The sequence below is a fragment of the Anarrhichthys ocellatus genome, unplaced genomic scaffold (assembly GCF_004355925.1).
Source record: "Anarrhichthys ocellatus isolate YVR2014 unplaced genomic scaffold, GSC_Weel_1.0 scaffold3, whole genome shotgun sequence".
Lineage (NCBI taxonomy): Eukaryota > Metazoa > Chordata > Actinopteri > Perciformes > Anarhichadidae > Anarrhichthys > Anarrhichthys ocellatus.
Genome location: NW_022280033.1, coordinates 7,391,251 through 7,455,718, shown reverse-complemented (window position 1 = coordinate 7,455,718; position 64,468 = coordinate 7,391,251). Strand labels below are relative to the sequence as shown.

Sequence of the window (64,468 nt, the reverse complement as noted above, 5' to 3'; positions counted from 1 at the left end):
ACACACACACACACACACACACACACACACACACACACACACACACAGACGTGCAATTGTTGGCATAGAAGCAAACATAAACATTCACCAGCGCACAAAGAGATACCGAATGGATAATCTCCTGGCTGATCATGCATGCATTGTGCAGACAGAGCTCGGAGGATGAACAGCATTGAAATGTAAAAGATTGAGCACACATTCTTCCCCTCATACACACAACTTCACACACAAGCACTGGCCTGTATCGCCTGTGATTTACTGGCCATTTTACACCCAGCTGAGGTAGCCACCTCCAGCATTGACCCTGCGCTGCAGCTCAGGAACGCAGGTACAGCATTTGGCAGCACTTCCCCCCCAAGAATCCCCAAGCACAGACGGCAACTCTGCTGTCAATCTCCACTTATGAAGGTTTTAATTTAGTGGGTTGAAGGTCTAAAATGCTCCTTTCATATAGGTCAGTCCCTTCACTGCTATTCCCAGTTCTCGATTATACAGCAAGCTGGTCTGCACTGCAGCATGTTTTACCAAACGGTAGCTCCAACTGTGTGTGCTTATATTTACAATGCTTTGGCATTGAGATTCTCTGAGAAGAAGTCATCAGCATGCAGGTGACTGTCACACATGGCATATGAATAACGAGGAAATGAAATAAATCTATTCCACAGCAAGGGAGAGGGCATGCCTCTATTGAGAGCATGTCAGTGTTCATTCTATTGACAGACCCGTTTTGTCTTGGCTATGTCATTTCCAAGTCACGCTAAGCTGTGGAGGAAAAAGTTGACTGAGAAAACAGAACAATAAAGTCACATATTGACTCTCTGTATCAGTACTAAAGAAATATACTTACTGGACCCATGGATGCCATTTCAAAAGACAGAATGAATCAATTGAGTTCATTGAAGCGGATTTCACACAATGGCACTCACAGAGCGCTGTCATTTAAGGCCAAAACCGCTATTAGAAATCAATGCTTTTTCGCTTTGATGCCAGTGGCAAGATGCCATAGTGACTGCCTCACAGTGTGACCCGGGAGGTACGACGAGATCACCTTGATGAGTCAGACGTGGTGTGAGTGGAAGATAAGGCAGAGGTATATACTTCAAGAAATACTCTTCTTCTTGCAGAGAGTCAGATCAGAATTTCAACACCACTTACGTCTGTACGTTAGCTAAATATAAAGTTGGCCGGCTAACTTAGTTCAGCACAAAAACAGGAGAAACAGCTCGGCCGACTCTGTCCAAAGATAACAAAATCCATATTGTATGTTTGTTTAATCCGAATAGCGGCGGTTCGCTTTCTTAGTGAAATAAATAAAAAAAGTATGATAAAAATATTTCGAGGGAAGATTTGAAAAATAACTTAACAACTTTTTTCATCCACACACACACATGCTCATTGTCTCTGTCAGATAATAATAAATGGAGCCACAGCACCTATAGGAAACAGCCCAAATGTAACATTTTTTAACTCGCCATTGTAAACCCTTTTCCTGCTTTCAGCTAAGCTGTGCAGGTCTCCCACCAGCTTACAGTAGGCAGGTGTGATTTGCGACTGGTCTACATTATCTGGCAACAGACTTCAATTTCAGGAGCAGTTTATAAGCGGCTTGGACAGGTGTGCTGTAAGGATTAGACCACCTTTGATCCAAACACATACAATCAATCATCACATTACTTTACTTCATATAGTTTCTGGATTATTATTATTATCTGTATTATTATCAAGCTTAATATTATCTTTGTTAGACAATGACAACGACTTCAGATAGGCTTTAACAACTATAAATTGTATTCCCTGGCTGTCACAACACCTCTTCAGAAAACTGCTAATTGGGAAGACTCAGCCTATTCTCAGAAGCCAAGGAAGGGAAAAAGAAAGATAAAGAAAGGAAGAAAAGCGCGAGACTTCGACGTCCCAGGCTCGACTGTCACAGCACAACGTAGCGCTGCTCCTCTGAGATTTGCCTCTGTGAAAAGCAAACACAAAGGCATGCAGACTCCTCAGTTGAGTTTCATCCGAGGTGTGAGAGAAGAGAGTTGTCAAGGCCATCACAATTGTATTCACAAACCGCATGTAGGTTCAAATTAATCTGTGTGAGGAGTCGTGCGGTGACGTCAATAGACTGTATTTATGGAGGCATCAGTATTCGGTGTTAGGGTGATGACACTGATACTTAATTTAACTGCGTGACCTCATCGTTATCCAGCTGCACTCCTTGCACTTTGTTGTGAAAGACTGAAATAAGAAACATGTCACAAATGAGGTACACGCATCTCACATGGGAGACTATCAGAGTTCAGTGGCTTCTCAGAACATTTGTGATGTGACAGCATTGGAAATATTGCTGGCATCAAAGCTGCAAATTTTGGGGAAAACTCTTCCTGATGATGGATTTCAGTGATATCGTGTTTCAACAAATTTCATGGTCCATGCATTTGAGGACACTAAAACTATACAAAAACACTATCCCTAAATAACAAATATTTACAGATGCATCCATTTCCATTTGGAAATCTCTTCAGAAATCAACTCACCTGTTAGCTGCGAGTTTTGCCACTAATTGAAGTAGCCATTTGCCCTTGCAGTGAAAACACTAGTATTTTGAATTTAATGAATGTACTGTTCATCAGACCTGGCCCTCTGTGGCTGCCATTTACACTATATCACAATTATCACTCGATAATTTGATCATATTAGACATTTGTGTGAAATTGACATAATTAGCATATTCATTATTATTATTATTAAGGCCAAAAAGGTGTTTTGTGAGGTCACAATGACCTCTGACCACCAAATTCGTATCAGTTCATCCTTGAGTTCAAGTAGACTTTTGTGCCAGATTTGAAGAAATACATAAACATAAGGTTACAGCCTCCGGCCACAGCTTCTGGGTTTCTGTCTCCGGATGCAGAGCATCGTTTGCTGAGCGAGCTAGATGTCGGAAAATGTATCTGTAAAACTCCACCAGTAGAGATCCGTGACATTTCTCTTGTGGCCATAATGGAGGAAAATATATGTATCATGTGTGCACCGCGGCTGGTTTTGATGTTTAAATAGGTGGCAGCTTGCTGTGGACGAGTGAAAGCGTCTTGACCCTGGCGCTAATTCTTGTCTGATAAGCTGTAAATTCAGTGTCTCATATTTGTATTTTTCCAAGCTTCTGTAACTGTCATATTTTGTGGACCCCACGTGTGAGCAGTAATGGGTACGCACTAAAGGGGGCATGGTTTCATAGGTTAAACAAAAATAAACACGTCCAGAAGGGGTAACCCTCAGAATGCACCCAGACAAAATCCCATTTTTTGGATATGGAGTGAATGTTTTGAAAGTTTTAATGTGAAATGAAATAATTAAAGACAACATTCTCTCCATTCCGAAAGGAGCTGAATTTTTTATGAGCACCATCCAGTTTTTTGAAGCCTGACGTAGGAAGCCGAGCCTTCTCTGTGGCACACTTTTCAGGCTTTATAAATAAAATATGACGTTCACGTGGGTGTGCTTAAGCAACAAAAAGAAACGCCGTCTGAGTTGTTCTACAAGGATTTCAAATAAATCTTTTGTGAATAAGAAAAAAGAGACTAACAAACAAAGCCATAGTCACTTTATGTATGTCTTTTCATGATCAGTGTCTGTGGGTATATTGCCCAGCATTAAAGAAATCAACCAAAAGGGAGGGTTCTGATCTCATTATTTCGGTAAATTAGAGCCCTAACGATGGTTTAATTGCATTGTGATACAGTCAAAATTGATTCATTTGTTTGTTAGATTCCAGGCCCATGGTGGCTTTGATTGTCATTTAAAGATGGGGAACCCATTAATTCTGCTCATAAAGGTATCGGTCACAGCAGCTGTCACACACTGTAAGTCATGACGGACAATGGCGATGCTAACACAATGCTAATCCAGCGCCGCTTAAAAAACAAAATTACAAAGTCAAGGTGAGTTTGCTTTTGTGTGTGACTTCTGCATGGGTAACATCGATAAAACAGCTTTATCTTTATTAATTCCTCTATTACATGTGATAGTGATTGTTCTATTTAATTAAAATATTTAAAAAAACACAGGCCTTTTTATTCTGCATTGTTAGGGTGATGTGGGTTCCTTACGTCTGTACTACTAATTTGCAACAGCAAATGTTTTTTAATGGTAAATGCAAGTACATAGCGCTTTTATCGATCACCTACACACACACACCTACACACACACACCAACGGCAACAAGCTACCATACAATGTGTCCGTGTCTTGTCCAAGCACACTTGAACACATGGACAGGAGGAGCTGTCCCTCAGCTGCCTCATAGGTATTTTAGCCACACACACACAGCATAGCCTGGTTCTAGCAATTGGTTTGTAAGCCATACACTCTGGTCCTTGACTGATTGTCTCAATAACTTGGTTGATATATTGTTTTTCTGTGAAATGTCGTGACAACTTGGCATTGAATAAGAAAACACACATTCATGTCCCCCTTTAGGATATATTAAAATAGCCTTGGTGACCTGTGAGTTTTCCTCTATACAGCCATCATCAGGCTACTTTCACAGGCTGCAGCCTGTTGCAGACTCCATAGGATGATTATCTCCAGGAGGAACAGAGCATTGTTTCGGGGATATTATAGAGTACATTGTGACAAGCGCAGGATTCTCTCCACCTTTAACATATAGCGCTATGTTTAAGCCCCACTGGAGATCCTATCTGTATATGTGTGTCGCCTTGTGATTGCCTCTGAGGAGTAACAAGGAGACTTAGCTCATTAAAAATGAATGTATAGGGGGATCGATGGATACAACAATAGAATACATTTAGTGTGGACCCTGCAGTGACATCAGGGACATCTCAGTCAACAGCGATATGATGAACTCATTAAAATGATTGAAGTTGGTCTTCAAAAAATGCAGTTCAAATCCCAGGACAGCTGGCTAACATGAATCACAGCCAAGATACTGAAGTCATGACCTTAATTCTTTCATTTAACTGTGATGCTCTTTGAAAATGACAATGACAACCAAGAGCACCAGGTACAGCACCCAACCCTCAGCTATATTTCATGAACCAACCGGGCTTTTATTTCAATCTATTGCATTCATTTTTGTGAAGTATCGGTAAAGATCCCCTCAGGTTTCTGTAGAATGTTTTTGTGCAGTCGGAGACTATATGGGAAACTATGTGTGTAAGGTGAGGTAAAGTTAATAAGGTGTAATCCATTTCTACATTATCTTTTTCAGAGTGTGCATTAAAGAAAGGCAGACACACACACAAAGCATCACACAACAAGCTCAGTGTGTAAAAACAGGCTTTCAGATGTCGAATTAAAAACATTCCACAATACTTACTAAATCAAATCACTAACATCATTAGAATTAATCCTCTATGGACCTTTAATAGCTCTGTACCAAATGTCATAGCAATCTATGAAATAGATATTCCGCTCTGAATCACAAACGTCAACCTCGTGGTGGCACTAGAGGAAAAATTACGGGATAACCAGAATCAGCAGGATTCCTGGGGACCATGAATGTCATGGCAATCCATCTAATATTTGTTGAGATATTTCAGTCTGGAACAAAGTGGTGGACTGACTATTGGCCGTCCCTAGGCAGCAGCAAACAGAACAATTTTACGCTTTGATTTAAAAGAACTGTGGGTTGGAGCAGACCTCAGGTTTACTGATATGTGGATGGATGCTACTGAAAACTGAATGATGCCTCTCCAGACTCTGGGGACAGAAAGCAAACCTGCCCCAGACAATCTGAGAGGTCTGGATGATTCACAACATAGCTGCAGATCAGACATGTATTTTGACCAAATCGCCCAGTGCTTTAAGAAAATCTATAGCAGTATTTTAAAATCAAAGGTTTTGACAAGAAGCCAGTGCAAAGATTTGAGAACCAGAGCCATGTGCTGTCTTGTGCAGCACACGCATGGCTCTGGTTCTGCAGCATTTTAGAGAGAGCTTTGGACCGTTTACGAGGCTACAGAGTGTGCTTTTGCATTTGTTTGTAGTTTTTAACGACTGCATGAATACTTTATTAATAAATTACGGTAGAATGAACAGCCATACATATTTGTTGAGATTGTCAGACTTATAACAATATAGATAACAAATATCCATGACATGTCATGCACAAATGGCCCGACTTTGCCAGGAGTACATTTGGCTGATTTCATTATATATTGAAATGCTGAAAAATGATGGCATATGAAGAAAACAAAAAATCTTATTTAGCTGTTGTACCTGAACACACAACTGTGCTAAAGTCCCAGAGGGTAGGAAGACTTTTCTGAAAGATGATTGAGCCTTGTCTGACAACACAATGTGGTTTAACTCACAGTTTGGTGAAAAATACCCCAGAATTCATTTTTGTCTACTTTAAAAATAATCTCATGTCCAGTTTTTTTTATCCTCAATCAAAAAGCAGTTATTCAACACTGTGGACAATTCAGCTGCATCAACAATTGCTTTGTGAATAATGAAAACCTCCAGAATATTGATATTGAACAGTTTCACACTTGGTTTAACAATCCTTTCAACAAAAGAAAAAAATCCTTAAACCTATCCTCTCATTTCCTCTTGAGTGTATGCAACACTGTGGTGCCAACATTGAATTGTATCTGGGGATCTAAACTGTCAGCTGTGGCCAAAGTTAAGTGAAGTTGCAACTCAGAAGACTATTCGCTGCATTCTGCACTGATGGTCCTATCCTCTATCCTAAAAAAGTAAGTGACTCTCTGCTTCCATCTATAATGTAGCATAGAGGCAACAGCAGGACAAAAGTCTCAATTTGATTGACCTGCTAGCACCGCCTCTCCACCAGTGGAGCTCTTGTACACTCCTGGAGGGGAGAACAACAACTTATCTCAAAATGAATCACATTTAGTGTTTGCAACCAAATATCAGATCAGAATCCATCTTCCACACAGAGAGTAATCATGGTTTTTAGAAATGCAAATGGCCCGTCGGTCCAGACCAAAGTATTTCAAGAATTATTGGGTTATGGCATTTTGTACAGACATTCATGGGCTCCAGAGGATGCATCCTGAAGAATTTGTCATCCCTTAACTTTTACTGTCAAACTTTTTAAGGTCAAATTTTCACTTTGTAGTAAAGTATCTCAAAATCTATGAGAGGAGTTGGCACAAAATGCGTAGGGACATTCATGGTCCTCAGAGGATGAATTATGCTAACTTTGTTGATCCCCTGACATTTCCTCCAGCACCAACATTGCTGTGGACATTTGGATTGTCTGGAAATTTGGTGGAGACATACAAGTCTCCCTCGGGATGAATTACAACAATATTGGTATATCCTTAACTTATCATCCAGCACATCATGTCAAAATGTGTCTAATTCTTTGTTTTATGACTAAATACCTACAGAGTTAATGATAGTCCCATCAGCCCCTGCTTTACTTTCAGGTTTGTGCTTATTAGCAGATGTTAGCATGCTTACACACTAAACTAATATGAACCTGGAAAACATTATACCTGCTAAACATCAACCTGTAAGCATCGTCATTGCATGCTCAGATTGCCACTTAGCTAAAAGAACTGCTGTGCCGAGGTAGCCTCACAGAGCTGCTAGCATGATAGTCTCTTAATCTTCTTAAACAAAAAACATGAAAGAGAGAAAATGTAACAAACATAAAGTCAGCTTTAACAGACTTAATATTTCTTAAACCTTTTCCTCACTTGACACACAACAATGGAAAATGTTGCCATAAGTACCAGGCTGATGAGGGGCAACAAAACAGCATTAAATTAAGGTTAGACAAGCCATTTATGTCCGTGCCCCCCCCTTCACTAAACGCAACCCTGAGCTAAATGGTTCTGCTACAGTAACATAATGTCTTCTGGCAAAGTGAAAACCCTCAAGTATTCAATGATAATAATATCAAGAGCCACCCGGGGATCAAGTTCAGGTGCAAGTTGTACATGTGCTGCCGCCACACATTATAGCTGAATAATCTGATCACTCTCCTCGTGGATCTTGGAGAGAAAATAACAAGAAGACAAATGCGCTCCCGTTTTCTATCTAATTGCCTCTGCAGGAACACCTAATCTAAGAAGGATACGTATTTATTCAAAACTATGGTGTTGGTGGTTCAATGTGCTGCAAACAAGTTTAAAATATTCCTTTTCCTTCAGCTGTAACGTCGAAAAACAGTTTTTGATCTTCCAGATATGAATCCAAATGACCAGGTGTGTTATGTGAAAAACTCAGCGTGGTATTTCAGATCACAAATACATTTGTTCCTTTGAAAAAGCCCAGGAAGATCAAACAAATAATTGGGCATTCTGGGGACAATAAAAAGGTAACAAATTGCGCTGTCTGCATGTGAGGAAATCTGCTTCACACATCCTAACATTAAATTACTCCTCGACATTGTTTTACATTACAAAGTTCTTGTATCACTCTTACTCATATGGCATATCAAAGTATTACAGCCCTCAGAGGAGTGATCATCCACACCATCATCTCAATCATTAAAAGTCAGGGAAAGTAACTTTTAATGACATGTTCCCTTGTTATTCTACTAGAAATAACTAGAAAATAATTGTGTTTTAAAGTCCAATGTTAGAAACCATTCACTGACCTAGAAACTATAGAAAGTTTCTCAGCATGTGTTAAATATTTATCTCAAACCGGCTCTCTTATTACTTACCCTTACAGGGTCATGTCTTTGCCTCTTAGTTATAATGCTCGACCAAATATCTCAGAATGTACAGATGGACATGATATTCTCTGGGCGGGTAGGCCTTGAGCCAGAGAACCATTGATTACATTTTGGTAGTGCTCCAGATCTGGAATTTCCACCATCAGACAGTTATTGTTTTTAATCCATAACTATGAATTTACAACAGATAGAGGCTTGATTACAAATGCTGAGGGTATGTCTGCAGGGTTTAGGAATCAATTTAAGGTACAAATGACACAACAGGGATGATGTCATTGTGAAGCTGTTGTGCGGGCAAGTTTTGGCGGAGCTTTGCGGTCTTAAAGCCCTTCTCAGTTTGATACTATTAAGCCTGATGCCTCTATGAGTCTGGGCTTCGGCCAGGTTTAGAGAACTGCAGGACAAGAAAATCATGATCACAGGGCGGGATGTGCTTTTAATGTTTCTCATTTTAATGAAGTTTGCTTTCCATTCTTTACCCCTGCCTCCTGATTCTTTGCAGGAGTAGTAATTGCCTTACAGGGATTCTGGGGCAGCGCAGTAGCGAGACACTGCATTAGATATCCATCTATGCCTCTGTTCCTGGGGTAATTAAGGTTTGATGTCACCTCAGGAGATATTGTGGCTCCTCAAACTAGCCGGCTTTAGCAATCTGCGTCGCAGTGTAGGGGGTAATTCAACGACAGACTAAGCCAGAGCGCTAGAGTTAGGAAAAGTGCCTCATGTCCTCCTGAGTGAACCTGTCTGAGTTCATTGGTATTGTTTGGGATGACAGAGGCATAATTGTTGAAAGACAGGGGCTATTTTTGTCTTTATTATGGTGCTGCAGAAGGAAATTACACTGTATCTGCAACAGCCATTAGGCTAGGGTCATTTTAGAAGTGAGTCCTCTACCATTCAAATATTAATGCTATATAGCCGTCTGTTGTCAATCTAATTACTTGGAGCACACAGCTAATGAATGCCATTAAAGAAGTGAATAGCATTTGTTTCCCATTTTTTCCAGATATGTTGAGACTAAACATTATATGCATGGTAAAAATTATAGAAAATGAAGGCTTAGAATTATCCTTTCAGTTATGATATCGCAATAAAGCATGAAATCTATATAATGAAGGCAGCCGTATATCCCAGTTGGCTCCATCACAACCACAACAACAGTTAATTGCTTCGTGCCTGAGACGGCCTCTTCAACTACTTTGGAATATGGTCTGACAGCACCCTGTCCTTCCAACATAAAGTGAAACCACAGTTGGGGCTTTGCCTTTTAGATCAGAGCCGTTCTTCTCTTTCTCTGTGGCGAGTGGGGCAGGCACTGAGCTCTGGTTAGGGGGTGCAGGGAGCCAAGAGTGGTCCAACCAGTCAATGCGGGGAGTCTGATTACCATTTTCTTCCTATCTGTGTGTTTCTATGACCAAAGCAAACGTCTTGGTGAGTGCTTGAATGACAAGAGCACAACACAAGAATGGCAAGCTGCAAAGACTCTTGAATACAAAGACCATAGCCCTGTAGCCCCAAGGGAGGAGCTGTGATCTATTTACAAAACTGTTGGGCTCTGTGATAAGTAACAGCAACAGAGTCAAACACTGGTGGTGCATGCTGGTGTTGTTGCCGACATGAAAGCAGCTCAAGAAAGAACCAGAACTCATCTACAGCGTGTCTTCCTGACAAGATCTGTCTCAGACTATCTCTGCCACTGCAAATCACCCTTCCACTGTTAGATGAGGGTGATGCGCTACACATATCAGCCTTTCAAAGGTGTGTGTGTGTGATTGGTTACATGTTTTAAGGTGATGCTTAGGTTTGATGCCGGTGCTTCTGACAAGTCACAGTCACGAGTACAAATCCTCTGTAAAATATCTGCAGAAAAAACTCTTAACTTGTGCTGCTGTTTAGCTCCATAGCCCGTCTCAGCTTTTTGTCCTTGATGAATACCTCATTGAAACACAGACAAAACATTCTAGTGTCTTCTCAAGAGGGCAAAATATGCTTTTTTAGTCATTGCTTTGTAGAATTCAGATCTGAGAATTAGACCCACATCTTAAGCGAAAATGTAATTGATCCAATCTCAATATCTCCTTGACAAGTTTTGCTCATTGGTTTTTCATTCATGCTTTCCAAAGTCTTTGGTGGAGCTTATTTACCAGTCTATGTCAGATGAAACAGAGCTATTTTTGGCGTTTTTGTCACATCTGTTACATCAACATACCTGACATGTTCCCTCATATGCTCCATGATGTTCGGCTGTAGCCAATTTTTGTGATCATGTCACCACTTTCCTCTGTGCCCTGAAGAAGATCCTTTATATATAGAAGCCATGTTTATGCTTAAATACTCATGAATCTGATATTCAGTTAAAGGTTGCTGATTTTGAACTAGCTATGAAAACATTTCTTTCAAATTTTGCTGAAAAATATAGTTGAAGGATTGACTTCTTTGACCTTTAATATGTATGATTTATTGTATATATCTTTAAATAAATTTAACAATCTCATAGATTCTTGTCATATTTTAATATAAACCATTGCTAGTGATGTTGTGCCATGTTTTTGTATTCTTAAACTAATTCAAGTATGTTAATTACACAAAATGTAGTTATTGAAATAACTAAAAATTTAAAAAGGACACACTAGCATTTGTAGTTCGACTCCCCAGCATGTCAACAACACAAAGTATCTGACTAACTGTCCTCACAGAAACAAACTAAAGTATGTTTTGCCCAAATCTGAAGCACGAAACCTCACAGCCCAAAGCTACCAACCATCCACGGAGTGACGTTCCCTGCCTCCGCTGCCCCAAGCTTCTGATTTTCTTGATTTTCCAGATAGCTGGTTCAGCCTGTCCAAAAACCAAATGAGAGAGCGAGCACTAGAGTGTTTGTGACAGGAGGAGACACACGAGGAGAGGTGACATATTTTACTGTCATTATGTTTGCAGAGTCCTCACTAGATGGCAGTGTAGTGTAGGAATATAGTTTGACAAGTTTTACCAGAGATGGCATCATTTTAGAAACTTTCTGTGTGTGTGTGTGTGTGTGTGTGTGTGTGTGTGTGTGTGTGTGTGTGTGTGTGCGTGCGCATAGGTATAACAAAATGCAAAACTGCTCAAAGTTATAGCGGTATGGAGGAAGTGTCTGAGTCTCACCATTTGGATGTTTATTTTAATAACTTGTCTTCATCTGACTGTGACCTTTGACCTCCCTGGGTGCACTCTTTGGCTGGGGCCATTCTGTGGGTGTGGTTCAGTGGTTGCTCAGGAAATGAATGTTTTATCAGCCTGTGCAAAGACAACAACAACAGCGTAGTGGAGGAAAAGAGAAAGGTCTATATTTGACTCATCAGCTGCTGCCAACTTAAATAAAATCATCAGAGGACAGTTTCCTGTTGGCTTCTCTTCCAAAACATCTGGATTTTTATTAGATGGATAAAATCTATGTTTATCAAGAACATAAATATTATAGGTGTTATATTATAGGTTTCACAGCAGAGTCTTGTTGAGCCGGAATCTGCACAATGAGCTAACACATTTCAGTCTCTGGTGTTTCTTGATGTAGTTTTTAGGCGCTCTTATTATTTTGATAAGACAAACAGCACCCAGACCCACCTATCATGGGCATGCATCCCACATACACTGCCTGATGTATTCGGGAGGTGCAGTAAAGAGGGAAAGCAGCACATCCTACTCACTCACTGTTAGAGAGTATGTGGGAGGAGGTGATAGCGGGCAAGCATTCACTGTGTGCAATGTCCTCCTCGACGGCGAAATTTAGAAACATGAAGCACGCTCAATATGCAGAGGAAAAATATGCCTGGCAGGAAATTGCTGCAGTTTTCCTCCATTTATGGTTGGATACAGATTTACTCGTAACCCCTGCTTAATAAAGTATTCCCTTTTTTTTTTTTTTTTATCTAGTTGAATTGCTTTAAATCGTGTGATTTAGGGAAAATACACTACTACAAAAAAGGATCAAGCATACATAATAAATGTCGGGGGTGAAGGCTTGTCCCTCCCATTTCTTCAGTTGAGTCCAGTCGAATCTCAAAGTTTGGTCTCCAGAACCTCCTCTGACAAGTTACCCTGCTTTCCTGTGAGAATAGGCAGCCGCCGTCACAGAGGAGCCGAGGGAGTTCAGGAGATCAGAGGCAAAGCAGCAGTTGCCTCTCTTGTGGGAAACCAGATGACCCTCTTCAAAGTGATAATGTAAACAGCTAGCAACTGCTGGAACCGTGGGAGTTTGAAGTAAAACCCGAGGAATTCTCCTGCAGGATAATTTTAAAAACGAACAACACCGTAAGTTGTATTCTTTTTTTTAATCTTTTTATCTTATTGAAACAGCTGTTTGCTGGAGCTAAGAACAAAGCACATAAATTGTGTAGCATTGTGCAATTGTGTGATCTGTGGGGTTTGAAGCTCTGGGAAGGTAAGAGGTTATTTTCAATGCGCTGTTAGCAGATAAAGGGCACTTTACATAATACAGGTTTTTGTGAGACAATTTCCGAAATATCAAGATATGGTGTATATGTATATTTCTGTGCATTGCCTTTTTTTTTTGCATTAAGAATTGCTTACGTCTATTTTTACAGCATTCTCAAGATCAAACATTGTGGTAGATCTTCATTGCTAAACTAGCCTGTCTTGCAGCTGCACTAACTCCAGCTGCAGAGGCTTTAAACAGCTGCTTTCACTTAATGGCACCCCTAGTAACATGAACAAGCATTTGTTGACTTTAGATGTGGGGCTCGGGCAGAAACAGGATTTCATAATACGTGTGCCTGGTGATGTGAGTTATAGACAGCCGTAAAACGGAAAAGGCAGGTCGTGACCCAGACCGTTTCACCCGTGCAATGGATTGTTCCTGTTTTAAATTTTATGAATTTTACGTTAGATTAAGTTTTATGATGTCATCAGCTTGTCGCTCAGTGACTTTTATAATAAATGGAATTCTTTTACTGCACTCAATTTGGATACTTTTTAGTTCGCAGTAAATTACAGGTTTTTGCATAATGTTAGAGGTTTACAGGAATTTTATGGCATTACTAAATTGAAAACACTTCCTTTTTCCAAGGGTGTTGGTTACAAGGTGACACATATGAGGGATCTGTTAGCTCGACCACCACCTCAGCCTTGAGTAAAAGTGAACCGCACACTAACCCACTAGATCTCCAACATGGATGCCATCCAAAGACAACCACTGTAGGGACTACAGCCAGCTCCTCCACTTAGGTAAACAGTCTATTTCCACACCACTGCAGTATGTGTGTGTGTGTGTGTGTGTGTGTGTGTGTGTGTGTGTGTGTGTGTGTGTGTGTGTGTGTATGTATGTCTACATGCATGTGTGTCCCAATGCGGTTCTACACCCAAAATCTGCGAAGGCACCGATCCAACTGTAACAATGTAAATTGTTTCAGGTTCAAAGTGTGCTCTGTTGTTGCCACCCACCCTGCTGTGGGAGTGTAGCAGGGCCATTTTTAGCAAGTCGGGATATATTCTGTGTGAAGTTTTCAAAACAATGGCATTGTACATTGGAGTACAAGTTCCCTTTTCTCTCCAACCACCCCAAGGTCAATGCAAAAGCAAGTTTGACTGAATGTAAATGTGTATTTTAACGTACAGCATTCCTGGAAAACTACAGTAGGACAAGCAGCTACGCCCTCTTTGCTCAGTAACAACAGTAAATAATGCTCTGATAAGTCATTTAAATTGTCCAAATGTCCATCAAGTTAGACAGTGCCTCACAAATGATAAACACCAAGTGAGCCACATGAACAGAATGATATCAACTTACTTATACTGTCTGCATAACTCGGTCAAAAACATGTACTCTCTGTGAGAATTTAGGGTTTTACAGGTATGTAACATGTGGTCTACAACTCTTTGTGGTCCATGATCACATTCAGGTTTTTAAAGGCAAACTATGTGCAGCTGTGTTGGGTAGACTACTGGTCAAATTATAGCTAATTATTTAGAAACAAATTTAAGCCTCACAGATTACTGTGCTGCCATATGGCTCCAAACAATCTCACTCTCAGGGCAGCGGGTCAGGTTGAGTTGATAAAAAAGGTGCCTAGCAGTGGCCAGAGTGTAATTACCAGAAATGGTTATCGGAGAGGGGGCTGGCAAAACTCTGAAAGGGTTGTGGCCAATATTTGTGGCCAGATGTCTGTAGTTGGAAAGGAAACAGTTGCGATTTCAATCTTGTAGGTAATCAATACAGAATGGCTGTAATTAATGAGGGAATACAATGACCCTTTCCTTCGTGCTTTAATCACAAGGAAGAACAATCAGTCAAAGGAGGCAGAGAATAACTAGAGTTATTCTCTGCTTCTCCTCATTGTATTTCCATGAACTGGTGGAGTTCTATTTTCTATTTCCATGCATTTTTCAGAGAACAGCCTCTTGTCTGTAAAAGTGGACGTTATCTGGCAGAGATTCGCTCTCCTCCTCACGTCAGCCTCAGACAAGAGACAGAATAAGCATCGGTTACCACGGCAACAGTGCTGGGAAAAAGCCGAAGACAAAGTTGTCATTTTTTTTTTTTTTTCCTCCCTCCACATCAATCATGATAAAAATGTACATCTGTTGCTCTGCATGTTTGCAGTACTTTCTGAGTGGTTCCCATTGTCTGTTCATTCATCGTTCCCAATAACAAAGATCCACTGAAAACTCCGCTCTGTATTATTCTTCTCATGCAGTACTTTGGTGACATTTGCGGTATACCTGAGACTGAGAGTACCGGCTGAATTTAGACTTTCATCCGGCAGCTTGAAGACAACATTCTGCAGATTCCAGAGAAAGAGAGAAACTGTTTCTTTTTCCTTCCACAGAATCTTACAGCTGAAAAATAGGTGATATAATCTAACGAATTAATTCAGTCATAATATCCAACGAACCAAACACTATCACCCAAAGCCGGCTTTGTTGTGGTCCGGTACTTATACTGCGTTGTAATGCGTTTAAATTATTATTAACGACTTCAGTCCAGAAGAGATATCAAAAAATTGTGGGGGAAAATGAGACATGGAAAATTATGAATGCTGTTGTTTGTTGTTTTTTTTGCTTAGAGCTTGCAATATTTTAACCGAACAATAATCATGGGATAGCTAGTAGATTAGAGAAAGAAGAGAAAGAAAGAAAATGTAAAACATTTAAAGGTAAACTTCATCAATTCGATGACGAAACATGTCACGAGGAGTACTACTCAACCTGTGAAACAGTTGTACAACGTCTATGTTAATGAGCTTTTTTCAAATTTGAGAACATGACCTCCATGTTGTCATCAGCTTGGACTTAGAGGCAACAAATGTTTAACAATTTACAAAGTCTGTTTTATAAGTTGGGGTGTGACAGACATGCCCTGTTAACAGGCAGCGAGGGTTCTAATGAAAGAATGAAACACACTATTAAGTTGCATCATGGGAAGTATAGGGACTAGGGACTAAAAGTCAAGATATCTGCAGCTCAAATGGATCCCTTTTCTCTTTCACTCACAAGTCCTCAAACTTTAGAGAGGTTCACTATTCACTGTAATAAAATGTATATCTAATAGCACAATTCATGTTTTTGAACATCAGTTTTATTAAATAGGTAAATCGTCAATTGCTTTTAATGGTCCTGTTATCCACTGATCATTAATTTCGGAATATTCTACCTTTTACATTTCATGCACTCCCACACATTATTAATAGCCTATGTCACTCTACCAATTTGTAATGTTGACAAGAGTGGAGCTGGTACTGTGAGCCTTCAGTGGCCTCCTCTACATTCTCCCTATCTTTACTTAACAGTCTGTATCATGTAAGATCCGTCAGCTTATTCCAGTTCAGAGAAACCGAATACAGCACCAGCCAGCGCCGTCATAAACCCAAACCCATGAGCAGCAGAGACGAGAGCAAACGACAGGAGGGAGAATCTGCGGGTCAAAAGGTGGCTTCATGCATCCCTGCGTTTTCAGTCCAGCATGCTCTGCCTGCCACAGTGCCAGACTTTCTTAAGCTCAACCAAAGTTCAACCACAACACGGTGCTGATCATTAGTCTCTACTGATGTCTCTCTCTCACATGTTTAACCGTGGATTCAGGCAGCATTTGCGTGTCTGCATGTGGAGGTTATTTCCAGTAGAGTAGCAGGTTTGTGACAAGACAAAGGTGTGCTTTTGTCTGCGGACATCATTATCCTCAGCAGTAATCTGTATGAATGAGACGTCGACTAATAACACCTGACATTTGGTCAATGCGTCCAAGATAGACTGCCCTCGCTGAAAAGTTCAAATAGTCAGCAAGAATGCGGGGGCTGGCGGGTGGGAGGATGTTGAGTGTGTGTTTAGTGTGTGTGTGTGTGTGTGTGTGTGTGGAGACATTTAAGCTTGTACGTGGTTTCGGTGGGAGCTCTGCCAGAAACAGGGAGGCAGGGTTTCAGGGTTTGAGGGTTCACACAGCTCTGGAGTCAGGAAGTTCTGCTTTTCATTACATCAACCCATATGTCCACATTACTGCTCCGCCTCCCAGACTCCACTCTATGTCCTGGCACTGTTATGTCAGTCAGACTCTCTCTTGCTCCTAAAATCTAGATATTTGTGTGTCTGATCGTGTGTGATTAAAGGGCTAATAACTCTGGCAGGGGGGCAGGGGGCTGAGAAAACGAGAGATTCCAGAGTTGCATTCACTTAATATTTGAATATTGCTACAATACTCTCTAAAGAGAGACCGGCTGCAGCACGGCAGAGAAGAGTTGAGAGGTGGTGAGAAGTGAGGAGGGATCCTTTCTCAGCAGGATAAAGCTGCACAGCTTCACATTCGCTTTAATCTTGATCTTATATACCGTTTACAGTTAGAGGGCCAATTTATTTGCTTGAAGAAAAGCAGCGTGCAAGTATTTCCTGAGGCTCCATTAGCTGGTGTTATTATCGCTATATTATCATGAGATGATCTTATGTGCTATTTGACTCCCAAGAACACAAAGCCAGCACATTAAGTGACGATCATTTTGCTGTTAGAAGTGACCGAGTGGTGGACAAATATGTCTGATATAATTCAGTGTGTTGCACATGACTTATTACTTAGAATCATAATGTATTCATGTATTTGGCACATCAAAGTGAGCAGGGTACACTGTGTTTGTGGACTCAAGTCTAAAGTGAATAAAAGAAATCAGAAATATGATTGTGTTTCCTCCGAGAGAGAACATCTGTGTTTCATTGCTTTCTTAAAAACCAACTTCCTATATTTTTGGAAATCTTTTTTTCTGGTGGAGGCCCTCGCTTTTAGAGGGAAGCACTTGTTGTGGCTTTGAAGTGCTCTGTTTTGTTTTTGGCTGGGCCATGTAGCTTTGATGCAAACCTCCACTGAGGGGCTGTGGTAAACACACAGGAGCCTCAGTTATTTATGACATGAGGTGGTAGAAGTTAATGAATCACACACACACACAACAAAGACCGAAAGGGAAAATAAATCACCAACTCTGGCGGAAACTGTAGCAATGTATTACAAGTTCCTTTGTGGGATATTAGGGATACCAGAGAAACACGGTCGCGAAACTACACGCGCGTACGGGCGAGCTGCAGTGTTGTTGTAAAGAGCCTAAAAAGCTGTAGGCTGATCCTGAGTGGCCATTCCTTTGTCCCGCTGCATACATAAGGCCCGGTGGTGGGTGGATAAGTGAAGTCACATGGTCACTTTTCCTTTTTTCCCACACAAACACACCCACATCCTCCTCCATGCAGCCACTCTTCTTCATCTCACTACTCTCACCCGCAGCAGGCAGTGTGCTCCGTGTGCGCGTACTGTAGCGGCACCAAGTTGCGCTCTTTTCCCCACTATGTCTCCGAATCGGGAATAAACGTTCGTCTGATTATCCTGGAGCCTCTGTCGGGGGGAACAGGTCGACACCACATCGCCCGGAGTCACTTAATTCACCAAGTGAGCACTTTGTTTCAGGTAATTACCAACTTACAGTAACAGTTTTTCCTCCTCGTGGGTTTGTGTTCGCTTTGTTTTTTAAGGGAGCGTGCACACGTCTCAAAGTGTAGCTTCGGCTAACATGCCCCTCCTCCTCCCGCCCGGTACTTTTCGTAGTGCAAATGGTTTAAAGTTGTAATTTGACGCCATGCACCGGGTGTTCTGGATAACAGGCTACTGCAAGACCGTCGGTGGAAGTTTGCATTTGGTTTGGTGGAGTTGAAACGAGTTCATTTTGGAGGCCCTGGTGTAATGTAGTCCTGGCAGCGGTCGCCTGTATCCATCCACCCCCACGTCCAGGTACCAAAGGTGCTAACTGCTATTCAAACTGGCTAATTCACACGAGGCCTACCTTTGTTTACTGTTGCTTTATAGCTGCTGGAGGACCGGTAGAAGTGGGGAGACTTCCCTCTGCTTTCATCTCACACTTTTATGACTTGGCCTCCATCTGTGTAGAGACAGTGAGCTTCTTAAGCTGCAAGACACAAAGTGAGAGAAAACTTAACCTGTGAGAACGAGAGGTGTTGTTGATGTCCACATGCATTGCTGTGTTATTGAGTTGTAATTACTATTGTGAAAAATACATGCAGCTGCAGTGACTATAACTCTTTTTTTTTTTTTTTTGCACATCAACAGCTTTGTGCTCACAGAGCAGCATCAATCATAAGAGAACGTCCTCCTCGCTTTTGTCCCTATCCTTGTAATTACATGAGTCACCACAGAAACCATACAGCATCTTTTCCCTGGTGAAACAACAACCCGTTGCCTTGACAGCCCGAATGTGAAGCAAGCCGTGATGTTTCATCTTTTTTGTTACAGATCCCAGAGGACGAGTAGGAGGCTGCGCAGCGAAAGACATGAGCCTGGTGGAGGTGAGGCAGACGGCGGGGTCTCTCACCCTGGCCCTGTCTAACAACAACGACCCCAAGGAGCGCTACTTCGACCGCGCGAACGAGAGCGACCCCGAGTACCTGCGCGGCAAGAACATGTCGCCGGACCTGAGGCAGGACTTCAACATGATGGAGCAGAAGAAGAGGGTCACCCAGATCTTGCAGAGTCCAGTATGTAGCCCGCGGCTCCGTATAAGTGCCCTCCTACACACAAGCTCTCAGCGTGTATGAGTAATAAACAGAGACAGAGAGGCACCTTCACCCGAGACCGACTGAAATGTTATTTTTCTGTTGGCTTTATTAGTCTTGCACAATATTAAACTGCAAGATATCTGAACGAAACAAGGCCTATAAACGGGCATTGTCACTATTTTCTGACACTCGAGCAGCTCGAGCCATTAACCGGTAATCGACGTATTCATTGGTTGTTGCCTCAATCGTAGAATTCTCCTCTCACTCTGCGCCCACATACCGCAGGAGACAATATCTCACAAACAGAGCAGTGCAGTCTGGTTAGATGAAGTGCGAGGAGGAGCAAACAAACACATGCCAATGAAGTGCATGGAACTAAGACGAGCTCACACTCTGTGATTGCATAACGGGCCCAACAAGTGGAGCTCATCTCATCACCATGGGAACTATGGTTGGATGAAGCAGAATGCTGGAGCTTAGCTGCAGCACATAGGAAGAGAGGGAAAAAAAGTGCCGTTTCAAGACTCTTGAAGGCAAAAATTGATTGTACGGTTTAATGCGATCCCTCCTGCTTCTAGTCAAGTCCTTTTCACAGACACACATAAAGAGGTTTCTAGCTGTCTTTGGTGATTTGTTTACAGATTTAATAAGCGGTGCTCCCTGGCACCCTGAGGTGTTGAAGTGAGATTAGGTTGTGTTTATAGTGTTGCTAGGTTAATTGAGCCTCTCTTCTTTTGTCTACAGGTGTTTAAAGACGAGTTGGAAGGCCTGATTGAGGATCAGATGACCAAGGGCAACAACCCTACAGGTCTTCTGGCTCTGAGACAGATTGCGGACCTGGTCATGGCCAGCACCTTGGGAGGGGCCGGCCCTCTGACTTCGCCCATCAGTGAGTAGCAGTGTGTGTGTGTGTGTGTGAATGTCTCCAATCTCGTCATCTATCTCCCTTTCGGGCCTGATTGTCATTCAGCGTGTCTGCGTGTGCATTATGCAGGCTGAATGTCTTCATTGTCAGACTCCTGTGACACTGAACAACAACCCTCGAAGCAGCAGAGGAGGCAGAAAGCTGTTTACAGCATTCTTCATTGTCAGTGTTCCTATTAAGTAGCCAGCCCTCATGATCCGTCTTGGTAATGATACAGCAGTTTTTGATGTGGATTATGTTAGCCAAAACCTCTTTTGTGTCTTGTGGAGGTCACAGAGCACCCAGAACTGAAAAGATCAATTTGAAAAAGACAATCAAATCTGTCATTGTGAGGGGAAAATGTCACCGTCGGAAATGTCTATGGGGTTGCGGAGCCAGAGCCTCTCTTTAAAAATCTGAAGTGGCTGTAAAAGATATGGTCCTGTATCATTAAGTTCCCTTTTATGGTGTTCCAGCCCAAAAATACCCTTCGGTTTCTCGATGGGAATTCTGAGAAAGACCCTTTTTTAAGCTCCAGCTGTAGAGACTCCCTTGGATGTTTGTACTTTATATACTCTAGAAGAAAACCATGTAAACATCCTTCAAATTTAATGTTGTTGTTGCACCAGAAGTTGCTGATGATGTTATGTCTTGTGACAGGCATTGGGATGGTGACTCCAGTCAATGACTTGTTTGGCATTGAGTCTCCCTCCTTTGCCAAAGGGGAGAAACAGAGTCGCTGCAGGCTGGCCAGCCTCTACAGGCTTGTTGACCTCTTCAGCTGGGCTCGTTTTACAAGCTCCTACAATACTGTGAGTACAACTTCCCCTTCACGACTTCTAGCCGCTCCACTGCACATCTGCTTGTGTATGCCGCACAGGGTTTGTGTAACTTTGTGTGTGCCTCGTGTTTTCTGGCTACTGGGAGGCTTAAAAGGGGGAATACCTCTTAATTTTCAGAGCCCATATATTATTCATGGTTTGGAAAAGTCCGATTTGAGAATGTGTACAGCTCCCCAACAGCAAGAACTCAAACGGAAATATGCGATGAACACCTGCGATTTCAAGATATAAAGCTCACATTTTCCCCAAAGACAAAAGCCTAGAAAGTCAGTTTTTATCAACCCACACACTTATTTTTGGATTTTTCAGAGTGAAGAGAGCTTTCCTTTGTCGTTCAGAGTTTCCTGTACCCTTGAATCTATGAATTGGTTGTCCCTGCTCCAAGTAGCTGTTAACCCAGCTTAAATAACTTTTTAACAGTAGAGATTTGGTCTCCTGTGGCTTTGGTGCTTTTGGACCCTGACAAGAATAACTGTACGAGGGAAACACTCCTGCAGAAGCATTATACGGGTCAGAAAAACACACACATATATATATATAAATATATATAGTCTTAGATTCTCCTGCCCCATCTTAGCCAACATTGATTATACACTGTAGTATCATCGCAGACATTTCGGAATGTCTCATTTTCTTCATTTCATTGTAACCTAGATAGGTTTTGGATTTTAATAATATGTTCATTGTGCTTTAGGTGCGTGTCACTAAAGAGCAGGATCATGTTCTTATCAGTCCACGAGGTCTGTCTTTCGCTGAGGTGACGGCAGCAAATTTGGTAAGCACAATGACTGTTTTGTTGTCATATTCCCATCATGAGTGCAGACTGCTTTGCCATGGAATTTCAATGAAAAAAATCGCTTGACAATGATACCATCATGTGTTGTTATGTGTGGCTCCCTGTTTTATTCGTATGTCATGAATGCCCCCACCAGGGAGGCATGGCACATCAGTATAATACGCTGCATGCAGACACACACGCATGTAGGTGACGCAATACACATAGTAATAGGCAGAGGCAAGAGGCAGGGAAGGAGGAGACTGCTAGTGAGCAAGCATGGATGTAAATGATGCCGGTTCCCAAATATATTGAAGGGAGAAACTAAATTGCAGCTGTTTTATGAGGGAAGAAGTACAGCTTTGTTTGTTTACAAGAAAACTCCACAGGGTACCTTTAATGGTATTTCAAATTATTCCGTCTTTTTCTAAAATAATGACTTTTTTTCCTGCCATGTTTAGGTGAAAGTAAACATAGTCGGTGGGGTGGTGGACCAGGGTTCTACTGATCTGAGCATCGACCACTTTGGGTTCGCTCCTCATGCTGCCATTTACTCCATGCGCCCCGACGTGAGATGCATCGTTCACATACATACCCCCGCCACAGCTGCTGTAAGTACACTCCAGGCGATATTAAACGAGCTTCAAGGCCTACAAGCTGCTGCTAAATGCTTATTTGGCAACAGAGGGAAAGGATGAATTAAAAAGCAGCCCCCTGCTATTTATTTCAGATGCAGACACCCTGTTACGTGCTTTCACCATTTCCTTTGAAGCGAGGCTGTAAAATGCACAACACATGATGAACATCGCGGTGTAAAGTTTTATTTGTGCCTGATAGCGGGAAAAAAAAATGTGCTTATATTTATATGTTGGTGCGTTACGGTCTTACTTGCTTTTATCCCGTGTTAACAGGTGTCCTCGATGAAATGTGGAATCCTGCCCATTTCCCAGGAGGCTTTGCTTCTGGGAGACGTGAGCTGCTTTGGTTACCACGGCAGCCTGGATAATAAAGAGGAGAAGGTGGAGTTTCAGAAAGCTCTGGGCCCGAGTGCCAAGGTACTGTCAAACCAAGGGACTCCATTAGTGACAGGCTCCCTTTATCACGGGATAGAAGGCTTTCAACTCCTGGTTGGAAGTCGTGAGTTATTACGTCATACTTTATGCACAACTGGAAGGGAAGCGTGTCACACAAATCATGCGTTGTTACTCAAATTTAATCCGTTTTTTTCTTCTGCTAACTAACCGTGAACATTTTGTCTCAACCACTTATCAATTACATAAAGAGAAGAGAACATTAGAAACACCTTTTAATCAGATAGTTTAGCATTATGCGAAATGCACTTCTTTCGTTTCAATTGCTGAAAGTTAGATGATACGATGAATATGAAGCTAAAGCCAGGAGATGATTAGCTTAGCATAAAGACTGGGAGAAGCTACCAGCCTTTACAATGTGAGCGTGGCATCGATCTTCTTATTTAATAACTCCCACTAGAAAGCGAATAAGCATATTACTCATTTGCATACGTGACGGGGACAGGATATTAGAAACACCTGTCGACACCGTCTATTCAGCTCTTGGTGCTCATATTTTGACCCGAGGGTGAGAAGCTAGCTTAGTTGATTGGGAAATTAGTCATGGATTTCACAGTTCAAAATAAGCAGAAGGGCACAATGAGCAGTATTTGGTTTAAGATGATAAGATTGTATCAACACTACGGGTGCCGTGTATGTGGATAAGGGATTATTTGCTAATTAACACGCACACATTGATGTAATTAATGTGTTAGTATGTCTGGTTATGCTATAGTATTACCTCAGCTGGATTTGTTTAGCGCTTCATAGTGATTATGGTGTTTTTTAGGTGATGATCCTGAGGAACCATGGGCTGCTCGCTTTGGGAGAAACCGTAGAAGAGGCTTTTCACTACGTGTACCACTCACAGCAAGCGTGTGAAATCCAGGTATAAAAAGCTTGACACTATTATTCTTGATGCTACCTCTTCCCGGTAATGTAATATCATTTGCCATAATTTGGCCAGAGCAATTTCTGAACCTGAATGTGGCCTAGATAGACCTTTACACAGTTGTACACTAACTACATGTGTTTAAATCACTTTATTATTACTATCACCAGCATTTTTTAAACATTTTGCAAACTTTTTTCATTTCTTCTACGAATGAGTCAGACTTGGTTGCAAATAGCAAAGTAATACTGCAGTGCCTGAAATGAAAAGCTGATGTCTAACATACAGACTGTTTGAACAAAGCCAAGTCAAATATGTGATAGAGAGCGCTGTTTAGAGCCAGAACCAGGTGGAACCCTGCCGTGTTTCTGAGAAACTCCTGTTGTTTTGTCAGGGAAGCAGTCGGCTCGTTTCTCCATCATTCTGGACTGTATTTGTTTTTGACACATATTGAAAGCCCATATGTCTTATAATTACATTTCTTTTCAAATGAAAATCCTACTGTATCTGAGAAGAGAAAATACGATGTTTTGATATTGCAGAATTGAAATGAATTAATGACGGTAAACCGTGAGTAACTTGCTACAGAACAATAATATGGCTTCTTGTAACTCCTAAAGTAAAAAATGTGTACACCAGAATAATTGAGTTGCCTTTGTTCAGGTGAATGCTTTGGGGTGTTCCGGCAGCGTGGACAACCTGGTGCTCCTGGACAGAGAGAAGTTTAAACCCCTGACCCAGGGAGTGGCCGCTGCCGGGTTGGTGATGGACAACGAGGTCAAGTGGAAAGTGGGCGAGGCCGAGCTCGAGTCTCTCATGAGGATGCTGGACAACCTGGTGAGCGAACCCTGACCTGTGCCTTTTACCCATGATGCTTTGAGTTTCCTGTGCAAGGCGCTTCCTCAGGAAGTATCTGATTAGGGAACACAATGAAGCTAGATATGTTTTCGTAAAATCGAATCTGGTAAGAAATGTGTAATTGGATCAGTGTTTTATGTTTTTATGTAATTCCTTCGCAGATACTCCCGTAATACATGTTTTTCATCTGTTACCAACATGCTGTCTGCAGGTTAAAGATGTTGGTGCCGTGCAGTGCTGCCCTACTGTCAATTTAAACCCCGCTAGCCCGCCGCCACGACCACACTTCTAATGACAAGGCCCTGACATGTTCTGTGGACACAGAAAATGTCAGACTGTCTGTTTGACTGTGCGTCTCGCTAACAAGTGTGTGGCTGGAGTGGGCTGCAGCTGTGTTAGCTCTGTGTGATCGTAGCCCGCCCACATCTTTCAATCATAGCTTCCAGATGGTGAGGCATGCAGTGGGCAGTCACATAGACCACACAATCACTTGATGTAAGGACTCTAGTCGTGTATGTAATTTTGGAAGTTTGATTCGGCAATTTCTGCTAGAATTGAATATGGCGCTGGGTGCAAATGCCGGTGCTCTCGCTGCAACAGGAGGTCGCTAGTTGTTGGTGAACGGGATGATAATCTCTGTGCATGTTTAACTTAATTACCAGTGTGTCTTCCCTAATCTGCGCTACCTAATACGGTAGTTACAGATACCGAGCAGCTGCTTTCTGCTATTGTTCGTATAGGCTAATCAAGCCTATACCCCCCCCCCCAAAAAAAATGCTACCAATCACAACTCTTGAAAACTGTGCAGTGGCAGTCAACAATCCTGTGAATAAATGATGGCCTGCTCACATTGTGGCAATCAAAGCCTAAAGCAGGGATTTTTTTTTCTGTGGTGAACTTGTCATATATCGCCTGCGAGAAAAATGCCGATTTTGATTGTAGTGTTGCACTGCCAGCTTCAGACTGCACTCTGCACCCACTGCAAGCTCCCAACGGTCTTCTCGTTGTCTCGCTCGTCTTTGATGTATTGTTAACAACACGCTGCTTTAAACCAAGGTTTTATCTTTTCCCTTTGAAACTGGGCTCGGCTGCAAAAACGCAGTTTGTATATACAGCGCTGTTTAAATATTTAGAAGCATTGTGTAAGTGGATCTTGGGTGGCCTGTGCATCCTTTGAATCCTCGTATCTCTTGCATTTGATATGTCTTATTTAATGGTTGTGATCTGGAGAACACTACAACGTACTGCAAACAGTTTCCACCTCTGGAACAGGAACACTGTCCATTTAGTATTTCAGAGTAATGTTTCCTCTTTGTGTGACCTTCTAGGGATACAGAACAGGCTACTCTTATAGGAACCCCATTGTGCGTGAAAAACCCCGCTCTAAGAACGACGTGGAGATCCCCGCCACGGTGTCGGCTGTGTCAGCGGAGGACAGTGAGATGGGTCTGCGAAGCCCCTTGAAGTTTATGGCGCAGAAACAGCAAAGAGAAAGGACCCGGTGGCTCAACTCGCCCAACAGCTACTTGAGGGTCAATGTTCCTGAACATTCACCCAGCGGGGATGTCAGCCCCAGGACCAAGACCATGGTGCGTTGATTTTCATGTCAAACTGTAAAAAGGAATTTAATAATCTAGCCTTTACGGTTTTGGCCTCTGAAGGAAGTAATGAGCTGGGGAGCAGCCATTCCTTTGTGTTAGCCTGCCCTCTTGTGGTCAATCTGAAAAATACACTACTATCGTATTCTCTTTCTCAGTGGATGAAGTCTTCAGAGCCAGGCAATAACATCGGCACACCAATAAAGATCGAGGACCCCAACCAGTTTGTCCCACTCAACACTAATCCCACAGAGGTTTTGGATAAGAGCAACAGGGTCAGTTCAAACATCACATTTCTCAATATCATAGACACACGCCCAAAGAATGAATTATTATTGTCTGCATCATTATTAGAGCGTTCTCTATGATATATGCCATAGAAATAGGTACAAAAATTGTATTCGATAAATTAATGCTGATCAATATGTTCTGGCAAGTAAGGCTGCAACTAACCATCACTTTCTTCATGGATTAATTTGCCATTTATTTCCAAATTGGTTGTTGTATGGTGATGATCAATTGAAGAACTCTTTTGTCATTTGCTGTGTTGTTGAGTGTTTGTTACAGTATGTCTGACACACAGATATTGTATGTGTAATGTCTTGACTTAATATGATTTTGTTGCTTGAATTTGTTCAGATAAAAGAACAGCACAGAGGTTACCTGATGACTGCCGGACCAAAATCTCAGTTACTCTCAGGCATTGTTGTGGACACCATTAAAGGCCCAGTGAGTATATTTACCATTTGTAAAAAAAAAAAAAAAGGCACAAAGTCACAGGTGCAGCCACACTGCATGATACAGGTTTTTAATCGCTTTAACACATTTTCTAAAACACTGCTGCAGTTTTCAAATCACTAAGCACAATCATCACGCCATTTTATACGACCACAACACTACCATTAAAAACATTTAACTCTTTAAAATAAAATCATCAGCGAGCCAACGTCAAATTCCATCAAGTAGAAAAGGAGTTTTAACACCCAAATCAATACGGATATTCCTATTATCAAGTTATCAAAGTCAAATGTTTGCACAGGGGAAAAAAATGCAGACATGGCAAGAAAATGCTTTCTTTATTGTGGAATAGTCCTGTTTCATGGTTGAGACCTTTTAACTTGTCCCCAACAACGGGTTTCAAACAACTCTTTAGTATGTAAACATAAAAGTATAACCAGTTGCCATCGTTACCCATGAGTAATTACTTCTTTTCACTGAAGAATGCATTACGTCAGGTGTCCATAACGTCTCGTTATTCTCTCCTGTCGATCAGGCTTTCATCGTTGAGGACGAGGAGCAGACTCGCTCTCTTCCCCCCAACCCCTTCAATGAGCTCACGGAGAGAGTGCTGGAGGAATACAAGAGCCTGGTAGAACGAAAGCAGCAAGGCCAAGAAGGTAGTCCAACACTTTCTCTCCTATTACACAGCCTTAAAGTGCTCTATCGCTCTCAGGAGGTGCAGAAAACCTCCACTTAATCTAATCCCACACAAGCTCATATCTGACATCATCCCATGTAAATTATGGGTGTGTGGCGTTTTGAAGTTAAACCGTAATGCTCACAGGGGTCATGAGATTGAGATGGAGAGACAAAGCTAATCTCAAAGGTTTAACAGCGCTCTCTGACTTCACCAAGCAAGGCCAAAAGAAGTAGTTCAAACTACAGTTTAGGACCGATTAGAGGCAGATTTCTGAAGAACTATGCAATCAAATTGAAGTTGTTTTTCTTTTAAATTAAGAAACACACATCATGCAGTATTGATTATGATGATTATTTGGGTGTAATGCTATTGTAGTTTGCCGTACTTCTTGCAGCCCCATGAAAGCAGTCTCACGAGCCTGTAGTCCAGTCAGAGTGCTCGGTTCCTGCCTGGAGGAAATGTTGGAACTATGTTCACTGAAATCAGGATATTCCTGCAAAAATGCCCTCAGGAGAAAAAAAAAAGGAAAATGTCAGTCCATGGTTTCACTCTTCCTCTAAGCTATGAAGTCAGCTCACAGGGATGGTGAGAGACGAGCTGCAAAGACGTCTTGTCAGACTATTCATGTCTTGGTTATGACTGCAGACGGGGAAACATTTCTACAGCTGTGTATTAGAGTAGCACCTTTATTTGTCACCCTCTAAACAATAATGTGTCCGTCTTGGAACACATCAGCTAAAAGAGATTGATAAAAGAAATGTACCAGTGTTGTTAAACCAGCATAGTATTCAATGTTTTAGTTTTTATTTGCAATAGGGCAATGCCTGAGCTTTTCTTTAGCACCATCGTGAGGTTTTGAGTGAAATGTCCGGGATTGGATTGCCATGAAATCGTCTCCATACATTCAGTGTAATCGCTTTAGCGCCATCATCAGGTTCAAAAATGTTATTTTCTGCTATTTTTTTTTTACAAGCAAATACCTGAAAAACTAAAATAATGACACTGGCATCGGTCTCAGCTGTGCTTTGTTTGGTGATAATTGGCAAACGTAAGCATGCCAACACTAAACTACGGGGAACATGTAGCATGCTGACTTCAACACGTAGCTCAAAGCGCAGCTGTACAGCCTCACAGAGCAGCTAGCGTGGCCGGAGACTCTTGCTCTTAAAAAGAATTCTGAGCGACATAAATGTGTTAATCCAATACGCCTCACTCTCATGAACACAGCGGCTTTAATGAATGACTGACCGCTGATGACTTTAATCCTTTTACAGAAGATGATGATGATGCCACTGATGCAGAGGAGATGACCACATTTGATGGCTCTACTATCTCCCTCTCCCTCTCTCCCATAATGACGCCAGCTAAACACGGTAATTAGCCAGCCAATAGCCATTGAAATTATAGTCATTTGAAATTGTCAGCAATAGCTGCTTGTTTGCGTCTGTGTTTTGGTGTAATCTGTAAAAAGCCTCGCAACGCACTTCTCATCTGCATCCTTGTTCCCCGACATGGTTTCATCTTGTGACAGACACGATACCCAATGGGAAAGACCACTTGGAAGAGACGGACGAGGATCTGAGCATTGAGGTATCCAAGCTGAGCTTGAGCACTTCAGAAACGGTGGAAATCTCTATTACGTCTAATGAGAAGACGGAGGAGGCTCAGACCAAGTCCCCCAAGAAGAAGAAGAATAAGTTCCGCACACCTTCATTCATGAAGAAAAGCAAGAAAAAGAAGGATGAGAAAGAAAAAACAGAGGCCTGAGGTCATTTACTGTAAAAAACAATTAGTGTTTTGCTATGAAAACGTCTGAATTGCCTTCTTAATTTCAGTCTTGTTGAAGGGAAATGAAATACAGAAAGTCTCCCAGGACTGGGTTGTTTTTTTAAACATTCACAGCTATTATTTCGTGTGAAAGTTTTTCCGAGACGTGCCGGCAAAAGGTAATACGAAAGTTTTTTACCCACGACAATTTGTGATCGACCGCTCCCGAAGGGCTCAGTATAATCAAATCGAATGAAAAGCGAACGCAAACATGCTTATCTGTGGTTATTACCCATATTTTAATGGGATTTAAAATGGATATCAAAACAGTTACATTCTTGTGATTTTTTCTCTCTTTTGCACAGGTTCATCGTTGAATGTATACTGAAAGCTAAGAAGATTGTCTTTATAATTCTTAAATTGAACAATCACACTAGTTGTGTGTAACAGTGGCTGAACATACTAGGACTATACAACTGTCAGCCTAATAAGAAGTACGATTTGTATCTGAACGTATTCATAGTTATACTATCTTGTAATAATATATGTTGGTTTGTATTTTAGCTATTACAATATAGTGTTTGATAGTTAAATAAATGATTTGATAGTCTTTATATACTAACTCTTATACTAAACATGCTGTGATGGATAATTCAGTAATAACTCACAACGTTTTTACATTTTTGTCAGTGGTATTGTTCCCATGGTTGCTGCTTTATTGTAATTGTGACGAGGAATTGACTGTGACCAACAGAAGGAGCCCTGCAAAGTGAGGATTCTCGCATATTGATGTTTATGAGTGACTTCTACAGAAATGACAGAAAATCTCTGCTCGTCTGGACGATGAAAGTGTCAGGCCTGAATCACAGAGAGTTGACTGATCGATGTTTTGACTAATTGTGTCAGTTGATGGCAATATGCTGTGGAGAGCTCGTCTTCATAGCCGCTGTTAGAGTTTGATATAAAGTATATTAGACATCCCAGTCAATAATGTGAATGATTTGTTTTGACCCAAAGGGAGTGAAGTCTTTGCCTTTGTAAATAGTTTTGTTTGTGTGTGAACTTCTTTTGTTACGCTAAACCAAATGTTCAACAGTGAAACATAGAAATGTGACAGTACAATCTAATAACTATATTTTATCATTGTATTACTCTTTGTAATTTGTGTGCCTAGTGCTTGTATCTCCCTGCATTGTGTACATTGCTCTTTGTGCCGCCTGGTTCTTCTCCATGGTGAAACATCACCGTCACCTTCCCTCAGAGTCAGTCCTTTGAAAATGGCCTTCTACCGATGTAATAAAAGCTCAGATATGTTTCTTTAACTGTTTTATTGCTCTCTTGCTAATTGACTAAAAAGTATGTGACGTTATCCTTCCTTATCTTATTCCCAAATACAGTTGTATAGTTTTTTTTTTTTTATGTTGTTGGATACTTTTGCATTTATTTCAGTCTGGTGTGAAACTCAAGCTAAATATCTAGACTACAACACCTCAAGTACAAAATAAAGCTTTGTAGAAAATGTACACAGCCTACCCTTTTCTTTTTTTTAAAGGCAGCGTCCCCCTAAAACAATGCACTCTGTTCAGTGATAATTGACCGTGTGAGGCTGTATAATCAGCCTTCAGCCATCATATGAATGGGTGTTGTCATGGTAATCCACTGAGAGGGGGACAAAGAGGGGATTTGGTGTCTCCAACAGGTGTTCATGTTGGGGGAGTGACAGGATCTATACCTACACCACCCCCAACACACACACACACACACACACCTCCTAGGAGATGACAAGAAGACCAGGTCAAAAGGTAGTGCATTGAATTGGACATAAAAATGAACAAATTTAGAAAATAATATTATTTTGAAGTAAGACATACTTATAAGTCTTAGACTAACAAAAAGATTGGCAGTTAATAATAATATATTGCTCTTAGTAATTACTTTTCTCTAATCATTTTCTCTTACTTTTTCTTATGTAAAATGCGTGACCGCTCCAAACTCGTCTGAACAATCCCTCTCAATGCGCGGATGGCAAAGCTTAACGCTGAGCTCTTCCGTGTTGTGACTCAGGAGAGGAAGGAGCAGGTGACACACGTCTGGCCTGCTGGAGTGTCCTTCTGCGGTGACCTCGGGGCAAAGTGCAGCTATTGTTTTAAAACAACAGGGGGGCTGCTGCTGCTGCTGCTGCACAACAATGCTTCATCCGAGACCGGCCTCTTGTGTAGACCACCTGCATGCGAGATGACGGCATCGGATCAATACATAGATCAATTCATTTTCCCTTTCGACAACATCCCAGAAGCCTTACACTCCATGCCGTGTGAGACCGGTGTGGGATGTTTGTCACATTCTTTCATAAACACACACACACACATGCCAGCGCCGTGTGAATTTGCCTCCTCTGTGACAGCCGAGCCAATGGTGTAATCCTCAGGCTTTTCAGATTACTCCAGTTGGGGGTCACATTCTACACCAACCTACAGCGGGTCAGCTTTCCACGCTGCCGCTATCAGCGTGCAGCTCGCACAGTCGGTCGCCCTGCACACGAGCCTCACAGCACTTCCTGGTCCGTGTCTGACTCTTCATCTGTCCGTTTGACACGTGGGTGGCAGCAGATACAACGATCTCTGACTGTTACATTTGCATTGGGGTTATGAAGAAGCTAGGGTAACAATAGCCTTAATCAAATGAGAGGGGGGGGGGGGGGGGGAGCATATTAGCAGAGAAAGTATTCCATAAACAGGCCTGTAATTGTTGGGATTTTATAAGACCATTGCATCTTTCCACAAATTCATCCTGTTGTTTTGCCAAGAAAGAGTGCGTCTCTGTTTCAGTGTTGAGATCAGGACCGTCTGTGTGTGTCAGGCCTTGCCAGGCAGCTGAAATAGACTCCATGGGAGGGTGTGCTCTCCCTCACAGGCGTCCGTTACAGGCCTGGCCACATCTGCAGCGGGCCAGCCATCTGCACCCATTGTCTCAGAGCCACAGCACAGCCCTGCACGCATGGCTAGCCTCGTAAAGACAGGCCCTTTCCCCTCTGTCCTCATCCGTCCCTCATGGTGCGGGGAAGAAAATGACTTCTTAATCAGTCAAAAGGTACAACAGAAGTGGAAAATCAAGCTAGACGTACATTTTTTTCAATGTTATCTTAGAAAACTATAAAGATCAGGAAAGTAAGCTTACTTTCCCTATCAGGTAAATGCTGTTGAACGGAGGCAGCCCCAGCAGATGGGCTCTGATCATCCTGACATTAACCATAATCTCACTGGTTTATTCATTTCTTATCTCTGTGTAAGTTTAGATTGCTTTAGATCTGGAGAACTATACAATACAGCTGGAGACGCTGAGGGGGGACAAGAAACGATAGGGAAAAAACAATTGGATTATCTTAAACAAATAACTTCAAACTACCTCTGAAATCATATTAATATGTGGCATTCACACCAAAGGGAAAACACCTGAACACACCACCTTAATGTACCAAAAACAGACCCCAACCCTTTCCCTGTCTCCAATATCCAGGTTTTTAAAGTCTGTTCACATGCATTCAGACCAAACTGTGAGTGTGAAAGCGAGGCAGCTCCTATAGGTCATCATTATTTGCTTCATGTCAAGTGACATAAAGCAGCTGTCGTTACAAATGAAAGCAGGCATTATGTGTGTTATTTGTTACTCTCCTGCAGTATTGATACTGCAGGATTTATTATGGTCAAGGTTGACGATGAATGCAATGTGCATGCGTTAGTGGGAGGGATTATCCACCAAGTAGGGCAAGTGGCTGAGGCTAAGGACTGCAATTCCATCGAGCCTAGTTCATTTCAGTCATCGGCTCAGTGCACAGACGGGACAAGGAGAGCGACTCCACCGCTGCCTATTTGTCAAAGCCCCCCCACCCCCCCCCCCACCCCCAAAACAAAAAAGTGAAAATGGTAAAGTACATGCGACAGCACAGCGAGCTGAAACCCGAAGAGGTTCTGTCGGAGTCTGATGCGTCCATGGACCAGCAACATTCCGGAGAATTGTCCGACTATTCTCTCAGCGACGTTTTATACTCCAAATGTTCCGCAATGGACCAAATCGGCACTTTCATGAAGACCGTGCAAGTGCTGCTCGACGCCGCAAATTACATAGAAAATATCGAGAAGAGCAACGGAAGTAAGTAAACACGGGCAGCAGGGGATATTAACACGTAATGCGCCGAGCAGACAACAATAGAGGCGAAGGCGACAAAAGACGCGCAGCGGACAGATGAGCTGGCCCGACAGCAGCCAATGATATTTCACCTGCTACTGGAAAGAAATGTACTTTAATCGACTTTACACTTCTACGATATCACCAATAGAAAGGAGGTCGGGTAATTGTCTAAATTGTTTTTTAAATTCAGAAATAAATTGCATAACCAGAGACTGATTACATTGCAATAGCCTTCAGCTAAATTATCTTCTGCTGCCATTAAAACTGTTTTTTTTTTTGCCGACCATGGAAGCCTTTCGCTGAGTAAGCACGATTAATTTATTATAAAAAAAAATATGCTTGCATTATGTGCAGATGTAGGTTATTTCATGTTGCCTAGATATTTATGATGTTTGAGACTCCCTATTTCCTATTTATATCTCAGTCGATCGCAGCTCCCTTTCTCGCATAATTTAAATATCGCATTCTCTCAGAAAACATCACATTCAAGGACCCTCGTGCGCACACGAGCAGTGATTTACAGTTTATTTCCTCTAAACATGTTCAATTCAAAGCCCACCTATCATTTGCAGAAGCAGCTGCTGCTTCCTTGTATGTGATGTTCACATGGTTTCCACATGGAACAAATTGTAAAGTTCCCATTGGTCGGCACACATGTTCCCAGAGCAAGAGTCACGGGAGACAGTCAATCACACGCGGGTTCACGCCTGACGTCGCATGTTACTGGGAAGGAGTGCTCATGGGAACTGTAGGAGTTTTTGGGCCACACGAAGAACAGTAGAAAAACGTAACGCCTGCATGTATTAATATCAGCATTTTATAAGAAGGCTTGTCTCTCGATTACACTGAAATGTATTTGTTGTAGTTGAATTCCAGGGATGTGTTGCCACTGGCCACACATTTAAATTCAGGTCAAATAAGGTCACATCCATCATGCAAATCTAAGCCCTCGTGAAGCCTTTCGCTTGCAGCATGTTGGTAGAAACTGTCTGGTATTTTGAATCCTCTTGATCTTTTTCATTACCAGAATGTGAGCATGGTTATGCTTCAACGTACCCTGCAACCCAGACTGCACACCAACAGAAACAGCGTAAATTCAAGAACAGGAAATTGGACAATATTCACAATAGGTAGGTTAATGTCGATTACAAAGGGTCTTCAAATGAGGCTAAATATAATAGCTGTGAATGTACATTTTAAATACTTCCTGATAAACAATAGTGAAATCCTTATTAGCATCGTATTATCAGCACGATTACGGCATCATTAGTTTTCACAACAATTGGATTTGTTTGTACATATAGATTGTAGAATATGTTGTATTTTGCATCATTAAGGCTTATATAACAGTCTTGTTTGTATATTTATGATTTCAACAGGTCAGCACACAATGAACTGGAAAAGAATAGGTGAGTAAAACTAAATTAAAGAGGTAATCTGCATGTTCAGTCAGTACAGACTACACTCAGGGGTATTGAGAGACATGGAAACAGGAACACAATGAAAACAGTGAAATGTTGTGACTGGGTAGTCATCTTAAATTCCCATTGCTATCTTTCTTCAATTAACTATTGTAATATATGCATAACAAGTGACGTGCAAAAGTCATACAGAAGAAGGAGAGGCAGACTTTTAACTCCTGCAGTAAATGAGCTTCAAGCTGATAAACCACAAGCTTTCTCCACTCTGCCATGTTTGCATATCTTGGTGCATACCATTTCAAAATGAGACGCACTGCAGGCCTATAAATCAGTTTATTATCATCACAGGACTTCAGAAAATGTGTTTTTTTCTTCAACAACTTGGAAACTCACCTATTGTGTGTGTTGGCAGTGTGTAATTTTGCAAGGCAAATAGAAGGGAGGTGTAATGCAGCCTCAGTGTTCCTGGATGACACGCAGACATTTCCCCAGTCAGCAAATGGGAAACGTCTGTTTCCAGACAACAGGGCTCCTTCCTGACAGAGACTCAGCAGCAGCTTGCTATGCTATGCTATGCTATGCTATGCTATGCTATGGACACAGGATAAGGCAGCCACTGCTCTGAGCAGGACACATTTATCCGAAAATGAGATGCCCGGTTAATCCTCAAAAGCAAGCCGTGTGTGTGTGAAAGTCCTGGTTTGAGAGATGCACTAAGTGATGAGGAAGAATGGCATCTTCAAGAGCAAGGCTTATTTCATACTGGGGCTATTTTATATCACAAAATGGTGGCCAATGCAGAGAGAAGAGCTGACATCACAACTTGACCTACATTTTACTACGTTATTTGAAAGGAGAGTGAGTGTCCTTTGCCAGTTCCTGCATTTTGGTCTGCATCCAGAGGCCTCGGTGGATCAGAAACAGCACAAGCTGACCTCAGCAGCTTTTCAAATCTGGGGCCAGACGGATCCATACGTAATTGCAAAAGAGTCAGATGGCGTGGCTAATTAGCCAAATGGATAAACAGATAAATCAAGTGCCTAAATATATCTGGACTGTTACATTGCTCATCTCACATGGATTAATGCTAGCCTATCAGAATTATAATTGATCAGCACCGATCAAATAGCAGTTTGCCTTAAACTGTTACAACACTAATCGAATTGGATAAAGAGGAAATATTATAATCTGACTTAAATCACAATCAGTGCAGCAGAGGACAATCATACATTAGTCTGCAAATCCATCATTGTGTCATGAATAATTGTTGTATAATGCACATTACTCTATGCATGCTTACTCTGAGGAGAAATGACCCGTCTTGATTACGTCTCCATCCCACAGACGAGCACATCTCCGCCTGTGTTTGGAGAGGTTGAAGTCCCTCATCCCTCTGGGACCAGACTGCAGTCGGCACACCACACTAGGACTGCTAAACAAGGCCAAAGCACATATCAAGGTGTGGTAGCCCCGGTAGTATTGCACCATCATGGGATTAATTCTTAATTGTGTGCTCAAAAGTAATAACGTAAAAGTATTTACATACTGTTCCCATTTGATGTACAAGGGGAGGCATCTTGCACCCATTTGATCCCTGTGAGAGTCTGAATGTGAATCCTGAGTGATGGTTTAAAAAAACCTTACCAGTCAATAGACTGATCCAGGTTTTTATTTTATTTTTAGATCTACATTGTATTTTAGTCTCTTAACTCTTCTTAAGGTACACGCTGCGGTGATACTTAACGCTCCATCCAGCGTGATCCCAGTGCAGCTCGATCCGTCTACAAATGCTGCTCAATTATTTAGCCTGACATCCACTTGAACTTTGAAATGACTTGATTAATCTTAGGAGCACCAGATCAGTCCTCGTGTTAAAGCTGCCTGCCTGAATGGGCCACTGAGTGTGGCTCAGTAGCCTCAAAGCATCCAAGACTATACTTTGGCTCCCTTGATGACTACAGTCTAAAGCCAGATACGATTCTTTTGAGGGATGATTGAGGGCTGCAATATGAAAGCAATCCTGTGGCAACAGTGTGTGGGAGTTTATTACAGGGGGGGGGGGGGGGGGGGGGGGTAATGGATAAAGTACCTACTGTATGATGTCAACTGTTGACTTTGGACTTGCCTGTTTAAAGTGCAGGATATGTGGCCCCTGAATGCTGCTGTGCTGTGTCTTTGGAACCAGAGGTTGTGAGAGTAAGAGGGCGGAGCAGCTGCTGGCAGCATGAAGAGCCACAACAGAGGCTTTTTTCTTCCACCAGCTGTAAATCTTGCTCAACAACTGGCTCGCATGTAAATGTTGCTACTTATTAATATGCCACTGTTTTTATTTACGGCACGATCAGATGTGATGATTGCTGTGAAGTGATTGGATTACAGATGTCCGTAGGGTCTCTTCGGGACTTTGGTTATTTGTTAGCTTGTTAGACATACTTAAGTAAGCGGCTTGTGTGTGTTGTTTGAAATTAACCAAAATCAAGCGTGAACAAATGAATTTAGAGCTAAGAAGGCGAAGAATGAACGTATCTGCCAAACGCAGTGCACGATGACATTTATGTTCATTTGTATACCCATGAAGCAACTCTGCCTTTTGCATCCAGTCATATTTCACTGGTATTAACCTCACACGGAGACGCCAGCTATTCCTCGAGAATCCAACCAGCAAGTTGCAGTCATTGTGTGTTGAATATTTCATTAGAGCGCACAGGGGGCGTCACATTTGACGACAAACGCATTAACATCACTTCACTGCGCGCAAGACAGGTTCACCATCGTCTCATGCCACATAGTACGTTAATCACGAGGAACATCTAGAGAGCTGCAGTCGTAACGGTGTGATTCAACGCTACGCAACTCACGTAAACACCAAATGTGGCACACACACCGATTCTCTCCATAATCTTCACATAACAGCACAATTAACTCTTTTGCATTTCCCTCTTATGTAGAAACTTGAAGAGGTGGACCGGAGGAGTCTGCACCAGCTGGAGACCTTGGAGAGGGAACAGAGGCACCTGCAGAGGCAGCTATCCCAGCTGCAGACTCATGGAGACCGGGACCGGGTCCGTACGGACAGCCAGGGCTCCCACATGGACTCTGACCACTCAGAGTCTGACAGAGGTCAGTGTCCCAATCACAGCCTTCATCGGGTTTGCCCCCATATACACTAACGCAAGCACAACATCTAACATTTGGACTTGCACGACTCAGTAAAATGAATCTGTATTCATTTGTTTTTTGTGCAGAGGAGATTGAAGTTGATGTCGAAAGCACTGCGTTCTCCCATGGAGAAATGGACAGCGTAAGCACCAGTGGTGTAAGTGACCTGGATGACATCAGCAGCCGGCAGAGCTCCGCCAGTGATGAGGGCTACTCCACATGCAGTCTAAAACTGGCCTTCTCCGCTTGAAGCACCAGCCTATATGTTTACTCCAGCTGCAGTCCTTTATGGCTCTCACCAGTACCAGCCGAAAGCTCCCATTCTCCCTTTGCAGTTTAGGTTAACTGCCTTCATGAGAAGAACCAGCCTCAATCCCACTAAACAAAATGTCTACTCCCCCCCTCCCCCCCTGAGAACCAGCCTTAAGTGTCTCCTTCCAAAAGCCAAGGGGCTCCTCTACATCAGTCTGAAACATCTTACACCACAGCCTCAAATTTAACTTCTCTGGCAATGTACAGTTTCCTCATTTTCAGAGTTGACTTAACCAATCACCTGAATGTCCCTTCACCCATTACCAGCTTGAATCAACCATACCTGCACTCAAACCTGACCCTGTAGAGAGGAACCCACGCACCAGTGTCCAACACTGAAGGGGGGACTCTACCTTTAGTCAAGTTCATCCTCTGAAACCAGCAAAAACCCTAAAAAAAACAAAACAATACCAGCTAGTAGCTCACCATTGTGAACGTTTGCTCCATTTGCCTTGTAATAACATTGCCCTTTTTCTCTGGATAATATAATCCAGATGGCACTTCTTGACAGTGTACAAGCCAGTGGCAAGGGCTACGATGTCTGCATTCCAAACTGTTTATCACACTCGTAGACCCTCTGCTTTAAGACCCTCACCCATCAGCGATCCATGTGGCGCCCCGTCTCTCGACTGAAACACAGTTGTATCCAAACAGGTGGAGCAGTCCACCCTCGTTATTCTATTGTATTTTGCATATGATTATAGTATTTATTTTTGGTATATTTAATTTAACTGTAGCTAAGTATTTGGTCATGCTTGAAAGAAAAAAAAATGTTAGATTTCTTCACAGTTTTTAAATAAATAGTTTACCACATTACTCGACATGAAATTTAACCCCGACTGAAGCATTTGCAGTGCTGAAGGTTTAAATGCATTACTTAAGGTTTTGTCTTTTACAGTGTGTGCAGATTCAGTTTCATTATGACAGTAACAAGCTATCCCGCACTAAAGCGTCTACTTTATCACAACTGTAAGGTTGGCTGAGTTCAGCATACTATTCTGTCCGTCCAACACCAAATTGCAGTTTACCATGTGCCCCGGTAGTGGCATCAATTTTAATATTCAGTAGGAAAAAATGATTGTAATCGATTTAAAAAAAAAAAAATAGCTATGGTGCATGTGTATTGAATATAGCTATCATGTTGTGATGTGCTTTGGATTGACAAGTCTTTAAAAATGTCTGTAGCATGAACATAAACACTACAGAATACCCATTTTGATTTATACTTCAATGTTTAATACTGTATCGTTTATGTATTGTAGCATAAAAAGAACGCAGTTCAAATCCTTGACACTTGGAAACTCCCCAGTAATGATTATATGTATCTTGGACACAGAATTGCACTGCTGACCTGTCAGAATCCATGAAACCAAATAAGACATTTCAATAGGACCATTCAAATGCATCTTTCTGGTCCAAGTCCTAAGGAGATCACCACCAAATTGTGTCTTAACATGGGTATATGACTCTTGCACAAAGTTCCTCGTTACAGGTCGTGCACCCCCCCCACCACCCCCAACCTGTTTGGGAATCTATAAAATGCACTATGAAAAAGACTTTTAAGGAAGTATGTCAAAGCACACCCCAGAATGTTTTCTCTTGTGCTTAATCAGCCATCCAAGGTGACTTTTCTGCAAAACATGCTGCTGGTCCCCTGCTGGTACTCCATTACAGTTCCTGAAAACTGTCCCAGGCATCTTAATAAACCTCTACCGCCCAAGCATAAGTAATGTCTTGTTTTTGGGAACACCTACCATCAATAATCTAATTTTCCACTTTGTCTTGTATTGGACTGACGTGTATCATATAAATGAATCACGTCTGTAGCTAACGCTGTTCATGAAGCCTCCTGCACTAAAGTCCAACATGTCGAACTAATAAACTCTTGAGACTTATATGACAAAGAGGGTTGTAACACAGATTCATTAATAATGCTACTAGAAGTCTTTACTGCCTCCTACAGGATGAACGCATGATGTAAAAACAGTTGAAATGAGGTGGAAGCAATAAGCTAAAAAAAAAATTGAAAACAAAACAATGTTTATTTCACTGTTATATACACATATTAAAACGTAAATTCAGCCATTTCAAATCAACACCGTTATTGACATTCAGACTCCTCCCACAATGGGTCAGTGTTTAAAAACCAACTTCAAATGTACAAACTAAATTCTGCAGGTGTGTATTTAGACTCCTCTTAGCAGGTATTTGGCCTCAGTGAAACCTGGACACAAACATCAAACTCTACGGCTTTCCTACAACACCACCGCTGCCTTTTTCTTGGATACCTGGTGACCGTGTGCCAACCCCCCCGTTTGGATTTTTTTTGCCTTTGTACCTACATAATATATAAGAAAACTACATCAATATTTCAAACAATGGCGCACGCAAGCAATTCCATTCTTTACTTGGGAAACATAAATCTTGTAGAAACACAATGGAAATGCACCGATACAGGTTGTACACAGTGGGTTATTATACACAGAGCAGAGCAGGTCATTGTGGCATTAGATGTCTGACGTTGTATTTTGACGTGTCGTGGTACTGAGTCATTGGCTTGTCTGCAATACCACATGTTCCCACTCCCACCTTTCCATTGACGCTTTCTGGAGATGCAAATATGCTCCTCTTGACCTAGACAGAAAAACAAAAACAAAAAAAAAGTCATTATTAATTGAAAACATACAGAGAATGGATTATTGAATAACTTTTACTATATACAACACACACTTATTCCACAGGAAGGATAAGCTAGTGGGTGAAATGTCTCAAAGAGACATCTACAGTAAATACCAATTGTCCACAATTGCCCCATGCATCATGGGTTATCCATCACTCTCTAATAAATTCAGGCATCGATGAAAACAATAAAAAAAAAATAAAATAAAATTAAAAAAAAAAAGTACCTGTCCTTTCTTGTTCTTCGAGTAGGCTTTGTTGTTGAACTGTTGCCACTTTGACTTTTGCTCCTCCCTCTCCGTCTCCAACTCCTTCATCCTCTGTACCTTCTTCTGGGCTTTCTTCTTCTTGTACTCTCTCTGCTCGGCTATCTGCTCTTTCCTAGAAAGACAGACAACGAAGAGAAATGTATACAAATACCGTATGATGTACAAATACAATGACAAACATGATATATTAAATATGAAAAAATAACAGTGAGTCCAACATACAGTATAACTTAGAAGAAAACTGCATTATTGGCACCATATAACCATGAACAAAATATATGTAACTATAGTCCTGTATAAACTAAACTGTTTCCGTTGAGGAACTCTATGCTAAAAGAGTTCACACTCGGTCTCATTACTTGGCGTGTGCAACGGTTTATGTGTACGCACATTAAGTGTGAGTGAGACACACAAGTTGTTTTTTGTTCATACCTTGATTTGGGCTTCCCGTCCTCGTTGGAGCGTTTCCCCTCCTCTACTGCTTTGAGGTTCTGCAGAGGAATCACTTCAGCGTTCCCGTACCCGGCGAAGGTAACGGCTGCAGTGCCGTTCTCCCGGTCTATCTCCTCAATCTCAGCCTCATACACCCTGCCAAAGAATCACGTCTGTAAGCAGGTGAGTATGAGCCAAATACTCAAGCTCTACGTAACAAGCAATGTTTCAACCAATATATAATACTAATGATGAATGAATCTGTGCATTATACAACTATTGGATATTCTTTCCGTTACAATTTACCACAGGTATATGCATTTCTCACATTTGCGACCCCTAAAGTCAAACATACAGCGGCTTGTCTTAATAACCGAAGATGAACAAACACAATGGGTGGACAGAACATCATCCATTAAACCATTTTCTTAAAATCAAAATGAAGAACTCAATAGGTAGTGCTAGTAGGCATGCAATTGCATATATTATTTTCATCAGAAGAGGCTGGTGATACTCACTGTCCGTCCTGATTCCAAACAGCCATACAGCTGTCTCCCACTTTCCAGCCATGCTTCGAGGGTACAGGGTCTGAGCCGTTGGTGCTAGAAGAACTTTCAGTGGGCTGTGAGGTCAGGAGGTCTTTCGTCAAGTCAATGACTTCCTGTAGAAAAATGCAATCAAACGGTCATGGAAAGCGTAGGCAAGTTTCCCCCTCGGTAAGAGGTGGAAATGAGTTATTTTCAGTGTTTTCGCTTCCTTAAATAAAGCACCGTGGGGCCCTTACGACACGACTCACAATTTAGGGTTAGCATTCTAGACAGATACATTGGAAAATGCTTATAATACACCATGTCAATACTAACATAAACACTTTAAAACTCTAAATACAAATGAAAAATATATTTAAAAATCACATTTGCTCGTTAATGACGACCTATATTCTTAAAATGTAAGAATATATTTCACAATACTAGAACGTTATCCTGCAAGGATGCAAAGAGAGGTCTTAAGGATTTGATTATTGAAGGATTTTTTATTGGACAAATTGTTTTAATATGTATGCTATACAAGATCAATATAAATGTATTCTACTGTGCAATATCAATATGTCATATGTGCAATATCAATATTTCATATGTGCAATATCAATATTTCATATGTGCAATAATGTGAACTCCATTTAGTCAGATGATGTCTTCTTTTAGTTTTACAGTTTATTATAAATGTGTGGGCCTCTTATTGTTGCACATTTCTTGCTGTAGGACTAATAAAGGATAATCTTATATCTTCTATAAATCCTGCATGTCATCTCTACATGTGCATACTGTACATACTCGGCCAATTGAATTATATCCATTCAGTCTTTGCACTATTTGTATTGTTTCTTACAGAACACTCGACTTTTACACAGACGTTTGTTTCTTACTTTACTGTTGGTCATTGGTGCTTTTTTATACATAATCAAATAAGATTTATACCAGCATCTATTTTCAAAACTGGGTTCAGTAGTGGTTAAAAGCAACGATTAGATGACCAGTTACTTATAAAACTAAGATATCCTTCTATACGAATCCAGCAATGACAAACACGCTTCATCACATTCACACAAACCTGTAAGTCTTTCTGGAGTTTAAGGAGGTCTTCATTTTCTTGGTCAGTAGATAAAGCGACTTCTACTTGCTGTAGCTGGGCTTTGTAGCTGCTCAACTGTTTCACCAAGTCGTCCGACATCTGTGTGTTGACAAAAAAAAGACTGTTTTCTAGTCAACTTGGCTAACGATGGGTCAACTTAGCTGTATTAGCATGTCCGAGAAGCTGAAGTTAAACATATTAAATCGTAAATTAGCAATCGTATAATCACACAGATTGCTTGTGTAGTGTATCACATGCTAAATGAGTGAAACATTGGCTAATAAAATCTAAGATTAAAGGAAAAACATGATAGACCGCTTGGTCACAACATTCACGTTAGCATACGCTAAGGTTAGCATCATCCCTCGGCCTCTTACGTCGACGGAGATTTTACGTACGATGTACTAACGTCAATGCTAGCAACAACACACAAACTGAAGGGGGTCGGTGTACATCTTACCTCAGTATAAATGCTCTTGACCGTTAAACACAGCAGGCATCCAAATCTCAAGTCGACAATTAGCCAAACCGACAGCTGAAAAGAACAACAGTGCGCGTTTCTTCCTCCCGTACACAAATATCCAATCGGAAGTCCAAGACAGACGCTCTCGCGATAACAAGCGAGATCAGATGAAGTCCAGAGTGGCTCGTTAGCGCCCCCAGCGGCACCATGGGTGCACTGTATCTCCAGTTTCCTGTTCATTTTCCTATACTGGTATGTACAAGCTATAACATGGAAGCATGATATATATTATATGTGAATATATATATATTCATATATAATATACAATCACAAGAAAAAAGGTTGGGAACCACTGCCATAGATCATGCTGCTAGGTAAATCCTTCTGCTTCTCTTTTAAAACAAAGTATGTTGTAGTGAAGCTGTGCCAAAACAAATCATACAATACTTTGTACTTTAGTATGGATGTCAGATGACAAGGGTGTAGCATAGAGATGCCTCAGAACACTAAAACTCGAACATACAACCCTTTTAATACTCCTAATGAATAAATATCATAAAGTCATTATAGTAAAACATGTGGCCTGGTGTGTCTGTCTAAATAAAATGACTTAACAATCCTAACGTAGATAACTAGCAATGCATGTCAAATCCTCAGTGTATCCTATAATCTGCACACAATAAATTAAATCTTGCTTTCAGATGTCATACTGTGCAGATTTTTGCTTAGTATTTGAGAAGAATGATTATAATTGTCTATCAAATACACAAAATGTCTCAGTTTATTCATTTTGATTTATTCTACTTTGTTATTGGTAGAGCAAATTATGCCGAGCTGAAACCTTTATTTCAGTAAATGCGCTGCTCTTAACTCTCACTGCTAGTGATTGATCTCTTTAGTAAGTTGCTCCAATCCTCTCTGTAGCTGCAGGTATTATTTCAAGCTGTTTTTTCTTTCAGGATTGAACATTTTACTCATAAAGTAGAACTGCAAAACCATAAAGAGTGTACTCATAATCCATTGTAATTTAATAAACTACAGATATTACATCTATAAATCAAAAATATTGTTAATGTCATAATCAGCCTGTGGTTTCAGTGTCTAAGAGCAACACAAAATTGCTTTTTAAATCTCCAGCAGCGGATGAACTCCGCCCATTACTGATCTCACTGAAGAGGAGTCGGCGTCACACATCCTCAGCGTCAGATCAAGCTCATATAAAACCACGTAGTCTCCACTTCAGCCACAACAGATGACACGATCTCCCTGAGCCAGCACTACCTGCAATGTAAGTCTGTTTTATGAAAGTTTTTTTACCCTAAAATGTTGTTGGATGAAGAATTATTTTTCAAAGACATGTGGAAAACTTCCTGTTTTCCCTTTATTTATTTATTTATATATCTATATCTATATATATATATAGATATAGATATAGATATATATAGATATATATATATCTATATATATTTGTCTTTTTGATATGAAAACTCATTCTTCTCTGTTGTCTATTTTCTTACCGACAAAGAGGACAGAAGCACAGATTTTCTCCTACAAAATCTTCCAGAGGGCAAAATGAAAAGACTCCGCTCTCTCCTGCTGTGTTCCTGAATGGGTGAAATTAATAGACTGCTGGCGAGCACAGCTTCCAAACCTCCTAAAAGAGCGCTGGTCGGACGCAATCATCGACACCGCAACTCACTCTGATGGGTTGTCTTAACTTCACCAGCGGAAATGAGACCTTGCCCGGCAGCCACCTTTATACCGTGCAGACCTCTGTGCCTTTAACGATCCTCGTGGGTTTCCTCATCCTGCTAACTGTGTTTGGAAATATAATGGTAGTTATCGCTGTGACCACAAGCCGAGCCTTGAGAGCACCTCAGAACTTGTTTTTAGTCTCTTTGGCATGCGCGGACATTCTGGTCGCCACCTTAGTGATGCCGTTCTCTTTAGCCAATGAACTGACGGGTTCCTGGTACTTTGGTAAAGTGTGGTGCGAGATCTACCTGGCTTTGGATGTGCTCTTCTGCACCTCATCCATCGTTCACCTGTGCGCCATCAGCCTGGACCGATACTGGTCCGTTTCTCAAGCGATCGAGTACAACCTGAGGAGGACGCCGCGCAGGATTAAATGCACAGTCTTCATAGTTTGGGTTCTGGCGGCAATCATTTCATTCCCTCCGCTCATCACGATGAAGAAGGACGAGGGTAAAGAAGACAGCCCGAAATGTAAAATCAATGAGGAGAAATGGTACATCATCTTCTCCAGCACTGCCTCTTTCTTTGCACCCTGCGTCATCATGATTATGGTGTACCTTCGAATATACCAGATTGCCAAGAACAGAACAAGAGCCCAGCCAGGTGAAAGGCAGAGAGAATGTCACAATCCAGAAGACAAGAAGTGTGGCTTAGACCCTCTGGAAAGAGAAGACGGAGAAGGGAGGGAGGCGAGAGAGGCGGGCGGTGGAGAGATCAATGGGCTAGACGTGGAGGAAGAGCCCTCCTCGTCCGATGGGAATGAAACCGTCCTTTGTTCCCTGAAGAAGAAGAGGGCTTTACGAACAACCAAAGTGGCTCAGGAGGAGCCCGGAGAAACCTCTCCACAGCCCTGTGTGAGAGTGAGCAAGTGGAGAGGAAGGCAGTACAGAGAGAGGCGCTTCACATTTGTTCTGGCTGTGGTCATGGGAGTGTTTGTTCTTTGCTGGTTCCCCTTTTTCTTCACATACACGCTCACCGCTGTGTGTGACATCTGCTGCGTCCCGGAGACATTGTTCAAAATGTTCTTCTGGTTCGGTTACTGCAATAGCTCCCTAAATCCTGTGATATACACGATATTCAATAACGACTTCAGGAGGTCTTTTAAAAAGATCCTTTGTAAAAGGGACAGAAGAGGTTTATGAATAAGATTTGAATGTATACATTTCAAAAACAGCATTTTGCCCATCTCTATTAAGGCTCCTATCAACAGTGTAAATATAACATTGAAAAGGTATTTATAGAAGATTTGAAAAATGTGACATGTAGCATGTTTTGCTTTAGTGTTTTAACATTTAGTGTGCTTCCACATCAGTACATGTTTGTAACATTAAATCATGCAACAGCGATTTAATGTGCAGTTTGTTTTACAGCCAGTATTACACTGTGACAACCTGTGAGTTTACATTGCACATTTGTGACAACATGGATGACACATTTTCTACACGTATGTATTTGTAACAGCACTTAAATGTATCAGTCAACTACCAGATATCATCTCTCATGATTTGGGTACTCATCGTATTAAACTTTAATGATTTAGACATAAAACTAAAGTTTACTGTGAAACTGTGAGTGAAAATAATAATGTTTGTAACATAGAGGCAGACTACTGGTGCTCATATCACTACTATCTAACTTCATTCATTGTAGTGCAATAAATATCACACTGCAATCCACTGAAATGTCAATAGTTTGCAAACAAACATGGCCAGTGATTTCATTATGACTGAAAACTCAATCATGTGCTCATGACAGTAATTATCCTGCGAGAAGAATGAAATGCCAAAATGATGCCTATTATTTGGAAAGTATGCCTCTCTCTCGATAATTGGACAGAACAATGAAAGGAAAGACAGATTTAGAGAAGTAGATGATTGTAAATGCTACAGTATTGCCAAATTTAAAAAAAATGATTCATCTTTGTACAATAGTTGAAACAATAGCAAGAGCACCTGAAAGCAGATTGTACCTGAAAAGATATTATCCCCCATATTACCAACAATCTCCTTCACTCATAACAAGCACGAGAACGTGACAATTATAGGACAAGAAGATTACGCCTAGGAGGTACAAGTGGCACAACAATATTGAAATGGAGTTTATCATGAATCACAGGCCTTAATATCAGGATATCATTAAATCATCCCCTGGAGTCAAACAAAAAACCATTCAGCAAGAGAGATACGAGTGGCTGCTGCAAATTACACTGTGAGGTTAATCAACATCGGCACAAGCTTATGCGTGTGGTGTTCTCCTATACGTGGACCGATATCAGCATTCTTCATCTCTTCTGCTTTTTTAGCATGCCGTTAACAGCACTTTGGCCTTTTTTCATATAAACTTTTCTTCAACAAATAGACTTTCGGACTCCTATCAGTCTGTGAAACTGGAAATTGTGTAAATGCACCATCCATAACGGCTTTAACTGAGCAAACATTTCTACCAATCACCTCTCGTGTATATACAGTAAATAACACAGTGATTCCCATGACTTGCTCTCTGGGACTCGGGTGTTTTTGAGATTCCTGTGGTACACATGTTTGGGTTCAACCACGTCTGCGAGTCTTAAAATACAACATATCTTACTTACCACAAATGGCAAATCAAAGACCTACTGTATTGCTGCTGAAGTTCCCACGAACGATCTGACACGGGAAATATTAGAAAACATTGGTATTTGAGGCTTTCTTTGGGCAATGACAAGTAATGCAAGATAAAGCTGTTTTGGCAAAGTTGTTCAATCAATATGAGGCTTTGGTGTCATTATGTTTAAACTGGACGGCGGGAAAGCTCTGCCATAACAGCACTTAAATAAACTCACTGATTATTATAGTTCTAACAGAAGTAGCTGTTTATATATTAATACGTAGCAATCCACATTATAGTGTACCTTAAAATATTTGCAAAACAGTCCTCAGAATATTTTTTCTTGGCCCTGATTAATGTGTCTGTGAAAATTAAAGGGCAACCTTTAATTAAAATGACAACTATAATAAAGTCTGTCATTGTGCTTGAGCAGCATACAGTAAAAGTTTAAGGCTCACACTCTCCAAGCAATAGAGATTAAATGCCAAAATAACCATGACAGCACTTGAAACAATGGAATCCTCAGAGTTGACATGGCAGTATCTTGTGATCAGTCTTCTACGTCTCACTCACATCTCTATAAATTATGGCTGCTTACAAACTGTAAACACTTGGTCACTGTTACTACTCCCAGCGTCACACACATCCACTCTCGCTGTCTGCCCAGAATTATTTATTGCCCCTCTAAAGGCCACTTCAGAACATCACAATTCATGCTCGTGACACCGGGGATTATAAAACGATGCTTTATAGGCGGCTTCTGGCAGGCGTTCCCACAACTTTCACACAGCTCCCCAGTCAGTCTTCTCCATTTTGTTTCTTGTATTTCGTCCGTATTCCTCCCGCCCTCAGCTCAATAGGTGCTTCTTAAAGCTGCTAGTCATGGATCTTAAACAGGCTGGCGGATTAGAGACCAAAGAGGACCGACCGCATCCCAGACATCAGACAGAGGCATCAAGACCATCCGAACAAATTTAAATCATCGCTAGTGATGAATAGAGTGTTTTTAATTGAATGTTGTGTCATTCATTATGGATTGAGCAACATGCATTGTACAAACTGGGGCATACATTGCTTCCCCCCCTCTTGAATTGATAAGGATGTGAGATAATCTAATAATGTTGTGAGGGATCTAAGCAGCAGAAAGATCCTGTTTAATTTGCCTCATGCAATCCCTGTTTCTTGCTCTACTCTGCTCACCATTGCATCTACATTGCACATTTCACTCAACAGAAATTGTCTTGTTGTAACCCATAGTTTTTGAATGTGTTTAAAGTATTTGATTATAATATTTCTAGTTGTCCCAAGTATGCAGAAGATGAAGTATTGGTAATTTCTGAATTTAGCTTTTCCAGTCCTGAAGAAAGGGATTGTTGTTATGAGTATTTAGGATATACAAAGTTAGCTTCAGCTTACATTTTCTTAGCACATGCTTATCTGGAAGGGGCTCGAGAAGACCTCGGGGGAACGAGGACCTCGCTGGGAGTTGAGAGAGCCAAAGCGCAGTGGGATGATGTGGAATTCACCAAATATATCAGATGCATCAACAAACAGAAGTTCATTCTTTGGGGACAGCCAATATACTCTTTACTCATTCATGCTTTTGTTGAATCATATTTTACCTTTTCTTGTTTCCACATACAACACAAATTATCTTTTCATTTTGAGCCTATTAAAAACAATTTCCAAAGTATTAAAATAAAAAGTAGTAAAATATTTTAATAGAAAACTAAAATCTGTTTTACAGAATATTCTGAATTTCTCTGACATTCCAGTAACAAGTGCCTTTTGGGTACATGTGTGTGTGTGTGTGTGTGTGTGTGTGTGTGTGTGTGTGTGTGTGCGTGGGTGAGAGAGAGAAGAAAAGAGGGGGCAATGGGATGAAAAAGTTAAAGGCCGAGACGTTAAAAATGGGTTTTACTAATTCGTCTTGAGAGACAATGACTAAAAACACTGATGCTTCTTGCTAAATCACCCTCAAAAGTAGAAATACTGTGCCCCTGTGAAGCTCCATGCACCCTCCACAGCAATGCTTTATATGCTCTGCAGCGAATCTTCATTGATACCACATTAAGCACTGGCAAATCTCCTGCTCCGGACACCATAAGTCTTCCTTAGCCATCTTGTCCTGTCTGTGCTATCGATCGTATCCAATTCCAGTCTGGCCCACTCTCCTCCTCATGCACAAGATTCTGCACAGCACCCCCACCCCGCCCAGGACGATGATGTCGGCTACACACACACACACACACACACACACACACAGAGTAAACACAAACTCCTGATAAAGTTTACTGTGATTGTACTTTATCTGTCCTCACCAGCCAGCTGTTGTGGACAAGAACTCATCCATCAGTATGCTGTCAGTTAACAAACACCTACTCACAGACAGAGCAAGCTGTAACACTGTCATCCACTTCAAGGGTGTCAACATTGTCTGTTTTACCTCTTTTTGGCAGGTTCTCAGGCAACAAGGCAAGCCTATACCGATTACTGTTGAGGATGAATCATCAGTCAAAAGACATGATTACTGTTTGAAATGAAAACAGGACAGGACCACATCATGCGGATGGAGTGGAATCAATATCTGAGGTTATTACTCGTAGAAACAAAGATTTCTAAGGGTGTCAGTCACGGCTGCAAACTATTTTCTGCATATTTGTAGATAACGTCAATTTCCCAGGCAAGATAATATACCACATGTTTGGAAATAAATGATTAAAAGACAAACTTAATCAATTGTGTATGGCTACATTCTTAAAACTAACCAACATGAATAAAAAGCAATTTAAGCAAGAGAATACACTGATTTTTTACATGTTTTTTATTGTGCTCAGGCTTAAATATCATGCTAAATTCAATTGAATTGTATGGGTTTAGTTTAGTTTCACCTTTGGGGACAGATTATTGCTGTTGGGGTATCACGGGTATCTAATAGCTTTTTTAAGCAGGAGTGGATATTTGAGTGGCTCCACTTTGGCACAACAGCCTTTGACCAAATTTCAATTCTGAAGAGTAGCGTTTATAATATGTAATAATAGTAAATGATTCCTTCTATTTCACATATGTATGATTAACCTACTACTACTACATATTTTAGTAATGCCAGTTGATTTAGCGGATTCAGAGGAGCGTGTGGTCGCAGTTACCTCTGCTGTCAGCAGGTGGCGCCTCGTGTGATCACTTCCGGGTGATGTATATTGACATGGTTCCCTTTCCTTAGAAATGCAGAAAGTGCAATGTAGATCTGTTCAAACCCTGAAAAGGTAAACGTCAGAAATGTTTAAATATATTGTATGCAGTCCGTTTTGTTTAAGATGTTGCTAGAAACAACTGAACGCCACCAATCCCCTTAGCCCATATCTCCCTCTTGTGTAGCTAACAGTTAGCTAATCTAGCTAGCTAGTTTTTACACTTTAAGACGTTTGATTTGATTAACAGCTACAGTGTGCTCGCATTTATTTGTGCACAAGTTAGAAGAAAAAAGCGCAGGTGGTTTAGCGACACTTACCGGCTTTTTGAACACATTTCCAAATTCTTCAAAGAGACGTTTAAAGACAATCCATTGGAACACGTAAAATTGGTGAACTTCAAATGGACATTTAGCTTTAACGTTAACCTGCAAACTAAGTTCGTTTTCCTAAATTGCTAAGAAAATGGCAACCGGAAGTGACATATCTCCTTACACCACTAACAGTACGTGAGAAAGAAGTGTTCGATCTCCATTGATGAATAAAGAGAACATACAATACGTGTAAATATCCCTTTAAAACGAATTAAAGCACTGAATTTGGACTTGATTAATTTGCATTGAGTTACAGATTCTAGGCACTTGACTGTATGTAATATTGTATCTATTGTATTTTCAGCTATTTAAATATCTTGCACCTCTTTTTATCTTGTACCGCTTACAGTTAAATACAGTTTGCAGCAGTTTGTTTCTGGTGAAAGTATATATGGCTGCTGTTTTTCATGGCAGCAATGACTTGCACCCCATGATATCAGCAAGATATGTACTTCCTGCACCAGCAACAGGACAGAAAATGTCTATAACAGACACAACTTGTTCCAACGTGTCCCCTCTTTTAGGCGCTACAGAGCGCTGTACACCGAAAACAACGTATCTCTGATCAACAGTTAATATCAGTTAAATGACTGTAAACTCATATGAATACATACATTCTGTACATATTCACCTATTTCATTTATATAAAGCCACCTGTTACATTATTTGTTGTGTGCATGTATTTCTGTAGTTTTAGTTTGTAATGTTGTACAATGATTACTGACCTCTTCATCCTGGCAATGGCATGCTATGGTACCCGTGCTAGATGTCCTTATACCTTTTGAGTTTCACTTTATTCATTCTTTCTCTATCTTGCTGAGGCGAGACAGGATGTCCCTTTCTTGTGCTCTAAGACATTAAGTCTGATAATAGATTATCTTTGGTTATCAGGGATAGACTTCCAGATGGTAATTTCTGGTTTAATTTAATGGCCTTAAGGGGGGGCGGACTTCCTTCCTTGGGGTTTTGGGCAGTATTATTTAGTGTGTGTGTGTGTGTGTGTGTGTGTGTGTGTGTGTGTGTGTGTGCGTGTGTGCGCGTGTGTGTGTGTGTGTCTTTCATCATTATTTGGACAGATACCGCTTTGAGTTTTTTCTTCTAAAACTCAAACTAAGGCCATTGCTGGTGTGAGTACAGAAATAGCGCAAAGTAAGTTTTTCCTGTTTTTGTTGTTATTTAATAACTGTATATCATTCATCAGATTATGTGTTGAACTCTAAATAAAGCTTAAAGCCATGTGGCACACATGAAATGGCGAATAGCTCAGTGGAGAGATATAACACTGTAAATGCATCCATTCTGGTTCATACGCCATCTGGTGAGAGAATGTTTGTAATGAGAGCTGGGATGTGAAGCGGAACCCAACATTCATAACACTTAACAAAATTACAGCCAATATTGCATCCGTCATAAATTCTGACAGCACGACATGAAAATCTAAACAACTTACGCCAACAGAATATAATATTATTTGAGATAATACCTGTGATAAATTCTTTTTCGCGTATGTTTCCATAAATGTTTATTTAGTTGTTATTGAGCAACATAGATGTATGTACTGTTGATTGAATCCACATCACTGAGATTTTTTCATATGTTGTACAACATTAAACAGAGCTGGAAATAATACCCTCAAGAGACTTGGTTATTAGAATGTAAGGGCTTTGTTTAGGAAAATCACGTGATTTCTAACATAATTTGTATTTTGAGGCTTAGCTACTTTTTTTGGCTGTTATGGCACTGTTTTTAACAATGAGAAATTCTGTAGAGATTATTCGTCCTCACATTGCCGTCATCTGTTACTCTGTATGATCTGGCTGGTTCACAAGTGAAATCCCAGGTATTCTCATGCAGTGTGGCAAAAACTGAGTAAACAGATGCTTTATCAATATGTATCTCCCTGAGACTGTGTTTTTTTATTCACTGCTCTCTCAAGACGTGACAAAATAGAAACGTGCTTCTGATTATAACCTGTAAACAATGCCTTTCTGTTTAAAAGGATAACTAGAACCTTTCTTTCGTGGTTAACCAAGTAAGTTATCTCTGTTTTGAAGTGATCTAGTAAACTCAATATATTCCATTTAGACATGGTCTGCCAGGAACGACAATAAAAAAGCCCCCTCAATTTTAGAAATAATTAAATTTTGCAAGAATAATGAGTCATGCTCATTTCCATGGTAGCAAACAGCCAGTCCATCAGTGGAGACTTATTTTCTTGGTGAATATCCTTCTGTGCTCCTGATGTCAGGGCGCAAACTCTAAACCAGAAAGCATGTATGCTTAGCATACATGTAATGTAATCACAGAAGGATAGGGACTCTTGGACACTGATCAATACAGGACAGTAATATAGATGTATAATTTAGTACATGTACATATTGACCACAGCACATTCATTATTACATTTTTTTTGGGGGGGGGGGTTGTTGGCCAATCACTTGCACCATGTGCAGTTATGCCCTCTGCAGATGCGTGTGGGGAGCTGCTATAATAAGTAAGAATCACCCAAATTGTAAAACAAGCTGACATGTGCAGTCTCTTTCGGTTGTAAAACTTAATGTTACAAAGCTTAAGAAACTTGACGATCATGTTTATTGAGGTCGTTGAGGAAGCGTGTCCGGGCATGCGCTCTCTCTCTCTCTCTCCCTCTCTCCCTCTCCCTCTCTCTCTCCCTCTCCCTCTCCCTCTCTCTCTCCCTCTCCCTCTCTCTCTCTCGGGTGGCAGGACCCGCGCTCGGTCTGCGTGCTGTGCGAGCCAATCACATTGTAGAAAAACACAATATTGCGTCATTGTTATTGTGGTGGTTTGGAGCTCCAGCTGTTGACAGAGATTGCGCCACCACGCTTTCATTTAGGCCTCTAACGCTGCGTTAACGGGTGGACCCGCAAGATTACACTATAGCACCATGTCGATCCTAAAGGACATTTCGTCGGATGATAGTTTGCAAGGTAAACGACAACAGCTCATCAGTGTTTAAACTACCGATAGACATCGTTAAGAAAACACAAGGTGACGTTAGATCACACTTACTTACGTAAAGAATGAGCTTAACAGTCGACGTGTCTATGCCTGCTTAACGTTACGTTATTATGTCGATCTAGACCCAGTGACCTAGTTATAGTGAATAAGGCTCATCTGCAATGTTGCAAAATCAAAGCGCCTTCAAGCCACGTCTGTTTGCTATTGTACCTCTACCCTACTGATATACCAATCGCATTGACACTATGTATTTTATTTAAGGTTCCTGGGTTGAGCTGCATTTCAGTGGCAATGGCTCTCAGAGCACTAGTCATCACGGAAGCCAGGAGCAAATCCCCACGTCGGTCCTGGAGGATGACGTGGAGAAAATGCTGCTGGATGCGCAGCACGAGTCGGGCAGAAACAGCTCCAAAGGAAGCTCTCAGTGCAACAGGTTTGTGGGGGGGAAAGAGGAAGCACTGTCTGTGTTTTTCTTTCTTATAGCCTATGTTGTGTAATACAGCTCATACATGTGTCTTAAATGATCACAGTGTGTGTTGTCTTCCTCACAACAGCCCACTTAGAGCCCTGACCCCCCTTCTTCTGTTGCGAGGCTCAGAGGCCAACAGCTCACAGGTATACTTGTTAGCACCATTGAACAGTATCATAATCTATTATCCAAGTCTAATTCATTTCGTGTAGTTTTATGGAATTCTTCGTAAGATGTTTGTTTTCAAATACTAGTGGTGGCCAAATTGTTGCTTGAATATCCACAATTTGTGTTTTTAGTCAGATGAAGACTTCCAAGAAAGAAGACGGGAAGTAGAGAACATGATGAAGAAAAATGCTGACTGGATCTGGGACTGGTCTAGTCGCCCTGAGAACAATCCACCAAAGTATAGCCACCACTCATTAGGTTTCTCTCAGTATTAAGTAGGATTTATTTTTTTGTTTCAGTGGTGCTATCTTAGTCAACATAATTATTCCAAAATAATATTCCAAAACGTGTCAAAAATAGCTGGTGACTATGACCCACTTGAATGTCTTTGGCATGCACATGTAATCAATACCAATGGAAACATAGTGAGTAATCATTACAGGGATGGTGGAGCTAACAGTAGGAAATTGTTAACTCTATTGTACTAATCTTTTGCACATATTAGCCTAAATGTATATTTACTTTACCCCATGATTTGTAATTGTAAGAATGAAAAAAAGATGTCTGTGTGTGTGTGTGCTGGCTGACATTAGACTGACACTCAAAACAGTGAAAAATTAATGTGCTTCTCCGTAGGGAGTTCCTGCTGAAGCACCCTAAGCGCTCGACCTCTCTCAGCATTAGGAACACCAGCGTCATGAAGAAGGGAGGCGTTCTCTCTGCTGACTTTCTGAAGCTTTTCCTTCCTTCATTAATCATTTCTCACATAATTGCCATTGGCCTTGGGTAAGCAACATCATTTAATCTCTAACTCTGGCAATTACAGTATCTCAAAAACTAAAAAAACATTCAATGAGAACCTTTAGAGGAAATTGCTGACGGATCCTTAGAATAATGTTTAAAGCCCCGATTTTTGACCAGATTCAATTGATTATCTTCATATAAATAATGGAATAATTTGACATACAGATTAAAATTGTATTTGGTATTTGTTTAGATAATCATACATGAAAAAAATTGAAATGTTCTTCTACTGTTTTTTCTACTGTTTACTGCTGATGCAAAAAGATCTTTAACAGCACCAACACAGCATGAATAATTTAGTGGTTATCTAATATTAGTCTCTGCATTAAATGGCATGTCCATCAATTTGAGAGTGATAGATCCCAGCCCTGTGTTTAGATGTTTGGTGGTGAAACAACAGTTTTATTTACGTCTCCATTATGACATTCATAAACATTGATCTTACCTCTATGAACCTCTAACATGTAGAGTAGAATAGAACATTTTACCACAGCAGAATACAGCTGTTTTAAAACCTAAATATCCAAAGGCAACCTATAAGGTTTCCTCATGTTCAGTGTCTCAGATTTAGTGGGCAAACGGTAAAAGTAAATTGCTAGTGTGCTCAAAAAAAAAAAATGGCACAGGTATTTTTTCTAGTGACAAACTTGCGGTGATAGAGGCATCAAATCCCAGCTTCAGTATAGTTGTATGTATTTCAGAATGTCATTTTTTTCTTAGATGTCTTTTGTTTTGTATATTTTGTTCTCAGCACCATCACATATTACATGTTTCTCTCTGCTTTCAGGATATATATTGGGAAGCGTCTAACCTCCCACAACACCTACTGAGTAGGATGGTGGACACCTTGATGTGACCACCTAAGCATGCCTTAAAATGGGACCTTCTGATGACTGAGGGGAGACGTGGCCATGTGAAACGGTCCAATTTGATTGAGTTAAGGATCTGTCATTGCTGTTTCGTGGTGTTTACTCCTGAACACAACAGTGACCAATCCTGCTGGCCTGGAGATGACTGTTCTGCTGCTTTCTGCTCCTTAAATCTGCACGTTGGGGAACTGTAATGTACGCCATTGCCTTTTTTCGTTTTGCAGTGAGAGATCACTTTTGATTTAAAATGATTTATACATTTTTCTTCTTAATCAGCTTTGAAGAAAGGAAAGTGTTTTGACTTGTAACTTACATTTATTTGTCCTCATTAGATTGCTAAATTGTTGTGCAGTTGTAAATTGTGATAAGAAAGCATTATTAAGCACATATATGGTCCATGTTGTTCATCCTACACACAATAAAAGCTGGAAATGCACATATGACCCTGATGATTTATAAACCAGTTAACACGGAGAAAAAGGGAAAGAACCACATGCAGTTGAACACAATTAAAATTTTATTTAACTTTGGTCAAAATAATAAACAAGTGAATACATTGCCACCATGTTAGGAATCAATGGACAAAGACAATGCATTTGTTTTAATGTCATCAGTATATGTTGTGTAGTCAACCTTCATTTCTGCATTCACAACTACGGCGATAGCATCCACATTTTAAAACACGTGGCTCAAATTTGGGTGACATCCCTAGTTAATCAATAAGGGCACATGTATGAGGCCTGTCTGAATTCCCTATTACATGATTAGGAGGCACTCTATCACAAACTGTATGGTGTGCAATTCTCCTCCTTTGTGTTTTCATAGACAGCCACATATAGCAGCAGTATATGAGGACGTAACTCTATAAAATAGGATTTACAAATAATGCACATGAGGTCTGTAAAACGTTTGGGGACATAACTTGTAGCTGTCACTGATAAAAGTAGGTATTAAGGCTGCAGATTCCCTGTGTCCTGGGCCCCACCATGTGCCATGTAGTTTCCAGCCTGCATCCTAACACATGGTCAAAAAACACAAACACATTATCAGCTGTCTCCAACAGTAGTTCAGAAACCGGTCGCCCCAAATAGTATTTCCATAACAAGTTTGCTTGAGATCTGCTCAAAGACAGTGGTGTGACTGGACATTTTTCCACCTCTCTACAACATAAAAACATGCAAAGCAATAAACATGTTTTAATACATACTTCTAAATTTAAAAACACATCTGTAGTTTTAGTTTCTTTTATTATGTGGACGACAAGGTGTACTTGAGTAGATACAGTCAGTGAAATTATGTCACCTTATTGACGGGGGGGGGTAAAGTAAGAAGAGGAAGGGGGAAGAAAAGAAACAAGTCCACTTTCCAAATTCACGGCCACTTCCACCAGTGGTTTGGCCTGAATACATGGCCAATGGGGGAATGTTACAGTTAGGCTTATTGGCCATTCATCCGTGCTTCAGAGCGCCCAAAAATCTTTGAGATGATGTTACAACTTTGACAAGACGTCATTTTAAGGGCTTTCCGATAGTTCTGTCGTGAAATCATGAAATGAAGGCTTAAAATGTCAACACAAACACCAACGTTCAAGAGTTTGACCTTGAGAGAGTGCCATTCCGTCAATAAGACCCGAATTGGGCTTTCTGGGTCGGGGGGGGGGGGGGGATGTTGATTGCCCTGGTGCCAAAGGCAAAAAAAACCTAAGCTCAGACTCAAAAAAAAACAGGCCTATGGATCAACCTCCTGTGAAAAAAAAAAAAAAAAAAAAGTAGACACGTGCTTTCGAATTCTTCACCAGGAGGACAACGAGGCTGTTTCTTCTTATACAGATAGACAAGTAGTAGGCTTAACTACACAGGTACGGTAAAAGCCCTATCCTCTGGAGCCCCAAATCTTCTAGTTGATTTTGTCCTGGAAAATGTACAAGTTGTTGGTGGCTGCCACAGCTATCACGTTATCTTTGGGGTGCCAGGCAGTGTGGAGGATCTTCTTGTTGAAGTCCAGGCTGTCCACGCTGATCTCGTCCTTCTTCCTCTTGCCACCAGTGGACACTTTGCGCGGTTTGAGCGTAGCCCGAGGTTTGCTGCTCTCCCGGGACGCCTCCAGTGTGATGTCCCGCCTAGTGTTGCGGTCAAACATTCGGAAGAAGTTGTTGTAGGAGCCGGTCATGATGGCACTGTTGAGGAGAGAGAATAAAAAAAAATATATATATATATATTCGTCTAAATGAACTAGAAAAAGCCAATTTGATATTTCAGGAACACAAAACAATAGAACATACTACAAAAGAATCTGCTTTCCTATGCAAGAGCAAGGACACGTACCTGTCACTGCCATTCCAGCAGCACTCGAACTTGTCAAAGATGCAGTCGTTTTCATACAAGGAGCACAGTTTACTGCGAAGGTATTCATGGACCTGAAACAAAACACATTACTCAACGTAAATATTCACTGGAGCCTCACCTCCTCCTCGCTGTGGATAGACCCGAGTGTAAAAAGGACTCATACAGCGAACATACTTGGTCTGAGTATTGCACTTTTTCCATCAGCGAATGGTTCTACTCATAGCTTTATTTCTAACAGAACGGCCCTCAGATTGCTTGGCTAACCAGACACCTGTGAACTAGTCAAGTTCCACTTTACGTCGTTGTCTGTCCAAAATCTCATCATTTTATCTTAACAGACATTTGTGTCAAATTTGAAGAAACACCCTCCTGGCGTTCCTGAGATATCGACTTCACGAGAATGGACAGGATGCACAACGTACGGACGGACATCCCAAAAAACATAATGCTGATCCGGCCACGATGCAAAGCCTTATGACACTGTTTGAGGCCTAATGCTTTCTCAGTCTATGTAAGAAATGTCTTATGTGAGGCCGGATTTAAGCTTTCACTTGAATCAAAGCTCAGACATCATTATTTTAATCTATAATTCTGTTACATGTTATTTTTACAAAAGATAGGAACGCAATGTCTAAGTCACGCCTGATGTTGCCTTACAAACAAAAGACTGATCCCAGCCTCTTGCACACAGCGAGGCCAACAGCTTATCAACTACACACTAGTTTGTGATCGGTTCTCAGTATCGGCCGATTACCAAACCCGGGTATTAGGACTGAAAAAGTCAAATCAGTGCATCCCTATTTACAACACTGTGGGGCTTACTTTGTTCTCACGGAGGATTAATGCTATATTTGAAGATAAGTATGTTTATTCACCTGATACGTCTCCACTGGCCTGTTCTCCATGTTGAGGTCCCAAACTTTGACGGAGAGATAGTCACGTGTCATCATATAGCGTCCGCTGTGACTGAACTTCACGTCCGAGATGGAGGAGATGATCTCAGAGAAAAAAGACCGGCTGCTCGGATCCTCTGGCTCCTCAAAGACTGTAATAAAGATTAACAGCGTGAAAATCATTCCCAGCTGGCCTTCGTAACATATCGAAGCAAAATCATATCCAATCTGGAACGTGTCAAACACTGTTTACCAGATTTAAAAATCACTAAAACCTTCAAACATTTCTGTCCAATCAAAGTCACAAAACGTTATCTATTTAAACTAATCAACAAAATAGAGAAAGCAGTAAATCTACGTATCAGATGAAGTGTTACTAACGGTCCACTCATTTTCCATAAATGACTTGATGAGTTATCAACATTTTTATCAATTAATTTCCCCACTGATTGACTAATGAATTGACTTAACGTCACCACTTACACTTTGAGTGCCTATCGCAGAGCGCCGCTGCTCGCATGTCACACAGGCGGATGGTGCCTTTGCTACTGCTGTACACAAATACATTGCATTGGAGTGGATGGCACTCAGCAGCTGTGATTACTTCCGTCAGTTCCTCCATGTTGGCGGGCTTGATGTCTACAATATCTGGGAACACAAGTGTTAAGGAACGAGCAGTCTTATGTGTCATTAAGGTACAATGCAGAGATCATTGGCCTATACGTCATATATATCCACCAGCTGTCTTCTGGTAAAGGAAAAAAAGGATACTAAAACTTCTGTCTGTGATTTCCAAGTGCCATAGATTTATTCTTAGGTCATCTGCGGAGAGGTACGTTTCATGGTCACTATTTACAGAAATGGAATTAATGTGATAGGTGTGCGCATTTGCAAAGATCCTCCGTGGGCTTGCTTCTACCATGAGATCCATTGGCATCAGTACTGGTACCTGAAAATACAACATGCAAGTTTAGACAAGATTTTAAACAAAAAATAAAAAAGAGAGAGGTCTCACACATGACTAAACATACCCGTAAAGAGGTGATTCTAAAGGGGTCTCGGAGTCGTCCATCTTCATCTTTCAGGTTGTAACCTTCTGCTCTTTTATCTCGTTCACTTATTTTCCACAATTTGATAGTTTTATCTGACAAAAACAGGAAAGAGAGTTGTAAAATATCTAGAGGTGAAGAAGAGTGATCTGATATTGATCAAGTTAAGTCACAGCGTCATAATTCTAGCACCAAACAGTCAAACCAGGTAGAAAGTAAACCCTTACCATTTGTCGAAAGTAGAAAGTGAGCAGCATTTTGTTGGGGTAGCCATCTTATTTTATTAATTTTTTCCTCAATTTCTAAACTTTTCAAATAGTCAAATTCTGGCTCGTGACTCTGAAAAGTGCTATAGACGTTGTACTCCCCGCGCAGATGTGGACGATTCTTAGACTGAAAACAAATATGGCAAACATGAGTCACCAGGTATATATACACACATTATCACTGCAACACAGTCCAGCAAATAACTTTTGACATATTATTGTTGATGAAGATACTCATTTTGACACTCCGCGTGAATCTTACCTCCTGTTCATGTTGAAATATCACTACTCTGCCTCCTTTATCTCCAGTTGCAAGCAATTCTCCAGAATAGTTGAACTCAACTGTTGAGATTATGTCAGCTGAAAAAGGACACAAACCAGAGTGAATCCCACTTACAGAGAGCTAGAACCGTGTTAGACTGCAGACTCAATCTGGTGATTATAGACATTTTATTAAAATAAAACATCTGGTACACTGACAGCCAAAAACGTGTACACCCACTCATGTATGAATGAATGAAAACAAGAATGATGTCACTCGACAATTTATGGACGCAGCACATTGACGTCATGGACACGGTCGCTCCCCTTTAATAGCTTAGCCACCACCTAGCATACAGCTAGCTAGCGACATACAGTCATTTACAGAGGAAAAGGGGCTTTCCGTGCAACCGATCCACAAACAGACCCACACCGATCACCGCAGCGGCCTTGCATTGAAACCCTCGCGACCATCTTAGCTATCGTGCATCTCACGTGAAGCCCACGGAGCATCATCATCAGACCATCTAGCTAGCTGCCCATCGTTTTAGCCTAGCCGCCAAGCTAACGTTAGCCACATACCTTCCGCAACATCTTCATCTATCGCTCCTTTCACTTGAGAGAAACACCACTGAAAATCATTTCCACCTGCAACTCCTGTGAAAAGAACACGTCGTTAGTTTGCATCTGGTTCGTGTTTCGTCTGGAGGATAAAATGACCTGACAGTGACACAGTTTTGACAACTAGCAACTTAGCTTGCCAGTGCTAACGTTGGCTAGCTAACTTGCAGATTCAGGCCATCACACACACAGAGTGAGGTGGGTCCTTCTCCTCCTACTTCAACAGTAGCTTACCCGCCATTGCTTCATGTAGCAGCTCTTGCTGCACACGGCTTCCAAAACCTAATCAACCAATGCGGCTTGCTCGGGGAAATAGATAGCATCCACAATCAGTGTGAAGACTCGGGTCCAGATCTGTCAAGACCACGGAAATTATCCGAGATTTTTTTTCTTCCAAAATGGCGCACAGTACATGGAGAAATGACGTCATGCACACATGCCACATCCTGGCCCCATCCATCCTCCTGAGCATCATATTGTTAAATGTGCATTCGGTCTTTATTTTCTATGCATTGAACTTTATTTCATGACATATTGATACCTGCTCATGCATCCTGTTAAAGACAATTCAGCTGTCATGTGATGGGTGGAACAAATTACATTTACACACCGGGATGGTGGTATTTTAAATAAAATTGCAGCAAACAAAATGAAATAAACAAAAAATAGCCAGAATAAACAACATGAGCATGTTTTGTAGTCTTGTTCTTTGGCCAGGTATGTTTCACGAGTGTGATTTGCATAAAAAGTACCCTAATTGCTAAAGTCCTTGTAGACATACAAGTAAAACAAATACACATTCATTTACAAACTATACTATTATACTTTTTTAATTTGATTGGTCGTTGTTGACGTTAGATCTGAAGTGTGTCCTAAGTCAAAATTGTATGACGCCTTACAAGTACCCTGGCTTGTATTGTGTGGTCAATGGGTGACATCTAGTGGGAAGATGAGGAAACTCCAGGTACGTTTTGTTGGGTATGTTGCACCCATCTCTATGTGTAACAAACTGAATGTACTTCTCAGGCCCTATTTCACAGACATCAACCTTCAAGTCTTTCACTACATGGTCTGTAAAACCTCACTTACCTTAAACATGTCCACTCGAAACAAACACAAATCGTGTTAAAATGGTAAAATGTGTAATTTTAGGTTTAGCGTTTAAATTTGTTGTACTCTTAGGGTTGACCTGTACAGCACGTTATTCTTATAACCCTATTAACCGTGGGCCTGCCATAGAGATGCTGTGTATATTCAATACCTTATTACAGTAGTTCCAGGGACATTCTGAAAACCATTATTGTTTCACATTGAGGGTGTCACAGTGGACCCATAATATCTATCTATCTTCATGTTTTCCCCCCACATCAGTTTCAAAATGGAAAAGATATATGTATATTTATTTTTTGGTTGATTCAGACTGTCAACCCAGCTCTTTCATTGCATG

The 64,468-nt window shown here is 41.1% G+C and overlaps 6 protein-coding genes across 8 annotated transcripts; 4 read left to right on the top strand and 2 right to left on the bottom strand.

Annotated features, from left to right (window-relative positions):
• Positions 1 to 12,486: 12,486 nt before the first annotated feature.
• Positions 12,487 to 31,359, top strand: LOC116399798 (gamma-adducin-like). 3 transcript variants are annotated; one of them, XM_031877229.1, is made up of 15 exons: positions 12,487 to 12,966; positions 19,448 to 19,689; positions 20,455 to 20,599; positions 21,275 to 21,426; positions 22,151 to 22,231; positions 22,693 to 22,842; positions 23,143 to 23,286; positions 24,092 to 24,190; positions 24,857 to 25,030; positions 26,380 to 26,640; positions 26,808 to 26,924; positions 27,289 to 27,378; positions 27,923 to 28,046; positions 29,344 to 29,442; positions 29,601 to 31,359. In XM_031877229.1, exons 2-15 carry the CDS (start codon positions 19,486 to 19,488, stop codon positions 29,834 to 29,836), a joined length of 2,076 nt encoding a protein of 691 aa, XP_031733089.1. In that variant the 5' UTR covers positions 12,487 to 12,966; positions 19,448 to 19,485; the 3' UTR covers positions 29,837 to 31,359. The 3 variants fall into 3 exon arrangements, with proteins under 3 accessions (XP_031733089.1, XP_031733072.1, XP_031733081.1); XM_031877212.1 differs by lacking the exon at positions 12,487 to 12,966 and adding an exon at positions 13,742 to 13,899; XM_031877221.1 differs by lacking the exon at positions 12,487 to 12,966 and adding an exon at positions 18,361 to 18,607.
• Positions 31,360 to 33,749: 2,390 nt separating this feature from the next.
• LOC116378111 (max-interacting protein 1-like) lies at positions 33,750 to 40,661 on the top strand. Its single transcript, XM_031839930.1, has 6 exons — positions 33,750 to 33,985; positions 35,052 to 35,154; positions 35,404 to 35,433; positions 36,790 to 36,904; positions 38,394 to 38,565; positions 38,691 to 40,661. The coding sequence occupies exons 1-6, from the start codon at positions 33,757 to 33,759 to the stop codon at positions 38,852 to 38,854; spliced, it is 813 nt and encodes a 270-aa protein (XP_031695790.1). The 5' UTR covers positions 33,750 to 33,756; the 3' UTR covers positions 38,855 to 40,661.
• A 278-nt stretch (positions 40,662 to 40,939) lies between these two features.
• Positions 40,940 to 44,521, bottom strand: smndc1 (survival motor neuron domain containing 1). The gene is made up of 6 exons (XM_031839935.1): positions 44,389 to 44,521; positions 43,908 to 44,027; positions 42,815 to 42,957; positions 42,297 to 42,452; positions 41,823 to 41,976; positions 40,940 to 41,550 (listed from the first exon to the last, which is right to left on the bottom strand). The coding sequence occupies exons 2-6, from the start codon at positions 44,025 to 44,027 to the stop codon at positions 41,413 to 41,415; spliced, it is 711 nt and encodes a 236-aa protein (XP_031695795.1). The 5' UTR covers positions 44,389 to 44,521; the 3' UTR covers positions 40,940 to 41,412.
• A 1,411-nt stretch (positions 44,522 to 45,932) lies between these two features.
• LOC116377962 (alpha-2A adrenergic receptor-like) lies at positions 45,933 to 47,288 on the top strand. The gene has a single exon (XM_031839737.1). The coding sequence runs from the start codon at positions 46,095 to 46,097 to the stop codon at positions 47,286 to 47,288; it is 1,194 nt and encodes a 397-aa protein (XP_031695597.1). The 5' UTR covers positions 45,933 to 46,094.
• A 7,739-nt stretch (positions 47,289 to 55,027) lies between these two features.
• On the top strand, positions 55,028 to 58,022 carry bnip4 (BCL2 interacting protein 4). Its single transcript, XM_031839209.1, has 6 exons — positions 55,028 to 55,245; positions 55,538 to 55,709; positions 55,831 to 55,891; positions 56,045 to 56,151; positions 56,550 to 56,699; positions 57,505 to 58,022. Exons 1-6 carry the CDS (start codon positions 55,203 to 55,205, stop codon positions 57,545 to 57,547), a joined length of 576 nt encoding a protein of 191 aa, XP_031695069.1. The 5' UTR covers positions 55,028 to 55,202; the 3' UTR covers positions 57,548 to 58,022.
• Positions 58,023 to 58,082: 60 nt separating this feature from the next.
• On the bottom strand, positions 58,083 to 63,420 carry LOC116377548 (protein phosphatase 2, regulatory subunit B, delta). The gene is made up of 10 exons (XM_031839199.1): positions 63,256 to 63,420; positions 62,983 to 63,057; positions 62,402 to 62,499; positions 62,101 to 62,266; positions 61,856 to 61,968; positions 61,596 to 61,773; positions 61,308 to 61,472; positions 60,807 to 60,976; positions 59,911 to 60,002; positions 58,083 to 59,762 (listed from the first exon to the last, which is right to left on the bottom strand). The coding sequence occupies exons 1-10, from the start codon at positions 63,260 to 63,262 to the stop codon at positions 59,483 to 59,485; spliced, it is 1,344 nt and encodes a 447-aa protein (XP_031695059.1). The 5' UTR covers positions 63,263 to 63,420; the 3' UTR covers positions 58,083 to 59,482.
• Positions 63,421 to 64,468: the final 1,048 nt, after the last annotated feature.

What these genes read in the sequence shown, in the direction of transcription:
- LOC116399798 (XM_031877212.1), top strand. Translation starts at nt 13,848, where the DNA reads ATGCCATCCAAAGACAACCACTGTAGGGACTACAGCCAGCTCCTCCAC. An exon ending in CCCAGATCTTGCAGAGTCCA is followed by an intron (nt 19,690 to 20,454) that starts GTATGTAGCCCG and finishes TTTTGTCTACAG; the next exon opens with GTGTTTAAAGACGAGTTGGA. An exon ending in AATGACGCCAGCTAAACACG is followed by an intron (nt 29,443 to 29,600) that starts GTAATTAGCCAG and finishes ATCTTGTGACAG; the next exon opens with ACACGATACCCAATGGGAAA.
- LOC116378111 (XM_031839930.1), top strand. Translation starts at nt 33,757, where the DNA reads ATGGTAAAGTACATGCGACAGCACAGCGAGCTGAAACCCGAAGAGGTT. An exon ending in TATCGAGAAGAGCAACGGAA is followed by an intron (nt 33,986 to 35,051) that starts GTAAGTAAACAC and finishes TTTCATTACCAG; the next exon opens with AATGTGAGCATGGTTATGCT. An exon ending in CCACTCAGAGTCTGACAGAG is followed by an intron (nt 38,566 to 38,690) that starts GTCAGTGTCCCA and finishes TTTTTTGTGCAG; the next exon opens with AGGAGATTGAAGTTGATGTC.
- smndc1 (XM_031839935.1), bottom strand. Translation starts at nt 44,027, where the DNA reads ATGTCGGACGACTTGGTGAAACAGTTGAGCAGCTACAAAGCCCAGCTA. An exon ending in AACTCCAGAAAGACTTACAG is followed by an intron (nt 42,958 to 43,907) that starts GTTTGTGTGAAT and finishes ATTTTTCTACAG; the next exon opens with GAAGTCATTGACTTGACGAA. An exon ending in CGAAGAACAAGAAAGGACAG is followed by an intron (nt 41,551 to 41,822) that starts GTACTTTTTTTT and finishes TTTTCTGTCTAG; the next exon opens with GTCAAGAGGAGCATATTTGC.
- LOC116377962 (XM_031839737.1), top strand. Translation starts at nt 46,095, where the DNA reads ATGGGTTGTCTTAACTTCACCAGCGGAAATGAGACCTTGCCCGGCAGC.
- bnip4 (XM_031839209.1), top strand. Translation starts at nt 55,203, where the DNA reads ATGTCGATCCTAAAGGACATTTCGTCGGATGATAGTTTGCAAG. An exon ending in CAGAGGCCAACAGCTCACAG is followed by an intron (nt 55,892 to 56,044) that starts GTATACTTGTTA and finishes TTGTGTTTTTAG; the next exon opens with TCAGATGAAGACTTCCAAGA. An exon ending in CCTGAGAACAATCCACCAAA is followed by an intron (nt 56,152 to 56,549) that starts GTATAGCCACCA and finishes GCTTCTCCGTAG; the next exon opens with GGAGTTCCTGCTGAAGCACC.
- LOC116377548 (XM_031839199.1), bottom strand. An exon ending in AGATGAAGATGTTGCGGAAG is followed by an intron (nt 62,500 to 62,982) that starts GTATGTGGCTAA and finishes GTCCTTTTTCAG; the next exon opens with CTGACATAATCTCAACAGTT. An exon ending in CTGCGATAGGCACTCAAAGT is followed by an intron (nt 60,977 to 61,307) that starts GTAAGTGGTGAC and finishes TCTTTATTACAG; the next exon opens with TCTTTGAGGAGCCAGAGGAT.